The sequence below is a fragment of the Strix aluco genome, chromosome 4 (genome assembly GCF_031877795.1).
Source record: "Strix aluco isolate bStrAlu1 chromosome 4, bStrAlu1.hap1, whole genome shotgun sequence".
NCBI classification, from domain to species: Eukaryota; Metazoa; Chordata; class Aves; order Strigiformes; family Strigidae; genus Strix; species Strix aluco.
The window spans coordinates 105,804,798-105,866,077 of NC_133934.1; the positions used below are offsets into that span (position 1 = coordinate 105,804,798).

At 49.5% G+C, this 61,280-nt stretch overlaps 3 protein-coding genes across 4 annotated transcripts; 1 reads left to right on the forward strand and 2 right to left on the reverse strand.

Annotated features, from left to right (window-relative positions):
- Positions 1-15,563: 15,563 nt before the first annotated feature.
- PROX2 (prospero homeobox 2) lies at positions 15,564-20,238 on the reverse strand. Its single transcript, XM_074824747.1, has 4 exons — positions 18,658-20,238; positions 18,001-18,108; positions 17,365-17,559; positions 15,564-17,254 (listed from the first exon to the last, which is right to left on the reverse strand). The coding sequence occupies exons 1-4, from the start codon at positions 20,221-20,223 to the stop codon at positions 17,069-17,071; spliced, it is 2,055 nt and encodes a 684-aa protein (XP_074680848.1). The 5' UTR covers positions 20,224-20,238; the 3' UTR covers positions 15,564-17,068.
- A 5,656-nt stretch (positions 20,239-25,894) lies between these two features.
- Positions 25,895-42,535, forward strand: DLST (dihydrolipoamide S-succinyltransferase). The gene is made up of 15 exons (XM_074824746.1): positions 25,895-26,015; positions 30,733-30,766; positions 32,103-32,151; positions 33,199-33,254; positions 33,597-33,671; positions 34,051-34,106; positions 34,805-34,916; positions 35,408-35,563; positions 35,852-35,937; positions 36,605-36,702; positions 38,567-38,697; positions 39,287-39,360; positions 40,225-40,308; positions 40,842-41,009; positions 41,510-42,535. The coding sequence occupies exons 1-15, from the start codon at positions 25,947-25,949 to the stop codon at positions 41,642-41,644; spliced, it is 1,383 nt and encodes a 460-aa protein (XP_074680847.1). The 5' UTR covers positions 25,895-25,946; the 3' UTR covers positions 41,645-42,535.
- Positions 42,536-44,944: 2,409 nt separating this feature from the next.
- RPS6KL1 (ribosomal protein S6 kinase like 1) lies at positions 44,945-53,307 on the reverse strand. 2 transcript variants are annotated; one of them, XM_074824744.1, is made up of 11 exons: positions 53,284-53,307; positions 52,876-53,130; positions 52,194-52,318; positions 51,282-51,374; positions 50,406-50,453; positions 49,514-49,646; positions 47,264-48,172; positions 46,342-46,431; positions 46,116-46,198; positions 45,728-45,823; positions 44,945-45,634 (listed from the first exon to the last, which is right to left on the reverse strand). In XM_074824744.1, the coding sequence occupies exons 2-11, from the start codon at positions 53,111-53,113 to the stop codon at positions 45,524-45,526; spliced, it is 1,926 nt and encodes a 641-aa protein (XP_074680845.1). In that variant the 5' UTR covers positions 53,114-53,130; positions 53,284-53,307; the 3' UTR covers positions 44,945-45,523. The 2 variants fall into 2 exon arrangements, with proteins under 2 accessions (XP_074680845.1, XP_074680846.1); XM_074824745.1 differs by lacking the exon at positions 53,284-53,307 and having other exon boundaries at positions 45,728-45,858; positions 52,876-53,225.
- Positions 53,308-61,280: the final 7,973 nt, after the last annotated feature.

Consider the following 61,280-nt stretch of genomic DNA (forward strand, 5'->3'; position numbering starts at 1 on the left):
AAAGTGGTACAAATTCTTCATAGATGCTGGTATATCACTTCTGCACAGCATCAGATTTGCTGATGAAACCTTTCTTCTGTCCTCTCAGGTTTTGAAGCAAATACCTTGTGTTAACAATGTTGTAACTAAGCAAAGTGTTTAAATCTGAAAATACTTGCTGTTTTACTGGTGAACTGATCTTTTTCTCCTGATCTTTCTGAGGGAAGAAAATGAAGTCCTGAATTTCCTTCTCTGCTATTCATTGTTGCTCTCCTGAGTGATTACATTGTGGTTTGCGTCTAGGTTGGTAAATCAGTGAGTTCTGGTGTGGTGGTAGTTCATGCTGTTACAGGAGAGCCGTAATGCTAATAGATGGTTTCGTTTACCATTCTAATGTTTTGGTTGATTGGATGTTTCTCAACCTTGTCTGTGGTGCATGACTGAAAGCTGTTTGGTAAATAGGGAAATAGCTGAACTCGTCTTATGCCCTGAATGTGTTTTAATACAAGAAAATCAATCTCCCTGAATGCAGCATTTTTAAAATGGAAGGTAATAAATATGGATTTTCTGTGTACACATACTATTATGTAGCATATATACTTTCTCTTTTAAACGTTGCTAAGTACTCTTTGAATTCTGACTGAGAATTGTTGACGAACGGAAACTAACAGTTAACAAGAAATCAGTATTTCTGTGGAAATCAGGCAAGCTTTGCTTTGGAGAAGTTACTCTCTCAGGTACATGTAAAATTGGTTTCAGTCTATCCTCAGTTGTCTGTAACAAAACTGAAGTTCTTGTGACACACTGTTGTTACGAGTTGATGCTGTTTCTGGACTTTTAACAACTGATGATGGTTTTGTGTGTATTTTTGGTAATAGACCTGAACTAGATCCTTTTCTAACATTTTCCTTTCCAGGGTAATAATTCTGGAGCATGCAAATGGAAAGCATGTGACAGAACTGATGATACTGTTTACTGATTTTAACCATTTTTAAAATTATTTTAGCAGATAACACCCAGAGAGGTCACACTGTTTATTCTGTGGTACATGTAGAATTAGAGAGATGAGTGGAGATTACACATGAAGTTATACTTTACTTTGAGAACAGAGAGAAAATGTATCAGTCTTCAAGTTTAGGGCAAAATTTCAGTTATGAAAAAGTACTGTTGCAGACTGTCAGACTGTTTGATCGGAACAGGCTGAAAGGCTTGGGGTTTGCTGTTGTTGTTTTCCTGGTTCCCTAAAGTTCAGAACTCTTCCATTTCTGTAGTACAGAAATGTCATTCCATAATCTTTGCCATTTTTTTCAGTTGGTTTGAATGCTTAGCCAGTCAGTCTTCATCTGCTTGATGGGAAGTGGCTCTCAGAGAAAATAACTTATGTCAGAACTACAACCCATAACAGATTCTACGTACTCTAGTCCTTCAGTGAATGAAGAAATTGAGCATAAAGAAAAAATCCATCACGACTGCTGACAGAACTGAGAATAGCTAGGTAGTCTCCTGCTTGGCTCGCAGTCAGAGGTTGGTGATTAGTGATTTTGCTTTTGTCTGGAAAATCCTTCACTACAGAATCCAGTAAGTTTTGATCCTGATGTAGTTCTTACTCGTCATCTGCTTGCTTGTATTGGCAGTAGAATCTTTCACAGCACTGAACAGAAAGAATACCCACTTTGATGGCTAAATAGGAAAATATACATCCAGCACTCTTGGATAATGTTTCATCTTTGACTGTGAATGCAGTTGTGCTAACTCTAAGTTGAATTGTTTCTGTGCATTGCATCACATTTAAAAATACAACTCTGAAAAAATCATCAGCTGCTGCAGAATGGAATTGCTACCTCTTGAGCAAAGTTAAAACAGTATTTTCTGTGAATTACAATTTCTTACGACACTTCAGTTTTTCTCAAGACCATGTTCTTTTTTTAGAATATTGAAACTACCTGTCTCATGGTAGAAGTACATGTGCTTTTTGCAAGGGATTGTGCAACCTAGGACATGCTGCTGCTATGTGAATAGAGCTTAGTTGTCATCTTCAGTAACCTTGTGTTTTACTGTAGGATTGCTCATGAAGTCTTTAGAATGGAAGAATTGGTGTTGGTACGAGTTAGTTTGACTTTTCACCCATCAGGTTGGGTTAGGTGTTTTTTGGACTTGGCTTCAGTCATCTTTGTGAACCCTGTCCATTAATTGTTCCTAGCCTGTCTGTTGGTAAACAAAATACATCGCCATTATTGTCTGTTTGAAAGGCATTGTTTTAACTATTTTCTGAAGCCTTTTAATCTCTGAACAACCGTTTAGATACCGTGGAGATCCTGAGTAGGATTTCAGTAGTGGCTTTTATGAAAGGATTGAATTGGAAAAGTAGACTTGTAATATTACACTGAAACAAATATATTAACCAGTCTCCAAAAAGCCTGCATCTAATCCAGGTGAATAGTTTAAAATTATGAAGAATTGTGATTTGCAAGTCACATTAGAAAGTATGCTTCCTGCAGGAGAATAGTCTGTGTGCTTTTAAATGAGAGAGAAGAACATGACCTCGCCAGCCAAAATCAGTTTTTCTCAATTTGAATGTTCTGTCATTGGAACACTCTGAGAATCCTTTTCAAAGGAATGAAGTAATTCAGCCTGTGGGACAGCTTGTTGCTACCTAAACAAATTCATTGTTACCAGAAGAAAAAATATTCTTTGTCCATTTATTTAATGAAGCTGCCATGGTGAATCATTTCATGCCCTTTGGACACAATTCCCCTTAGCAGATTGTGCCATTTTGTTATTAATATTGCTGCCACAAAATTTTGGAACCCACACAATATTGCATAGACCTCAGGACGTGAAAGCATGGTTGATCTAGTTTGGAGGCAAACTGTGCTTTTTGCTATGAAGTTCCTAATATCTCTGCCAGCATGCAGCTAGCTAACTGTGAGTTGACTGAGCTGAAAACCGGGAGCTCTCTTGAAGTATTGTAACTCGGCATATGTGAACTGGAAAGGGGAAGCAGTGCTGAGAGTTTTCTTTGCCTGTGGAGCATTCACATCGTCTGCATCCTCAGGAAGCTAAATACTGACGGGTACATGGTTCTTTTTTATTATGCCTCTCTTAGTTATTTAATATTTCCCGGATTACTTCTGGGAAATGAGGTCTCAATACTGAACTTGAGGTCCACTGTCAATTTGGGATCAAACTGCACCAGGACAACATGCATACTATGAGATAATGTATTTGAGGAGCAGAAGCGGTCATCTCAGTTGAGATCTGCACATTTGCAGCGTGAACTGTAAGTGGGTAAAAAGAAAATCAGTTCTTACGATGTGGTGGTGTAAGGCTGATTATACTTAGGCTTTTTATCATAATAGAAATGAGAACAGAAATTTCCTATAACTTAAAATATGAATGGCACAATTCTCTTTCTGTTTTGAGTCTCTAGTGCAACCATCTTTATTCTCTTATAAAACTTGAATCAAGTTGTTTTCTCTTCTCCTGCTCATCCGTTCCTGCAGGTGCAAGTCAGAATCCTTCAACCAACTAAAGGAACACTGAGTAACTCTTCTGATTTCTGCTTAAGATTAATCACTTTCTTCTTCAGGTCAAAACTGTTTTGTTTCATTCTTACCATGGAGTGATCCAGCAATTGCAGTGTCTTTTTCCACCACTTCCAAATTTGCCTGGTACTGGATCTGCAGCCTGGAGCCTTAAATCTTCCTCATGCATGTAGGTTGGAAAATTGCTAATGACAATATTTCATTCAGGTGGATTATCACTTTCTAGCTGATTAATACTGTTTGGAAGCAGAATGTGCTCTTTTATTCATGGTTTTGCTTAAACCAGGTAAGCACAAGTACGGTTACCAAACAAAAAATACAGAAAGTTACTGGAAATTGAGAGACAAAAGCGTTTTGAAGTCACTTATGTTTTCCATTCTTTGTTAGGTTTCTAGTCAGGAAGCTCTGGTCTCTTTGAGTTGTAGGATTTAAGGTTTGAATATGCAAAACCTTAAAGCTGCCTGGGTGGAAATGGCACCGTTTCATTTTTTTCTTATGTTTTTCTGACTTGTGGAACTCTCAGATGGAATCTGTTTGGGAGGGGAGGCCTTTCCGTAGGACTTGTGCTCTGGAGTATCTGTCATTCAAATATTTCTCCATACTGCTTCCCTTGTATGGGTGTACAGGGACAAAGTTTGTTTTCTTAACTGGTCACGATACACTTGTATGAGTGGATGTTCAGCTTTACACAAGAAGTTTATCATGATTAGGATGATACCTGAACTGTCTGCTGTGACCAGTATATTCATGTATCAAGTTGCTGTGTTTGAACCGTTAGTACTCTCAGGGGAATATATGAAGACTGCAAGGTTGTTACCACTTCACCAATTCCTGTGATGTTGCTGTCTTTGGAGAGAAATTTTAACTGCAGTGCTCTTTGGAACCAACCAACCAACCAAAAACACAACAACAACAAAAAAAACCCAAACCAAACAAAAAAAACCCAAACAAACAAAAAAAAAACCAACAAAAAAACACAAAAAAACCCCCACAAAGCCTGAGAAGTCAAAACTCTCCATCTAAATGAAGGGGGAGAAAAGGGAAAGAAAAATGGGAATTCAGTTAGTTTTACTCTAATTATCTGAGCTGTAATCTTGCCTTGTGTGGCTAGAATGTGCTAGCAACTCCACTGTCTGAGGTGTCTGCCTTAGCAACTGGCTGCATATATATTTGTGGAGGAGAATCTGAAATTAGTCCCTGCTATTTTTTGTCTGCAGGTCAAAAGTATAGTTGAGTGAGCTGATTTAGAAAGCAGTTTGTCTTGAAAAAGCCTGTTAAGGGTGATTTGAAAGTACTTTTTAATTCTCTTTAAAATCACAAGCCATTAACAGATTACATGTAAACTGAAACATTGCCCCCAAATAAATAGAAGCATCTTTCAAAAACTAAGACTTCTGCTTAAATCTTGTAGGTTGTTACTTTTCTTCTCTAGGGATCAGTACAGAAAGGGAACAGAGATGCAGTTCTTCCCTGCTTCAGTGTGTAAATGGCCTTAAAATGCAAAAAAATAAATATTTGTTTTGACAGGTAGGTAATACAGACAATTACTTTAATTTGGCACTACACCATTATGTGGATGACAAGGTATCTTAAAGCAGCGTTTTATTCTGTTTTGGTAAGTCTGATGCAGTTAGTAATAAAAGTCTTGATTGACCACTGCTGATCCAGGTACACATAACTTCTGGTTTTTGAGAATACTATATTACTGTTTGAAGCACAGAAAACACAGCTTTACTGACAAACACCTACACTGTTTTAATTTATTAATCTGTGAATGTTCAGAATTCTTGTGCAAGGGATGAGTCTTTACTGCTATTCTTTGAGGTTTTTGTTTGAACTGAAGTTGCCAAATTCTTTTATTTGAAGAAGACAAGGACAGATTAACTTCTCTGTGAAATTCTGTGAAATCTGTGAAATTGTCTGGTAGCAGATCTCATTGTACTCTTCAATTAGTCACACAGAAATCAAGATTTTTCAGGTAATGACAACCAGATGGCACTAAAGCTTTGATTTCATGTTAGGATTAAATTGGAGAAAAAACCAAAAGTTTGAAATTGTTTCTGCTGTAATTAATTTTTTGCGGTTTCATATTGCCCAGTACAGTTTTAAACCATTAACTTCGACTTCATGAAAGAAAATATCACCACTTTACTATGGAAAAGATTTCAGTGGATTAACATTGCGCTATTGTGTGGAGTATCACTTGCAGTCCACGGTCGAGATTTTTGCGCCCCATTGAACCTACATGCTGCATAAATATGGAACAAGATCTTTCTTCTGCCTTAAGGAGAGGCATCAAAACGAAAAGGTTTTTTTATATTCTGCTAAAAAGCTTGACAACTGCTGACATCTAATGGCAAATGGGATTTAACTTGCTAGTAGCTGCTTTTGGATTGTAGAGTCTTTAAATATGTTGTAGCAAGAAATAATTCTTCTGAAGCCTTCCAAGGTTTCTTATTGAATCTTTTGCTTTTTTCCTCTTGGAATGAAGAAAAACAAGGATATATCCAAACCAAAGCACTAAAGGTACTTCTGGTAGAAGAATCCACTGATTAAAAACTTCACTCTACCGAAAAAATCTTAGAACTTCAGCTTGATCAGAGATGCTACTGAGATTTCTTACAAAGAAACGTACTTGAAGTTCTAACGTGAACAGTTCAAACAGGTTTGCGCAATGTATAATAATGATTACTACACATTTTGCAGTAGGTACTTTATAGTTAAGGTAAGGAGGAATGTGAATACCCTTTTCCAAGGAGTTGACAATCTACATATTCCTTTATTAGGAATATAACGATTTGTGTCTCCTTTCCCTTCTCCCAGCAGGCAGAGAATCTGCTGTAAGGCTGAAGGGATGGCCCTAAAGTAAACTTGGGTATAAACTTCCTCATTTTTACTTTAAAAGTCTGTCTGTTATAGTCTCATTGCAGTACATATGTTTCAGATGTAGCTTGAGAAGAATATTCAGATACCCCTTAAGCAGTTTATCTGCAAATCTGCTGGGGAGACACGCTAACATGGTGAGTATGCTGTGTTGCTAGTAGTATGCCAACAGTGCACATCTGTACCTCCTACTTGAAGATGAACTTGGAGCAGAATAAAAATCTGACTGAAAAATTAGATTTACCTCAGTAAAAAAACACAAGTGGCTGTTTGGCTTTGGGTCAGTTTGGGAAACTGATGGAACCTGTGACCTTCAGTGATAAATATTTCTCCATTACCTCCTTCGTCTGTTGTGTCCAGTACTGGCTTGTCGAAGATTCTCAGTCCTGTGGATTTCCATCCTTCTCTTGTTCCTAAGCTGGACTTACAATGTGCTGTGTTGAAGGAAAGGACTATCTATCTATAAGTTGACTGGCACGATTTATGTTTTGCTAAATGCAGAAACGCTGAGCATATCACATTGTCACTTTGCACACTGCTTTGCTAGTTTCTTGGATTCTGCATCTAAGTCATAGTCTTGAATTTAATTTGAAAAACCACAGTTGTCCAGAGAATTTCTCTGTTAAAGGCTGTTCTCTACTACATACTCTGATGCAGCAGCATCCAGTGCAGAGTTTTGGAGACAAGTTCCTCAACCGTGTCTGTTACAGCTGAGCAATCTTGTAGAGGAAGACTGTGTCTTTCTCAAGGAGTATTACAAAATTTCTCTCTTCATTCAGTCATTTCTTCTCAGCGTCTGACCTTTCTGGTGCTAAGTTCCATAAACAGAAAATACAGGTGCTGTGTTCTTGTTCATGGACAGTTGTTTTGCCATTCCTAGTGAAACAGAACTTCAGAAATACACATTACTTATAAAGCTGCACAACTGACATGAGGTCCAGGGCTGGTGGTGAGGTGGCTATGTTTTTGCAGGAGTGTGATTTATATATGTTCTTCATCTGGGTATTATTATTCGTAGGATTGATTTCAAATGTCATTGCCTTGGAAAATACTCTTTCTGCAGCAGTTCTGTATCAGTCTCTCATTTAGATGAATGCTTTAGGTTGAGACTTTGGTATATTAGTTCTTCCCGTTTAGGAGATTTACCCACCTAAGTAAAGATGTATAGCTTATCTCTTGTAGTACGCATTGATTTGCCTTTTCTGGACTATTGTGGCATTTCCTTTTATCTTAATTTATCCTTGGCTACATGTATCAAGATGAGGGAAATCTGTTTTCAACAGTGGAAGCTACTTTTTAGACTCCATGTGAAGGAGAGACAAATAATGTACTTGTCTCCTTGTGATAATTAACCTAATTGGGTGTCTTTTTTCTGCATTTTGTAGCACAGGTCATAAACAAATGTGTAATGCACCTCATATGTATATTATATAAAACTTAAATGTGTGATGCTGAAATCAGTTTCCTTTACATTCAGTTCTCCAGCTGGACTAGCCTAATCCAGCAGGGATTTAAGACTTCTGTGTGGCCTCCAGAGCTTTCTGCACTGTTGTTTTTCAAGTTTCAGTCTTTGCTGTGATTATTTTTTTATTCTGTGTTTGTGTCAAGTTGTGTAGACCTGGTGAGTACAGAGTACAGTATAGCTGAATGTACAGATAGAGTCTGTGTATTGTAGAAACATTGTTAACTTTCTGCAATATGTAGGTTGCTTGCTTTTTTTTTTTTAATGTTACTGGTTTCATTGTTCCCTACCTGTGATACACCATCTGTGGAGAAGGGAGACCTCTGGAAATAATAGCGCTAAAATTGCATTGAGTTTAAAGTCATTAACATTATTAAAATATTTTAAATATGCACTTGGTCGGCATCATCACTGGCAAAGAGAATATAAATTAGCAAAATCAGACTGGACATTAGTGAATTTTGGAAAGTATAAAAGGGTAGAAATACATTATGAAAAAGTAAGAATTGGAATTCAGCATTCAGTGTCAGATCCTTTTTTTGGTTGACTTTCTAACTGTGATAAAAGGCAAAGGTTTTGAAAATAGGACAATATGTAAAATACTGGTTTTGGTGATCTTGGGGAGAAGAATGCTTAGTATCAATTAGGAACCATTGTTTGACTTACACTGTTATCAGCTGGGATTTTTTTTTGTTTGGATCGTTCTTTTGCTGATGTCATTGTTACGGAGTTTGATTTATTTTAAGAGCAGTTTTGCCTTTGGAAGCAGCAGCCTACCTCCAGCAGCATCACTGACATGTTGCCCTTGAACCCTATGCACACAGGGATTCCGTCCTGCGCCCGGGATGCGTCTGAGCCAAGCTCTGAACAGTTAATGTGGAGCAGATAAGCCCTGTTACCAGAAGGGAAATGGCACAAAGATGCATGTCTTCAGTGATGCTTCTCAGAAATCACCTTATAACTTCTCATAGACTAATTAACTTGATTTTTATCTAGGGATTTACCCTTGTGAGTCAGTCCTCTTCCGTTTTGCAGATGGGCTGGGGGGATGCTACATCTTAACGTGGTATGGTGGATGAATCACATGTAATTTTGAACTGTCTATGGTGTGGATTCATGTGCTGGGGCACACTGAATGTCTGAAGCTATGCTATGGTTGTATGTATTGATAACATACCCGTGTGATACATCTTAACAGTGCAGAACTGAGTTGTCATGGCAGGGGATTTTTCCAATGCTACAGTTCTGTTTAAATGTCTTATGGGGAAAACAGACATTGGACAGGTGTCTGCATAAAACCTTCCTCCCTATTAATCTCTGCGCTCCTGTATTTCTACCAGGATTTAGGGCTATTGTATTTGTAACACAATATTTACCTTGTCATTACTCCATTACTTTTATGGATTTCTGTTTTACACCTGCATGATATCAGAGTTACATCTGCAATACTTGCATTTATCTGTCCTCTCTGCCTTCCTCTACCCCAGCTCTCTTAATTGCTGTTTTGTATGCCTGAGAATCCTTTCTCAACTTTAGCTTCCAGTGTGCATTGTTGTTTTGGGTGTGGTGCTCTTAACTCTGGTTTATTTCCAGTGGAAAAAGCCCCTGAATGCTTGCAAACACATAGCCATTCAATAACATACTGAATAAAGACAATTGAACTGGCACCAGAAGGCTTATAGGAGGAGCTTTGTGAAATGGTGAGCTGAGTTTTGCAAACTGCTGAACTAGTAAGATCCTTGGATCACTGAAGCATGTTGTCGGGACAACGCAAGGGCCAGTAAATTTTTCTGAAAAGACTTTTGGGACATTACACGTGCTTTCAGATGATGTCAGTGCTGTGCTCCTGAGGAACACCTTCCACACTGGTTCCGGCATCGTTTGCAAAGAGAGGAGCTGCTCTACAAAGGATGGCTGCTGCCACTAGTTGCCAGAGAACAACTTCTGCAGAAAGAGCAGCTGGGTGGCTCTGAGGTTGGCAGTTGGCTGTGGTTGACAGAACAGGTCATATGGTAGTATTAAGCGAGGTAAGATCTGATGGTAACTGCCAGTCTACTGACTGACTGAGGCCTTAATATTTGTTATTTGTTAAGAAACAGATCTTGAGAATTGAAGTTAGGGCATTCCCACATAAATGTTGGCCTGTGTTTTATGACACAGACAAAAGCTAAACTTGCTTTTGCATAACCAGTAAATTTGGGGGCAAATGGTCACAGATGGTGGTATGGTGGTCTGAGTAAATCAATACCATGAGGAGGTGGTGGGCTTGACTGTCAGTGTATTGATGCAGACAGACTGTAGGCTGTTAGCAGGGAACAGGACAGCCACTGTTCCTGAGTGTGTAAGGGAAAGAAATCGCTATCTTTTTGTTTTAAATACTCAGTGCAGTTTTATGGAAACAAGCTTACAACAACTCAGGAGAAGGAGGATTCTGTAGTTTTGTCTCAGCTATTCAAGAGCTCACACAGGAACAATTTGGCACCAAACAGATGCTCCGTGCCATTGCTGTCTTCCCCACAGCAGCTGCTCAAGAAACACTGGTCCAAAGATAATTCCTTCCAGCATGGTCCCCTTCTGAAAAATGAAATGCAATCATCTTTATGAGTAAGCCCAGGATCTGCAAGGATTTTCCCTGATGGGTATGACTGTTCAAATGCAGAAAGCATTGCCACCAGCATCCTGGTTACATTGCAGGTATGGAAGATGCTTACACAAGCAAATCGTAAAGTATAGTGTTAATGGACATGTCTCCAGTTAAGTGCTAACATATGGGTGAATATAGTATTGTCACACCTTTATATTTCAAAAAATAATCAAAGCTCCATGAAGTTCTTGAAACAGGACATTTGTCACCAGATCAAACACTCCCGCCTTGGCTTGTTACAGCCTTGGGAAGCCAAGATCCTGTGCCATGAATACAGAGACCTTCACTGACCGGACCATTACTGAGACAGTGTTTCCAACTTCCAGATGCTGCCAGTTCCTGCAAAGATTGCTCTGGTCTTTTGGATAACTTTGCTCATTAAACATTTAGTCAAAAACAGAGGTGAAATTGCTTTGAAGCTTAGGGCTTAGAAATAGCTGCAGAATAAATTGACTATTTGAAGTTGCGGCATGATGAAGAAAAATGCACTGAAGGGCTTTACCTGAGCTCTGACAGCAGCGGTGACTCCAGGCGCTGCATAGAGACTTGCGCTCTACCCTGAGGTTATTTGAAGGGTCTGCTGCTGAGCAAAAGGCCCCTGCTGTTCTGTGCTCACTCGGAAATGCCATGCTATGGGCACAGCCTTCCACTAAAGAAACAACAAACTGAAAAGTCTCTGGGCCAGCAGCTGTCAGAGCTGAGAAGATACAGCTTTGCTGCTGCTTGGCGTAATGCTCGCAGCTGCAGCCTGGGACATTTCTGAACACGAATAGATCATATTCTGCTTTATAATGATTGCTCAAGAGAGGAGAGCACTGTGGCTTTTAAAAATACTGTTTCTACAGAATTATCTTTTTGTAACTGTAGCTACTATTCCTAAAGTGTTTTATTTAAAAGCAGCCTTTGTAATTGTTTTTATTTGAACACAGGTTGCACTGCCAGTCATAGGGACTCAGTAGATGCAGAGATGTATAGGGCTGGCCTCACTTTTCCCTTGAGCATGGATTCATGGTGTTTTCAAAAGTTGTCCTTATGTCTACTATTTCTTACTCACAGACCTGGAAATTAGAAATGGAAAACACTTAAGCTGTTGAATATTCTATGCTTGCTCTCTGAGAACCAAATGAGGACTGGTTTTATATAGAGGTGTATAGATATGTATATATGCATATATGTTGTCAGTTATTTCACTTAGTTTTTTAAAATAATACAAAGTATTTTTTTATAATTTCTGTTCTTTGTGTAAAGTTATGGATGACATATATGTGCTTTGGGAAATCCAGTAAAATATTTTCCTTGGAAGTTTCAGGTTTTTTCCTCTTCATTCTCCCAGCTTTTAACTTCACCACTTGCTTTTAGTTGCTTATTTTCCATGACTGTGGTAAAACGACAAGATTTGTCCTGTTGGGTACAGGCTGGCACTTTTAAGAATGATCCTTGTTAATCTAGTAGAACAACTAGTGAGAAAACAATAAAAGCCTGAGCAATAAACACCAGCAGGGAAGCTGCCACGTTTGGTTCATGCCAGTTGGACTTAATGCTGTGTCATTAAATGTTGCTTAGTAGGTAATGGGAAATAGCCACAGAAAGTGTCTGTAACACCCATTTTATTGGAATAGCAAAACCAAGAACGGTGTTTGACTCTAATACACAAAATTAAAATTACCCTATGAACTTTTAATCAGAAGTCTAGTGCTAAAAAACAAATTACTAAATCTGGGAAGCCTATAGAAATACTGCAAAGGCTGACAGTAGATATGATTGCTTACTGTAAATATGCTGAAAGCCATCTCAAAAGGACAAATAGGAAATTTCTCAAATGTGTGTTACCAAAAAAAAGAGAAAGAAAATTGATCATGACGTGGGACTTCACCTACCATGCAGCAGCCTGTACAGTTAGCTGAGAAGGAATTACTATGTAAATATGGACTGTATCCTCACACATGTTGAGTGTTGACTTAAATATGCTTTTCCTTGAGATCTGTGGCACAGCTCTCACTGGCTTTTCTTAAGTAGCTGTTCTCAAGTATTCTAGATCAGGCCTGCTTTTAAAAATGGGTTTACGAGTTTGGTATTTATCTATTCACAGACACATGTGCTTGTTCTCTGGCAGCGTGCCTCCCATCTTCTCCCGCTCCAGCTGCCTCCCCTCCAAGATGAGCGTTATTCCCCGCCAGCCTGCTGGTTTTGGGTGGTGGAGGTGAGTCTTGACTATCAGCAGCAGCTGACTATCCTCTCACTCCTTTGTGTACCTGTGCTCAGAGTAAATATCTCACACAATCACAGAATCATCTATGTTGGAAAAGACCTTGAAGGTCACCTAGTCCAACCCTTAACCTAACATTGACAGTCCTCAGAAGCCCCTGGGCTACACAGTGGCCTCCCTGTCGAGGTGCTGGCCCACACTGCTATCTGGGCAGAGATCCCTTCCCCACCCTGCTCATCCCTGCACCCAGTCTTTAGTGCTGCAGGCAGGCTGGTGAGCTGGGACAGAGAAAGGGGTGTCTCCTCCAGCTGGCAAGTGATGTCGGATCTCTCAAATGTATTTGAACTGTAACCTGGATTAGTCTGTCCTTCCAGTGCATGTAATGGGACAGCAAATGTTGCTGAGATTTTGTGAGCACAGGCTCACCAGGGGGTGCTTACCTGGAGAGAGCTGCCCTGATCCCAAATACACATCTTAGATATGTATTTGAGAGAAGGTCCCTTTCGAGAACATCTGCTTGAGATGGGAACTTCCAGGGCTGGTTCAGTCACAACAGACAGGTCCAAGTCCTTAGCAGGAGCAAAGGAAAAAAGAGATGTTTTATTGCTTGTCAGAGTTTCTCCCCAAGCTATTTTGCCACACGGGATGAACGTTCACTAGGAGCTGCCTCAAGCTGTAATTAGCTGTACATGTGTAATATGGGCTCTTATGGCAAGTAATAACATAGATGAGTACATAAGAGTTCTTGGGGCCTCGCCAGCTTAGTCAGTGTGGTCACATCTCCCTCTTTCGGCTGCTACAGGACCAGCCTGGAGACAGCAAACCGATTTTTAGTGCTTAGCAGTCTTTGCTGCTGTTCAGCTGTGTGGACGGGGTGCGCTGCTGTGGGTGGGTTATGAATGCGATTGGAAATGTAAAAGGATAGCTCCAAGAAATTGTTCCCAGAGGATACAGTTACAGGTGGCTGTGGGCTTTTTGCATATACCACAGAAATTTGGATAGAGTGAAGGAAAGGATTTTTTTTTTTTTTTTTTTTTTTAAAGATGAAACTGAGTAGTAGGTGAGTGCACTATCCCCACTGCTTCCTCAGGTAAGGAGTGGAAAATGGTGAAGCAAGAGCCCACCCATGCCTGAAGGTGACAACTGTAGTCACTGTGTGGGCAGGGCTCTCCCTTCTCCCCCCAGCCCTCCAAGCAGACACACTGTCAGTAGAAACCTGCCTGCGCCAGTCATCCATTAGCCTGTGTTTGAAAACCAGCTGCTATATCTTGGGTACTGCTAGAATGTAACTGAAATTACACACCATACCCTGCACAGCACAACCAGTGAAACCCTAATTTGTTAAGAATTCACACTCTATTTCCCTTCTGCTTCAGGCTCCATTGTCCCCAGCTCTCCCTGTGTCCCAGCAGATGTGCTGACTTCTCCATATCAGTGTTCCTCTGACCTAGATAAAGCGAAGGCAGTGTAAGTCCCCCCTTCCTGCTGCTTTCCAAGGCTCTCGCAGGAGCATGGGGCTGTGATTCAGCTCACCCTGCTTCAGCATTGCACAGCAGAGCTGTGCCTGCCTGGGTGCAACCACCCTGATGCTGGGCAGATGAGCACCACCAGAAGAGGCAGCTGCACCCCACACTCCCCAGACAGGAGCTCTACTTGCAGAGGGAGCATGAAGTGACCAAAAGGTGGGTAGATGCGTTCTCTGCATTCCTGACACCTCTCTGCTCTCTGTCACACTTGGCTGAAGGTGGACAGGGGGTTGAAAAGCTGCTGGGAAAGATGCCAGCCAGTCACATGTCCTGTGGTCTTGTGTCCTTCACAGTTGCTCTAACCATGCTTTTTTTTTTTTCCTGTTTACGTTGGATGAAAAAGCTGCCCAGGCAGAATTCAACCCATGGATACAAGTGGCGAGGCCTCATCACAGACAAAGGATAACTGATGTGAGATGCTGTTTGTTGTTGTCATGCTCGTCTACATTTCACAAAAGCCAGTGTAAAACACAGCTCTGTAGTTCCCACTTCCTTACAGTTACATGGCAAACGCTGGAACAAAAATAATGCTCCAAATACTGGGTCCGATCCTGTTCAACATCTTCATTAATGGTCGCATTGTAGAGTCTCCCTCCTTGGAGATACTCAAAAGCCATCTGGACATGGTCCTGGGCAACTGGCTCTTGCTGGCCCTGCTTGAGCAGGGGGTTGGGCCACGTGACTTCCAGAGGTCCCTGCCAACCTCAGCTGCTCCATGACTGTGATCTGGGGCATTGCCTTGCCCTCAGCCACCCACCTACCACTTTACTGACACCCATGAACTTGCGCATTAGCAGAGGAAGCAAGAAACTGCTCCCCCGAGGACTTTGGGTAAAAGGGCTTTGTTTCAGCAGGATGTCTTCACTAAACTTTGTTTAGCTACAGCCAAAAGAATTTACTAACCCCTTCCCTGACCAAGGTTTTCTTCCTTTTCCATCAGCATTGGTCTTGCCTACCTAATGCATTACTTAAGCTCTGAGGTAGTTATTGCCTGTACGAACAGCACCATCTTGTCCCTCATGGTGCCACCAGCAGCACTTCTCAGACGTTGTACATTTGAGTCTGGCACCCATAAGCTTTGGGATGTGTCTCAGTCTGCCTCCAGACCCGCCTTGCTGATGCTCCCAGTAAGTTGCACTGTGGAGCAGACTGACCCCAAGGCATTGGGGTGAGGGTGTGGGTTTAAATGAGCATGTTGGTTAGTGGGGGCTGCAGGAGGAGTAAGCCCTTTTGCTGCAGTGTTACTCTTCTCCCAACAAAAGGCAAGAAATTCCCAGGGTAATGCTTTAGAGCAGAAATTATCAAATCTCTAGGGATATAAAGGGGTAGCTTAAACCATCTGTTTATTTAAAAATGGATAAAGTAAATTTGTTATTGGGGTTGTAAAACATACAAACCTCAAGAAATGAACATACAAACAGAAGCAGGAAATCTGGCCAGCCACACTCAAGCTGGGGAAAACCACTGGAGACCCCATCCTGCCCTGATGTTATTAGACGCTTCCTTACCCTGCAGACACACTGCCTGGAGATCACCTCATCTGGTTGTCTGATGCTGGAGCTGTGCTTTTCCTTTCCATGTCACTTGCTGTTCACCTTGCAGCACATCCAACATCATCTTGACCTCCTCCCAGTTCTCCCAGAGTGTTTTGCATGGGGATGTCGTTGCTCATCCTCAGTTACTCACTGCTGCCCTCCCAGAGCCCTCCTGCCATGCCTCTCCCAGGACCTCTCTCCTCTTCACAGCCTTTCCTTCCCCATCACCACCTCTGCCAGGATGAGAGAGCCCTTAAAATATTTTGCTACACTCCCATCAGGTGGAAAAGTGGCCGCTGAGTCCTGGTTACAGGGAAAAGAAACAACCCTACAGCAATGGGGTGCAGACCTCAGGGCCCAGCTCCTCGCTGACTTGTGTTAAAACCCACAGGGACTGACAGGTCCCCAAATACGTGCTCCTCTTTCACCATGGGCAGGTTCTGGAGCCAAGATGTTTGGGGCAGTTTTGCCAGCAGAAGCACAGTGTAAGGGGACACAGGTGGGTGTTTAGCATGGCACTGTCCTCCCAGGTGATGGGCTGATGGGGGCTGGTTGTGGGGCTGAGCAGTGCCGGCGGCACACCCTGCTCTCCTCCAGCATCACGGGGAACACCGCTGGTGAGCGGTCACTCCTGGGCTCTTCCACCAGCACACACTCACCTGCTTGGCCACAGCATGCAGCTGCATGGGGGGCTTTTGCCGAACAGCACAGGGGAGGCAGGGGGGAGTATTGTTTGTGCTGGCTACAACACTGTTTTTACATCTCTCAGACAGGGTCAACTATCCCCATGGGGTGCTTAAAATGCTGAAATTCACTAGCTGTTTTCTTTGGACACTGGCTTGTTGTATCTGGACAGAAACAGAGGCGTGCACATCCACTGGTCTGCTGCGCCAAGAAAACTTTGCCCGCTGCTAGGACCTCTGCCTGCTTTATAAACAGAAAGGCTGTTTGCCCTGATCTGTGGCCCTCTGGAGAAGAGAAGGAAGGTGGCTCGCCCAGGGTCACAGGGAGAGCTGGGGCAGGGTGATATCCCAGGCTCCAACGTGATGGCTTCATCTCTGTCCCACCCCTCCGAGGGTCTCCAGCAGGACCCCACTGGCTTTGAGCAGGGGAATAAAACACACAGCATAAAATCCCAGCACCTGAGGCAAGTGATAGGCCTCACCCAAGGAGCTGTCTTACAGACCAGAGAGAAAATACTCAGAACAACAGATGCTGTACAGAGTGCCCATGAGGTGCTTAGCACACGGTGGCTGCACACAGGACCCAGGGCTGCTTTCACAGAGACTCAGCTGCGGAGCAGTTCCTGGGAGCAGCCAGCGGCTTTGAACCCTTCCGGGATGTCGCTGTCCAGTTTGGAAATGATTTTGTAAATGGGTTTCTTCCAGGAGGGGTCGGCGTCCTTGCCCGCTCTGACAGCGCTGAAGAACTCCCGCAGCGTCAGGCTGGCCACCTCCAGGAACCGCCCTGGCACCTGCAGTGACACAGGCATCAGCCCACGGCACCACTGGGTCCCCCGCTCCCCTCTCACCCCAGCAAACCCCATCACCCCACCACCCCTGCGCCTCAGCTCCTCCTCCTCACCTCGAAGTCATTCCCCTTGTTATAGTGCATGTTGAGGGCACGGAAAAGCTCTGAGTCCCGGGAGACACGGAGGGTGCCAGCATCCATGACACCCTCCAGCAGGGCCTGCCGGGCAAACTTCTCCACCTGGATGTAGTAAAACTCGCGGAAGTTGCTGAACCACTTGATGAGCTGGGAGGTGATGCAGCGGCTGAACTGCCAGGGTGGAGAGCCGAAGGATGGGTGTTATGCCAGCTTGGAGCCTCCTGACCCACCGTTGGCCTGGCCCCAAACCCACCGCTGCCCCAGGGGTGCAAAAGCACCAACCAGGACCATGACGTGGGGGTGTCCACGGTGCCTCTCCCCACTGAGATTTGGATCCCAGCTGCCCTGCGGCAGGGAGGCACGTTCGTGATGTGCTTTAATCCCAATACCTCAATTGCCCAGCACAAAGACCTGGCAGCCCAGGTCTGCCGCAGCCCTGAGCACCCACTCCAGGGCAGCCTGTGCTGAAGTGGGTGCCATTCCCCTGCTCCTGCCAGTGAGGCAGAGAGACACGAGAGCATCCCCTTCCCCATGGTTCCCTAGCAAGGCAGGCTGGGTGCCACACAGCACAGGAGCCCAGCCTGGCACCAGCACTGGGTGCTGCCATTTTACCTGCACATCAAGGAAGTAGGTCTTCAGTAGTGTGGAGCTGGGGTAGCGGGTGAAGAAAAACATCAGCTTGGCCTTCTTCAGGTGGCCAGGGGTCAGCGCCTCCTGCATCTGCATCGGGGTCAAGGAAAGCCTGCACGCAGCAGCCTGAGCAGCTCAGTGCATCCCTGAGCACTGGCCCTGGCACACACATGCCTGCTGCCTGTGATAACCCCTCCCCACAGCCTGGCAGCAGGGTGGAGGGGTTCATCCCTGGCTCAGCAGCTTTTCGCTTTGGAATTCCTGGGGAAGCCACTGCTCCCCAAGGCGCTTCCCAAGCCAGTGGGAACAGGGATTTCCGTGAGATTCCTGTTCCTGACATAGGATGATGGGACCACCAGGATGGCTTAAGAGCAGGCTTGGGAGCTCCCGACTTCTACCCCCAGCTATGCTACAGCATCTAACCAACACTGAGGAGCAGCAGTGGCCCTCCACAGCTCAGGACCCCTTTCCTGCCCACCCCTTTTTAGTCCCCTGTGGAGCAGCAGGGGACCATGGCCCTGGGGAGACAGGCAGGGGCTGTGCTGTGGCTCTGGAGGACAAGGGGAGCACATCCAAGCCCAGGGACCTGTCTAGCTCCAGCTGAGTTCAGGGACCTCTCCAGCTGCCCTCAAAGGATATATGGGTGGAGGCAAAGGGTGCCCCATCCATCGCAGCCTGCAGCTCCCTGCAGCCATCCCTGCCAGCCGGCAGCAGCGCCAGGCTCTCCATGTCAGCAGGGCTCAGGGACAGGGGATGCTGATGCTGCTGTCTCACGACTGATGACCTCAGTTTGACAGTTCCCCAGTGTAAGTCGAGGGGCTCTGGGGGACCTCTCTCCAGAGCAGAGGGAGTCCCACAAGAGACACTACCCCAGAGGCCGTGCTGGCTGTAGCCCAGCAGCTGGCTTAGCAACTGGCTGTCCTGAACAGGGGTGGCCAAGCCCAGTGAATAACCCATGCTGGATACCTGCACAGGTTTTCTGACCCCCTTTGAACTGAATGAGCCAGCATGAGAGCCTGGGCTCTTCCCTGAAGCTCCTGACAGGGCCTCAGCCTGGGGTGAGCCCAGTGAGCCCTGTGCTTTCATGGGAGATGGCTTAGCAAGTGGCTTTCTGCATTTCCCAGCAGCAAAATACTCTCTCCTGGCATCTGGCCCTGGCATCGGGAGGCTGCAGTGCTGCTGCAGAAGATGGTTGGCTGCCTTTGGCCAGACAGTCTTCAGGACAGAGTCCACTACCCAGGACGTCACTGCAGCCAACTCATGCTTCAGAGCCTGTGAGAGGACCCTCGCTGCCGAGGGCAGGGTACCTGTGTTGCCTCTGTCCTCGTCCTCCTCTGGCCCATGCACCTCCAGGACACCCCTCCAGAGAGGTGCTTTGCACGGGTCACTGGTGGCAGCAGCACTGTCCTTGTCCCATCTGTCTCCAGGCTTTCCAGGCAGTGGATGAACTTTCTCAGCACCTTCCTGGGTTTGGGCAGTGTCACCAGAGTCACAGACCTGGGAGAACTTCTCCTGAAGCTGCCTCAGCTGCTGCTCTAAAAAGCAGAGCTGCTCCTTCAGCTGCTGGCAGCCCTCGGCATGGGGGCTGCCCCCAGTGGGGGCCACTCGCCTGGCCGCCCCCGTGCCCTGCTGGGGCACCCTCGGCTTCCTCTTGCTCTCTGGAGGCATCTTATCAACCCTCTCCCTCTCGTGCCCAAAAGCTGCCTCCAGGCTCTTGCCAAATGCCTGAGGGGTTGGTGGGAGGCTCATGCCTTGGATGATGCTCTCCACCCTGGCCCGTTTGGCTTGTAGGTGCTGGTCAGAGAACTGGTCCCACAGGTGCTGGTCAGAGAGCTGGTCCCTGTTGCCAGCACAGGGCACAGGAGCTGGGGCACAGGTCCCAGCAAAAGCCAGGGCTTGCGCTCCTTCTCCAGTAGATGCACCGCGCTCATAGTCCTGAGGCAGGGCCACTGCCTGAGAGGAAGGGAAAAGGATGGTGGGATCCAGGCTCCTGCCAACCATTGGGTGTCTGAGGAGCTGAGATATCAGAGATGCACTAGGGGAAGGCAAGAGAGAGTCGGTCTGGAAACAGGGCTCCGACTTAAGCCCCTGGCTGTGCCCTGAAGTGGCATGGTCTCTGTCCTGCTCAGAGCCAGTCCTGCCATCCATCATCTCTTCTTCCTGTCTGGAACCCAGAGAGCTGACCCTCAGCTGGTTTGGGATCATCTCCGGTGACAGACTGGCAGGCTTCCCACGTGTTTGATGTTTCAGTCTGCTAGCAGTGTGGAGCTGGAGAAAGAGCAAGAAACATCAGTGGACAGGACCTCATACAGCAGCTCTCCATGCACATGGCCAGAGATTTTTCCTCCCAGATTTTCAAAGCATCCCTGATCCCCCACAAAATCTATTTCAGCAGGGAATGACTCAGGCAGAAACCTCCAGACACTGCAAAACCCATGAGCAGGTGTTATGACCTGGACTGGGTAGCCCAGAGAGTCATAGAGGTTTTGTGATACCCTCAGGTTAAATTAAGGTGAAACAACACCAAATGACCCATTGAAATGTTTCATTTGAAGTAGAAACAACCTAAACTTGGAAAGAATAGTAAGTGATGTGGCCTTTTACTGAAAAATCCGTAAGAAAGAAAAGAAAGGAAATAAAAGGAAGGAAGAGAAAGAGAGTCAAAGAATCAAGTTCACCACCCTGGGTTCCACTGTTTTCTCAGGTCTGGTAATCTTGGGTGGTGGGTACACACCTAGCAAAATTCTCTGTCACCTCTTAAGTTTGTCCTATCGCCTGATTTGCATACTAGACAAAGAGAGGTGGGTTTTCCACAAACTTATTTGCATGAAAGGTGAGGAAAAGGTGGAGCATGGGTTCTGCACGTGTTGAGGGGGGATGGGGTGCATCAGCCCTTTCATCCAATTGAGTTGGTGGTCGTGATCTCCCCCTGCCACCTTTACCTTTCCCCCAGCTTTTGCTTCTTGGGTAATTATGCTGCCTTTGGCTCCTTCTGGGGCACGGTGTTCCCCTCTTATCAATTTTTTAGTGCTTCTTTAAGGGTATAGTCATTAGCAAGGCCTACATCATTTATCAAGCTCCTAAATTAAAGTGTAGGCATTAACTTGAACATATGGTTTTACTCAGTTTACTCTGCCTGCTTTGAGGCTTATCTGGAGAACTTGGCAATACAACCACAAGGGAGTGGAGCTGTGCACCCTTCGATGCATTCTGCGCTTCCTTAGGCAGACAGTTCATCCCTTAGACTAACCACAAAGGTCACAGCTTGTCCTTGAGGCATTAACTCCTTCAGTTCCTCACAGCAGGCTGCCAGGTGTTGCATGACAGCAGCAACACCCTGGCCACTGACATAGCTCCCACCTACCAGCGAGGCATCCATCATGCCTGGAGTACATTTCCCACAGTTTAGGCCCTGGATGTGCCTGGCAGCATGGACTTCCCACACCACCAACTGCGCCTGCACCTGAGGCATTTGGGGAAACTCCCCTCTGGGCTCGTGGACTCAGGTACAAGGGTGGTGAGCACCAGACCCTCTGCCAGGCACACCTGGGCAAAGGTGATTTTGGGTGTTCCCAGGTGCTGGCAGAGCACAGGGACAGCAGCTACATCCCTGCTGAAGGCATTCACAGCACGTAGCAGCTAGGCCAGGGCATGGCTGCTGCCTGCTTCTGCCAGCACCCAGCACCTGCCACCACAGCCTGCTAGCTGATGCCTGCAAGCACTTGCTGCTAATTGCTGTAAGGGGCCTCAGACAAGAATGCACCCAAGGACATAATTTTGCAACTGTGATGGGTACATCCCGGACATGGCAGATAAACCAGCAGACACCTGTGGAAGCTTCTCAGGGACCCTTCCCCAAATTTTAGTATGCTTGTGCAATGTATTAACATACTCATTACATTCTCTGGAAATAGGTGTGTACTTCTCTGAAATTACGTGAATATTCATTGTATACACTCACTATGTAAGTGTGCCCTTGTCATTTGGTATGCACTTTAGGTGGAATGATCCCCCGGGCATCCAGTGCTGCAATAAAGAATGCCTTCCTTCTAAAACTTCAAACTAGTCAAAAAAGTCTTAGAGGGTTCTTTTGTGACCGAATTTACGGTAACACAGCCACGAGGGCACAGTGATGGGCAGCAGTGCTGGGGGGGCTGGGGCAGCACAAACAGGCACAGCAAGGAAAGGGGCACAGCAAGGGTGAAAGTGTGATGTGACCTGCTGCGAGTGGGACACACCGGGATGTTCAGGCTAACACAGCACGGGGCTCCTAAACGCTTGGCATAACACTGAATAAAAGGGGTGGGGATGGGGATTACCGGGGAAGAGAAAAAACTACTGAGCCAGCAGCCCCGGGCTTAAAATTATCACGCTGACTCCAGGCAGGGATCCACCCCCTCTGCTCGTTAGCTGCTGGGACAGCTTTGCACAAGAAGGTGCAAAACCTCATATCCTGGACAATTACAGAGTAACTGTCCCTGGGGGGTGCTTCTTCCTCATCCACATTAATTAGAAGTAGCTTTGCATCCCTGAAGTAGGACAGTTTATGTCTTTTCCAGACACCTTTAAAGTGTCTGAGATTCTTGGGCTATAACCCAGAAACGTCTGATCATGTTCAACACCATCAGTCTCCTGTCTGCATGTCTGCTCCACGGCGAGTCCCCCAGGCTAGTGAGCAGTGTAGAAAATGGGTTTCTTCTCACTGCTTGTTAGCAGGTTGCCTTTCTTCAAACAGCCCTGTATTCCAGGCAGGTATCTGGGAGAGCTCTACCTTTTGCAGAGCTCTAGTCTTGACAAACCAAATATTTTCTGGGTTGTCTGAGACCACTTGTTGCTCTCCTGTGTTGTCTCCCCACACCTCCCGACCATTAGGGTTTCATTTTTCTAAGTCTGTCATGGGGGCATTAAAACTGCTCAGTTTATCCATGGCCAGCGCAAGGCCGGGGTGCCAGCAGCTCTCAGCATCACCCCTTGCCCTTGTGTAACAAGTTTCACCATCACCTGTGGCCACCCCTTAGCCTGCCAGCCACTTCCAACAAAGCCACGCAGAAAATGCAATGCAGTCATAGATTCCCTACACCCTTAAGCCGGTCCTTCTACTTCACTCAGTTTGTTACAGAAACACCTTCTTTTGGCACTTGCTCACAATTTCTCACTTTGTCTGTGTTCAACAGCAAGGTCAGGGAGCTGACCTGTCCCCTATGCTGAGGCTTCCCAGCCCCAGAAACCCGGGACAATACACCTATCGCAAGCAGATCGACTCAGCTGGCAGGAAGCCTTTCACTTGCCTAAGGCTACCAGCACCACCACCTCTCTGCCAAAGATTTGGAGGCTGGGAGAAGAGCCTGTGGTCCCAGGCCATGGCAGCCCACCGTGGGTGGCCTCGGCTCCCCCCGCAGCTTCCCCAGCACTGCAGGACCGAGAGGTGCTGCCCCAAGCAAACGGCTCCCGCTGATGCAGCCCCTTCCCCGCTGAGTTAGCAGATGCGTGCTTCAGTTCCTACTCTTACTACCAGCCTTCACCAGTACCACCTTCCAAAACACTAAAAAGCAGCCGAGGCTCCTCTTAGCTAAAGAAAAAGGCCGATGAACGAAATGAAGATGCTCAGAAGAGAAGGCAAGAGTGTCCTCTCCAGAACGGGAGCCATCCCACATGGGGCCCCAGGTGCTCCTCCGTGGGAGAGCTGTGCACAGAGCAGCCTGCCGCCCCTCCAGCACTGCAAACCCCTCCCGAGCCTCCCCCAGCCACCACATCCCTCTCTTCAGCGAGCAGTCCCCGACCCGAGCGGCTCGCACCTCTCCACCCCACTCACCTTGTCTCCAGGGGCGCCGGGAGCGCAGTGCCCCGAGGGCGGGCGGGCGGGCGGCCGGGGGCCGTGGGATGCCGCAGAGGCAGCGCCAGCGCGATCTCCCGCTGCGTTTAGGTCCTTTAAAGAGGGAGTGGGGAGGCCAGAGGCAGCCAACCGGCTGGAAACGACTTCTGAATATGCAGATGGACGTCCAGGAGGTCAGGTCCAGCGCTGTCGTCCAGCCACCTTCCCTGCCACTCAGCTGTCTCCCAGGCTTGTAGCCCCTAGGGTCGATGGGCAAGGGCTGGTGCTGAGCTGCTGACTGCCCAGGTGGGCAGAGGGCCAGGTGAGCAATTCCTCCCTAAGATTTGGCCTGGAAACCCCATCCAGGACGCAGGATAGTGAACTGTTGGTGAGATGATGCAAATACACCAGGCTAGAGGCAAGCAGTGCTGAAGGCAAGGAAGAAGCCAGCCCGGAGCTCCAGGTGCCACCCAACTCCCACGGAAAGCGCCCAGGCATTTCCAACATTCCCTGTCATGGGGATACAGAGGCATTTTGGCTTGCCTGGGGGTCTGTGGTGTAGGATGTCACCAGCAAATAGAGCAACACAGGAAAAGCAGCAAGACTGAGTCCCTTCCTTATCGCAGGGTGCTTTAGAGACACTGCTGCTGCCAGCAGAGCTGGCACAGCTCTCAGCTGAGCACACTCCAGCCCCAGGCCCAGGACAAACCCCTGGGGCACATGTGGTTGCGAAATGCTTTGTGCAGGAGCTGTGGGGTGGGTGGACAAAGCTTAGCCATGCGTGCCATGCCTGGGGCTTCATCTGCTTTGCCTCTACATGCTTACTGAACACGGTGATGTTTGGTGTATTCATGTGGTAGGCAGGAGGCTGTGGTTAAAAGCAGTTGACATCGGGTGGTCTTGTTCAAGGACATTAGCCCTCGAAAGACAGATCTTGGAGAAATCCCTGGCAGAGAGCTTTTCTGGCTCAGTTGCCTTATATTAAAGCAGTCAGCACATCCTCAGAGACTATCCCCTGTTGATTTCTGTTCAAACTCTTTTCTTTCAAAATGATCCCAAGGATGTTCACTGGGAATTTATATTAGGAGACTATTTTGAAGGTTGCAGTTTACCATTCATATATTATTAAGCAACAGCTAAATTAAGGACATGTGTACAACTTGGACTTGACTCCTTGAGAGATGCCTGGCTGCAAGACAGTCTTTTATGACTATCCCAAGCTAATTCTCAGATTCTGCAAATGGGTCATTTTGGCTTACAAGTTCCTTGGGTTTCCTTCCACCAGTGGTTTCCCACTGGGAAGCAGGCAGAAAACAGAAGCTAGCTGGTGGATTCTCAAGCGTTTCCAACATACAGACCACATCCGAGGAACTGGGCTTACTTGTGGACTCGTTTGCCTTGTTTGCCACAGTGAGATCACCTCCTTGCCCATTTCTAACCATGCAACATCCCACTGTCTGACGCTTGCGGCAGTATCATGGGCCTGACCCCATGATTTGTCAAGGTGAGCAGGAAGACCATTGGTACAGCTGTCCAGCAATCCAGTTGGTTCAATGAAGAGCACCATGAAACAGCACCCTTTGGTAATACAAAGGTCCATTTATGTACTGGGAATCAATCGCAGGTAACATAACTCATAGGTCACGTAACTCGTAATGTGAAAACTCCTGTCTCTGCTTGTGCCAGAGGCAGAACAGCAAGTGGACAGACAGGGCACAAAGGCAGTGACAAGCAGCACACAAGGTGTAACCCAACCACCTGCCTGCCACCTGCCCCAGCCCCGCGTGGGGCTGTGGAAGACACCCTGGGTGTGGCTCAACAGGAGGCTCTTGAGACACCACGGCCTGTCCCTGCCCCAGCCCTGCCCCGCAGCCCCTGCCCTAGGCTTGTCCCAACCCTGCAGCCCCGTCCCCACCCCTGTCCTCTCCCCACAGGCCTGTCCGTTCCCCACAGCCCCTGCCTTAGGCCCGGCTTAGCACCCCCGCCCTGGGTGGTACCGCCCCTCCGGTCCCGCTCCCCCACTCCCGGGGAGGTTGGTCCGGCCCTGCGCGCTTCCGGCTCGCGCCGGGCCTGCTTCCGGTGTCCGCCCTCCGCTCCTCCCGCCGCCGCCGCCGCGATGCTGCTGCTGTGGCGGTCCCGCTGCCTGGGCCGGGCGCTGGGCCGCTCGCTGCGCGCCCTCCGGCAGGTACTGCCCGCCGCGGGCACCGGCCGCGGGGAGGGAGGCGGGAGGAGTGGAGGGCGGCGGTTGGGCGGGCGAGGACGGCGGCTCCAAGGGCACCGGGACGCGTCCGCCCCCCCTTCCTGCCCGCCCGCCGCGAGGCACAGCCGCCCCGGGGCGGGGAGGGAAGGGAGGGGCGGTACGGGTGGCGGGGCTGCCCCCCCGGGAGGGCCAGGGTGAGCGCGGCGCTGCCCTTTCCCGCGCCCGGCGCCGCCGGTGCCTGTGCCGCTACCCCCTTACTGCCCCGCCCCGCGCCGGGCCCGTCGTCCCCTCGGGAAAGGCGGCGGCGGCGGCACCGGGCGGAGCTGACAGGCGGGAAAAGCTTCCGAAAACCGTCGGTCTCGGGCTCCGCCGCCTCAGGCTGTCGCTGGGCTGAAGCGTTTGGAGGGCCTCTCTGCTGGCAACCGCGGTTCGCTTCGCACCGCCCCCCTCCCCGGCCGGGGCCGGCCCGGTGCAGAAACGGCAAATAAACTGGTGTCTAGTTCTTGGTTGAATTCCTGTGCTCAGTTTCTAAAGCAGTCGTTCAACCGATGCAAACGGCAGTAACCAGTGCTGGCGGCAGCCTGGGCTTGTAGAGGCCAGCTGGCCAGAGCCGGCTACTTAAATCAACACCGGGGCCTCGCGTGGCCGGCTGGTTTCTGTCGTTTGCTGACGTCTGGCCGCATCTTCCGTTTAAACAGCAAACATGCATAGCTTTGTGCGCATACGGGTATATGCGTGCATATGCATACATATATATACGTATTTACAGGAGGAAAAACACCACTTCTCTTCCAGATGACTGGCTGAAGCCTTAGAGCATGAGAGTTGATTTCAGCCATCGTGTGAATGTAGGCGAGCAAGTGTTGACAGCTAATTGCAATATTGAATATTTAACTATGTCGTGCTTCCCCACAGAGCTGTTGTATGTTAGATGCTTGTCTTTGGGTGCAGCATATAGATTTGTGTTTGTAAGTATGTGTGTATATATAAAAAAACTGCACTATAAACAATTTATAACTAACTATATAGTTATATTTTGTTATACATATATGTAGATATAAATTAATTATAGTGCAGTTTAAGCTTTTTAAAGTGACATTTTAACATTTAAGCTTTGTCAGCTCTCAGTGGTGCTGTGTAATTATACAGAGCAGGGGGAAAAGCCAGATGGAGTAGTCAAACCTTTTACAAAAGTAGTCTGGAAATCGGGAGGTTACAGGAGGTTATAGGTGAGTACTAGGAAGGAGAGATAATTTTAGGTAACCTGTTAGATGTACTAGAAAAGTTGAGAAGTCAAGATGGTGGTAATAGATTTCCATTTGAGTAGGGATGTGGGAAGTAAGTTTTGATGAAGGGGATAATACAGGCTTTTATGGGAGATGGAAAGAAACACCAGAACTTGGCAAACCTTTGATGGGAGAAGTGAGAACAATAGACAAGTACAAAATTCAGAAGTGTAGGGTTGAATGGGAGAACACTGGAGTCAGCAAGAAACAACGAGGGTGGGGAAGAATTGGCTGATTTTGATGATCTTGTAAAGGAGAAAAAGGTCCTGGATTCATGTATCAAGTAGAAATCATGAATAGCTTGCATTTGAGCATGTAAGACTTGGGGGGGGGGGGGGGCAGCTGTTGAAGGATGACCTGAAAAAGTCCAGAGAAGAGCTAGTCTGAAAAGGGATGGTTTGATCAGGAGCTGTGTTCAGTGTTTTGAGAATCAAGTCCTATTTATCTGGGGAAGAGTTTGTAAAGAACTTTTTTTTCCCTGTTTGATCCTCCCCATGTGCTGGAAGAGTTCTCAGCCTGTTGTCTTAGTAACAGTATCCTTTACCACTCAGCATTTTATCTCCATCCCATCTTAGCATCTGCCCTGCCTTGCTCTATATAATTGTGTTAACATCAGTGAAAGACGTGCAGTGGGTTTTTTGTGTGTAGCAGTGGTTCACGCTCATTCTTGTTAAAGCAGCAGCTTCTCTGCTTTGAAGAAGCTGGGGCTGGAGAACCGATTACTGCTTTGTCTGTTGTCAGAGCTGCCCAGCACTGGGCTTCTGTTTTGCCTCTGTTGAAATTAGCTGTACCTTCCTCTTCAGTTAGAGTCCTTACCTGAACTGGTCCCCGTTCCCGCTGTTGGAGGAGAAATCTGTAGGTATACAGACTGTCGCTTTAGCTGATGTATTCCATAATTTATTTCAGAGTGTTATGACGTACTGGAAGGTGACGGCTCCTTGAAAGGTGCAGCCTGGGATGCTCTGTGCCAGGGTCATTTTGACATCATAACAGTTATAAAAACAATTCTGAGAAGTCATGTGAAACATAGGGGAAAAATTAATCGCTTGGTATGTGAGTCACTAGCTAATTAGACCAAGACTTATTTTTCCAAGTGAAGTCTGTCAGTTTAAAGTGGCCCAAAGTGCTAATGCCAGCTAGCAAAACCTAAATGTTTCCATTTTCACTGAAGAAGCTCTAAGATCGGGCAGAGAGCAGGTTTAGCAGGGTGATACCAGGAAGGAATCACAATGATTCATTCGGGGGAAAAGGGGAACAGGAAACAGCCCTGTCAGGCATCTCTGGGGGCTGCACGTGCCTCTCTGAGGTACTGTAGTGAAGAGATGGACACACAGCAGTTCTGCAGAACACAGGAGAGGAATCTCAGTATCTTATTAGCGGCTTCTTCCTCACATTAGAGCTCTTTCCCTCATTTCTTAACCTAAAGGACAGAAGGGTTGAGCGATACCAATTTTTTCCTTAATTTTGCAGCAGTTGTGAAACACAGACTTGGCACCTTTTGTGGAAGAGAGATTGCAGATGTGTTTTCTCACAATGATTTATTTTAGGACAGACCTTCTAAACTTTTTTTTTTAACCTTACAGTAAACTGGTCCTGAGCAAATAAAATTGGCTGTTTCTGCTTCAGTCTGAGGCTGTTCCTCTTTCTTAACGAGTTATTGTCTGGGATGCTAGGAATACCTTTAACCACCTTTTTTTATAAAGCACCCAGGAAAACATTAATGGGCAGAGGGGAGCTCAGGTCACTTGATACTGTATATTTGATTGATTTCATATTATCTGGGGCACTATGGAAAGAGGGAAGAATTTGATCAATGCGGAAACTAACATGTGCTGAGGATTGTGGTGGTTTAGATGCTTGACCAAGTGGAGTTAAGTTGAAGTTTGTCTTACTGATCCCAGTTTACAGCTGGCTCTACACTAACCAGATCTGAGTTAGCAGGGGGCCAGTGCTGCACCAAGATAAAGCGTTATAGCCTTCACGATGACTCTGCAGACTGTGCAAGGCTCCCTGCTTTCCTTTCCCCAGCCAGACCTGGGGCAGGGGCTCCAGCAGGCCCTGCTGGAAGCCGATCTTGCAGGACTGCTGGTCTGGGATGGTTGGTCCCTGCAGTGGGCTGGCAAAGGGTTGCTGCGTGGCACTGTGCTGGAGCTCCTGGGCACTGCCAGATGCACAGTGGCTTAGCAGCAAGGCAGCCTGGCTGTCTGCATCCTCAGCACAGCTAATCATAACCCTGTTGAACTGCCCGTCAGTCACTGAGTTGACCATGCGTTAGTATCGGAGAAGCCAAATCCATCAATAAGTTTGGATAATTAAACTGCCAAGGGGCTGATTCCAGACGTGTTAGCAGTTTTGACAATATGAAGTGTTCACTGAATATGTTTTTGTACCCTACAGCACTCAGTCCTGTAGACGGTGTGGCAAGCTTAAAGCATTTCTTTGATCCTTGATGTCTATGTTGTCTTATCACACACAGCTCCACAATTTTTATATTTAAGATCAGTTATATTCCATCCTGCTTGCCCTGGTGCAGCTGAAATCAGGGCTTATACGCAAACTTCCCTTCAGATGCTGAAGATGTGAATGAAATCTAATTTTTACCTCTTACCTTAGCTGCTGGATAAGGGTGCTTTGAGCTGTTGAGTAACTGCTGTTCCAAACCAGTCAACTGCATTTCAGTCATGGTTACTGTCATGTTTTCCCATAGCTTTTAAAGGGTTCTTAGGTTCTCCAGGTCTGCAGGTTTGATGCTAGAGAAATGTATAATAACAATAGGGAAAGCAACTGGAATATCTTGAAATGTCTTTTACTTTCGAGGAAAGTTATGCTGAGATAGGAGTTCCGTCAAAGATTACATGGGTATGAAGTGAAACGTCACCAGAAGGTGGAATTCCTGGCTCACTCAAGGCAGTAGAAATTTTGCCGTCAAGGTAAATTCTGGCCTTCTGCAGTTCAAAGGCTCCATAGCCTTAAAACAAACAAGCAAACAAACCCCAGATGCTGCATTCATGACTGTAGGAGTAAACATCATGGGATGTTTTTCATCGTATCCAGTAGCTGCCCTTGACCTTCTCATAACAAATTTTTAGTGAATGAATCTTTAGAAATCTGTTCCTTTTTAAAGAGGAAACTGTGCATGAGAAGGTCAAAATAGCTGGAGCCACAACTGAAAACTAAGTGCATCAGGTTTAGCATCACTCCACAGGAAAGCATCCTGGAAGGAGACAAAGCAAAGAAGGCTGTAGGTGCCCTCCCCACCTCCCTCCCTTGCACAATATGGGAAGGTGGCACGCCTGCAGTCTGGAGCATGGGAATGGTGGGTCCTGTCTCTGATCCAGGTCTCATGGGAAAACCAAAGTCCTTCTAGGGTGGGTCTGTCTTTTTGCAATACTGATAGTTCCTCTTCTCTCTGACAGGGAAACTGTACTCTGGCAAGATGCTCTCTGTCTGGTGAGTCTTACACTTTTATTTCATTTCAAGCTACCTAGACAGAACAGAGCTGATGACGGAAATTGGTAATAGGTTTGATTGGGGTTTATTTCTGTCAGTCATGTAATGAAGAAACAGTGGGTAAAATGAGCTGTGTTTCCATGTGAGCGCTTCCCTTGCCTAATGGACACGCTGCCCAATCCATTCCGCTCTGGTGAAGATTTCACAGCAGCAGCACAGTGTATTTCAAGCATTGCAGTGCTTGAAACACATGCTGTTGCAGAGCCTAGCTCTCTAACAAACTCCTTTGAAAATGATGGGTGAATGTTTTGACATATCAAATCTAGTATGCTTGTGAACTCCTCTTCAGTGCTTAAACTGGATTTTCCCAGATCTCTCTTTTTTCTAGCTGTGCTGTGTTTATATAGCATTACATCACTCACTTCTGCTTGCACTTTGAGAAACCAGTTAGATCTGCTTACCTTTTCTGGTTTCTAGAGTTCCAATATCAGCTCTTTAGTAGGGCATGGTGTCAAAATTGTATCGCTTTTTTTAAAAATCAAGTGGGGAGATGGTTCTTCCTTCTGGCATTGTGTAATTGAGATAATTATGTTCTCCAGTTGCCACGCTGGCTCTCTTTAAGATCAGTCTGGAAAACTGCCCAGTGCCCTGAAAGAGACAAAGGACAGGAGTTCAGTTCATAATAAAAATTGCAGTGTCAGGGCATGTGAGCAGTGTGTAAAGGGGACAGTAAGGTATGTGAAACTGAGAAGCTATGCAAGTACCTCCCTGCTGTGAGTTTTGGAAAAGAAATGTTCTTGGGACTGCAGGTGGACAGAGAAGAGGGATGATGGTGGCTTGCTACTCTGTCCTACACCCTGTTTTCATTCTTTTTTTCTCCCTACCTGTCCATGCGACTGAGGCTTCCTGGTGGTGCCTCTTAGGGGACTGATGCCTTGCTCCTATTAGAAACCTCTTTGTATTGGTGAGGATAACTCGGCAGCAGCTGTGATTTTAGCAGTCCTGGAGGTGTCCCTCATAGCTGTTTCCTGGTTTTGTTCTGACTGGGGTAGCTGCTGCTTTGTTTGCCCCATTTCAAAGTTATCCTTATTAGCTTTGAGGTCAAGATATAACTGTTTTTGCCATGTCTGTAAATCTAGATGAAGACAAGACCACTACTCTTAGCAAGCTAGGCGCAGATTTGATGGTGCTGAGGTGCCTCTATATGGCTATGTTCCCCACTTAGTCCCAAGCTTCTTTCAGGGTGCATAGGGGTGTTATCGGCACTCTTTTGCCTGACAGGGACACTTGAGGGCTGGACAACGTTCCTGTGGGGTAACACCATTCTCATTCACAGGTGTGGCTGGGAGCCAGGGATTGGCTTACACCAACAGCAGGAAGCTTGTGTAAGTATCCCCAGGAAAGCTGTGATGTGGAGAGGCTGGGGCTGCTCTAGCTCTGATAAGATTTGTGGGCTGGGAGGAAGAATATGGTTGGCTGTCATAAAATCCCTGTGCACATCGTAGGAGCGTGGATCTAGCCCTAACAAAATCTAGGTTTTGCAGGTCAGGAACTGTGGCATGCTTAAAGAAAACAAGCTTCATTTGGAATCAGATACCGAGGCAGGGAAAGGACAGGAATGAGGAGACTGGTGACAAGTGCATCTCTACCCTTTGAGTATCTGACTAGAAGTCTTGTTTGCTCTATGGCGGCCTCTTGCTAGGATTTTTGTCAGAAGTGGGGTGGTTCAGGGAGCTGTTGTTCATGTGGCAAGGTTTGCATTGCTTGAGGTGGTCTTGTAAAAATGTATTTGGGGAAATAACCTTAATAGCGTACCCATAAAAGCCTGAAATGCTGGTCTGTTTGCACCAAGTAGCCTGTGTTAGAGGAAATACTAAAGCACGTTTGCTTCAGGTTTCCAAATGTGGTGTCAGTAGGTGTAAAAAACATCCTTTGGAACGCTTGGGATTGCCAGCTCCCTGTGAAGGGACATGGTGGAAATAGCTGTCTCTTGGATGTGTTGCCATAGGCAATTTATGGTGCTTTCTCTTTTTGGAGCAATCTAGCAACTTCTGTAGAGATGTCAGTCCTGATGTGGAGGTAAAAAATGGTTACTGCTCTAGTCTTGGGCATAGGGTGGGCTGGCTAGGTCAGCCTTTTATCAGTATTTAAACCACAGGTGTTCTGTTGGGCTGTCTCCTTAAATTAAAATTCCGTAAATGTCCGTTCTCACTGAGTTTCTGAGAGCACTAGTGATGGTAAGCTGTAATGTTTTCTTTCTTAGTGGGGATTGTTGCAGCTTGAGCTGCAGGAGTCCCTTGGAACAAATACATTAGAACAGCTGAGCAGCCTTTCAGATCAGTTAAGCAAATGTAAATTCTGTACTTGAGCTTGGTGCTGGCAGCGTGCAGAGGAATGTACTTCTGTGTTCATATCTTTCTCTCTTTCTGCAGAGTAAATAGCTCCAGTGTCTTCACTGTCCGTTACTTCAGAACCACTGCAGTACATAGTAAGTAAAAAGACAAGAGTCAGCGGGATGGCTCTTGTGCTACTTGTTGCTGTCCTGACAACAGCTGAAGCTACCTCTTCATCCTTAGTCTAGGCCCACTGCTGTCCCGCCTTGATGGATGGTGAGGGTTTATGTTCCGAGGCCCTAAAGATTTTGTCTGGCATTCCTGTCACAGTGTGGCTTTCGGTCAGATGGGAATTTCTCTTGTATTGAAGCAAGGAGAAGGCCAGTGTTTGATGTCTGTTGTCCTATCCGCTCTAGTAGAGTCCTGCTGACAAGAATGAAGCAATACCATAAATTTTGAGCTCTGAATGTCTTCATGTCTGTCTGTCTCTCTCACAGGGGATGACGTGGTTACAGTGAACACCCCGGCCTTTGCAGAGTCAGTCACAGAAGGAGATGTCAGGTGGGAGAAAGGTGAGCAGTTGCCTCTTCCCTGAAACTCTGCACTGGACAGCTCAGGGATGGATTGTAGTTCACTGACTGACAGTCTGCTCTGTGCCTTTCAATCTGTGACAAATGAGACAGTTAATTGCAGTTCTCCTAAGGAGTTAAAATTGCAGTTACTGCCTCAGCACCTCTCTGTCATGGGTGATGCTGGATGAAGGATGATGTCTAAACTGGAATCAGACTTTGACTGTGCAGTAGACTGATTGTTTGAGCTAGACTTTTCCTTAGAAGTTGTGGAGAACTGGGGTGAGAAAATTCTGGGTTGGTGGGGAAGACTGCTGTGGGTTAAGAGGGGAGGCTGGAGCACACCTCCCTCCTCACAGTGGTGTTCATATCTATCATTCAGCTGTTGGAGACACAGTGGCAGAAGATGAAGTGGTGTGTGAGATTGAAACAGACAAGGTAGGAGTTTTCTGGACCAAAACTTTTTCTAGTTCTGTAGCAGATGCCCTGTATGGCTCCTCTCCTGCTAAGAGCTCCTAGAGCCTGCAGGCCCTGCCCGTGTTTCCTGCTCCCTTCATGGAGAAAAGCTTTTCTCATATAGTATGGAATCTGGCTGTGCCTTAAGTGAGAATTCTTTGATAACTCTTCCTTCCTCATACATTTGATTAAGCATCAGGGGTGCTGATGTTTGTTGGAGCTGCAATTCCACTCCTTCAAATCTCAGTGCCCTAAGCTGTTTGTGTTTAAACAGAGGAGAAATCTGCAGAGCCATAGGATGTCTTCAGATTGTTTTAAATTTAGCCTTTAAGTTTACTCACTCCTTAAAGGACTCTTAAGCTTTGAAGTTCTTGCTAAAACTCCCTGCCAAGTTCTGCTTCTGGTGTTGCTGTCAGAAGGATGGTGGCAGCCAGTTAATTCTTGATTGTACCCTGGAGCAGGAAGATCAGGCTATATGTTATACTGCTAGCATCTCCTAAAACTTCTCACTATTGGCACAAAATCCTGGTGGAGGGTGTGAAAACCGGTGCAAATGATGCGAGATGGAGCTGCTGCCTGTGCCAAATTACAATGTCTATCTGCGCATATTGGCATCTTCTCTTGGGCACTTGTTCTCCATCCAGTGTTTGGGGGAATTTCACTGATTTTCCTTTTTGCAGACATCAGTGCAAGTTCCAGCCCCAGCAGCTGGTGTGATTGAAGCCCTTCTGGTACCTGATGGTGGCAAAGTGGAAGGGGGGACACCTCTGTTCAAACTCAGGAAAACTGGAGGTAAGTCAGACATGTATAACTTGCACAGGCCTTCCTGTTTCCACTGTTGTTTTCCTGAAGGCAGAGGGATCCTGAGAGAGGTTAACTGTTTCCTCCATCTGCCTCTGTAGCTGGAAGAAAATACTCCAATCTTGTCCATTAGAAAAGCATAATTTTAGTCCTCCTGAGGGGAGAACTTTGCTTTTGCTCCCTCTGGAGGAGACTGCAGCTCTAAGCTAAAATTAGTTGAGAATTCCGCTGATATATAACTCCCTTCTCTGCCCACTTCTCTTTTAGCATCCAGTCTTCTGCACAGGGAGATCTAGGGTGTCAGTGAATAAAACACTTTCACCATGGGATTCTCTTGTGGTGGCTCCTATGAGTTCAGTAGCGCTGAGAACATAAAGGCACTCTGCCAGATGGTTAACTTTTATCAAGTTGATTGGACTCAGGAGATCCCTGACAGTGGAAGCTGTCAGTTGCCCTTACCATGGTTATTCTTTGTCTTTCAGCTGCTCCTGCCAAGGCCAAACCAGCAGCAGCCCCTCCTCCTCCTGCAGCCCCTGAACCGGTAGCTGCGGCTGCTCCTCCCCCTGCTGCAGCACCAATTCCCACTACAATGCCACCGGTGCCATCTGTGTCAGCTCAGCCTATCGACAGCAAACCAGGTGAGGCAACAGCTGTTTTCTCCTGTTTTCAAGCCTCTCCTCCTTGGGGAGAGTGTGTAAGGTTAAAGACAGCAAACAGTCTGGCATTTATGGTGAAGGCCTCCCCGCATCATTGCCCTGCATGCTCCAGACTGGAGAGCTCAGCTATGCCTGGAACCTGCCCAGCCTGATTCAAGGCTGCTTCTATGCTGTGTTGCTTGGGCAAGGAGCTCAAACGGGCGTTTTACCTCGGGGCATTGCGATCAAGCCCTGGCTTCCCTTTTTGACTGATGTGTTCTTTACCCTCAGTGTCTGCAGTGAAGCCGGCTGCAGCCCCAGCAGCAGCCCCTCCTGGGGAGGCAGTGCCCAGCAAAGGTGCCAGATCAGAGCATAGGGTAAGCTGTGGGAATAGGGGCCTTGCCAGCACTTCCATTGCTGGGTGACAATCTGTTCTGGCGTAAGCCTTGAGCCTTCCGGATGTGTCCGTATCTACCGGTTCACATCCAGCTTAGTGGGGCTGTGAGAGATGGGGAAATTCTCTACATGACAGCACCACTTAGGGGTGGAAGAAGAGCCAGGTCCGATCTGACACAGGTCTTTTCTAGGCAAAAATCTTGTCTTGAGCTCTGCTGACTGATATGCTTGGTCTGTCCACAAGTCCTCAGCAAAGGGCTGAGGCTGCTGCAGCTGCCTTGTGCATTCTTAAGAGAATATGATTAAGCAGCTGCTCTCTTAGCAGTCTTGCTCTTCTCACATTAGACTCATGCTGAAAACCTACACGTGCTTGGATGTCCTGAGGAGCACACAGGTCAGAAGTAGTTATATTGTGATGTGTTTCAGCACTGCTTTTCAAGTGAACTGTGTGTTGAGCTGGGCAGCTCCGTAGTGAAATCAACTCCTCAGCCTGTCATGCTCCTCAGGGAGACCTGGAGTGGAAACCTTGGCCCTAGCCATCTATTACTAGTCAACCAGATGGCAAGAAGAGGGGCCTTATGAGTTTTGTGCATTTTGCCCCTTGGATGAGCTTGAGGCAGCTTCTGCTTATATCTTTTTAATTTTCAGGTGAAGATGAATAGGATGCGTCAGCGTATTGCTCAGCGGCTGAAAGAGGCTCAGAATACTTGTGCCATGCTGACCACTTTCAACGAGATCGATATGAGGTGAGGAGCAGACCTTTTCCCTTTACAAGTAGAAATAGATGCAGGCAGTCACTTCTAAATAGCGGTCAAGACCTTGCTGATTCTCTCTGGAGAGATTGGCAACATGTCTTTTGGGACCTCTTTCTTAGGTGTGTACTACAGACTGCGCAGCTTCATCAGGGCCATGTTGGTGTTGCAGTGTGAGGACTGCATAGCTTCCTAATTTCCTGTCATTCCTCAAGAGTCATCTGCCTCTTGTAAAAGGGGCAGTCTGGTTCCTCATCTGTGTGGTTCTTGGTTGAGGACTGGTAGATGTTAAGCAGAAGACCAAGAGTGACTAGTATTGCTTGTATAGCGGCTATTAGAAGACAGCAAGATGTAGCATCTGCTTTCCACCACCCCACCAGGTTACTCTGCTTTTGGAGGTGGGCATATTTAGCTTCCAATGAGGTGGTTCCCCAGGGCTCATCAGCCTTTCAGGTGAGCATTATGTAGGTCTAAGGCCTTTGCTGTCAGAATGGTGCAGCTTTCCAGAGATGGACTAGCATACTTCCCCATCCCCTCCAGGCAGGTGAGGGTCTCCTGACTCGAGTGCTTGCACGGACTGAATGCACTAATGGCTTTGGAGGGTGGGCAGCTTATGTTACAGTGCATTAAGGGGAAATTGTGCCCAAATCAAATTGCCTTGTGAAATCCTATTCTGCTCCTTAAGACAAAACATGTAAATATTTGGGTCTCAGAACAATAAGGTTGGCAAAATAGTCTTGATTAGAGGGGAAGTGCTGCAGCTTTATCTCCTCTCAGAGGCTCACTGAGGTGTCGCTTTACGCTGGCCTGGGGCTCTCATTGCATGTGGTAATCTGGTTTGGATTGATTGCTATGAGGTTGACTGGTGAGGACCTGTGCTGGGGCCTCCTGCTTCCCACGGGGGGGTCAGTGTCTGAAAGGAGGAAGCTATAATGAGCCAGTTTCATAGCAAACCTCGTCCTCATTGCTGCAGTCCTTGTGTCTTGGGAGGCACTAATGTCTTTGGGCAGTAATCCTAGCCCTAAACAAGGTTAGGCACAGGAAAACAAACACTCTAAACCATGGAGACCCCTGCCCCTTGCTGAAACTGTCTTTTCAAAGACTCGAGGTCTCTGGAGGGGGGAAGGATGGAGCGTGTAATTCCACAGCATCTGGTATTAGCCTGGAATAGGCAGAGCTTGTAGCTGCAGCTTGGTTGACTTTTTGTAAATGGCCTCAGTTCTGATAGAAGGAGTGGGGAAACATGATTAGTCTGGCTGAGCACTGTGGGTGGGCTGGCACCCACTACCATAGCATCTGGGAAGATTTCTTTCATATTCATACAACTCCCAAAGCTGGAGAGTTGGGTACGGCAGCATTGTTGTTCTGACTGGCACTGGACTTGCACAATGATTGAAATCTTTTCTGTTGGTCGCTGCTTGCATCTTTTCTGCTCTTGGCATTTCATATTTTGTCACCCTTGCAGGGCTGTTGGCCCAACCACACCAGCAGTTGCTGGCTGTGGTGCTGTACTGGTATCAGCACTGGTGTCTCCAGAGAATTGGTGGCAACATCAGGTATAAGCAGGAAATATGCCATGCCCCATCTTGCTTTTGTGCCTGGCAATGTGGGCCATGCAGGTTAATCCTGTCCTGCTGAGTTTGTGGTCCAGGACCAGTTCCTGTTAGATCCTTTGTCAGGGGCCTTAGAGCCACCTTCAGCCCACTTCACCTGTGACATTTGAAGCATTTTTCAGTAGACCGGGGGTTTGCTGGTTGGTGGTGCAGGTTTGTAGTCCTTGGGGCTTGCTCTGAGATCTATTACAGAGCAAGTGTTTTCTTGGACTCCCTGATGACCAGCGTTATCATGTGTTTTGCAGTAACATCCAGGAGATGAGAGCTCTACACAAGGATCCCTTCCTGAAAAAGCACAACCTGAAGCTAGGTTTCATGTCAGCTTTTGTGAAAGCTGCAGCTTTTGCTCTGCAGGACCAGCCCGTTGTGAATGCAGGTGAGTGGTGACCCTTGCTGCTGAGTTGCATGTCTGACCGGTGAACATGGCAGAGTGGGGGAAAGCAGGTGGCCAAGTCCATGGCAGGTGGCTAATAGCTTGGACAAGCAAGTCAAATACACAGGAAAAGGGGGGACAGTCCTACATGCTGCAGCTGATTTTGCTAATGCCACTATGTAGGTGGAGGACAGCTTGCCAAGAGGGGTCCTACTAGGAAGGGGTCACCAGGACCAGCTGTGTACACACACCAGCTGTGTGTACGCAACTCGCAGAGGGCAGAGCCTGCTGGCTGGTGTCGAGGTACCTGCTGTAGGTGCAGTGCAGTTCCTGGGGGGTGTCAGAGGTGCTTGCTCAAACCCAGAAGAGGAGAAGAACCAAGGGGATGTCAGGGGGAATGACCTATCTGGACTGTGTTTCCTTTCTGTCTGTCCTGATGCTTCTCCCACAGGTGCAGTGAGGAATCATTCTTCTCTGGAGTTATGTTTAAGCTAGAGATGAGCAAGTTGTTACAATTTTGTGGCTACTTCTGACCTGTTGAGCCCTTGATCTTGGGTACTGCATGTGTAACACAACTTTTTTCTCCTTCTAGTGATTGATGACACGACCAAAGAGATTGTGTACAGGGACTACGTGGACATTAGTGTCGCTGTAGCAACTCCCCGGGTAGGTACCTTGCATGCTTTGGCCATGCTTCCTGCAGCCTCGGGATGGTCATTTACTTTGAGCCAACTCAGCTTTGAGCTCCACTGCAGCAGAAACTTACTGATGAGACTGACTTTCTAAATGAGACATCTGATACATTGTGGACTGCTGAGATGGATGGTTTTGGGAGAAGATGGAGGACCAAGAATATTCTGGTCCTGTACTAGGAGATGTAGTAGCAAAGTCAATATAGATCTGAATGGTTAATGAGTAGAGCCAAGTTAGGGAAACTGTTTTTTTCATGGACCCATGAGGATATTGCATAGACAGTAAAAGCTTTGCATGTCCTCTCCTTTGGCTAACCTTGCTGTGCTGTTCCACCATTTCTGTAAATGTCATTGCTGCTTCAGAGAGATCTTCCTGTCCAGGGAGGGTATGAAATGGAGATACAGATGTTGAATTAGTTGGTTCTGTTGTGAGGCAGAGGTTTGGCCAGGACTGAAGTTTTCACACTCCCCTAAAGTCGAGGGGAGGTCCAACATAAAGGGACTCCGCTCTTCTCGTGGAGAAAGAGGTGGCAGCTGAACTCTGCCCAGTGCTTCACCTGCTTTTATGGACATGGAGCTGGGTCCAGAGAGACCTGGTTGATTTTATAAGATGGGCTTACAAAGGCAAAGATGATGTCTCATTGACGGCATCAGCCCTTGGTGCGTGTCATGCCAGGTTTCCCGGCAGGCCGCCAGGGTGTGAGGCAGCTCTGCCAACCACCTGCTGTGCGCTGAGGAGGAGGCAGGAACTCTGCTGGGCTGAAGCCAGACTCCTGCCCACAGTTATCTGTGTTTCACTGTGGTGAATTTGCTGATCATGCACTTTGCTTCTTACTAGGGTCTTGTGGTCCCTGTCGTTAGGAATGTTGAAAACATGAACTACGCTGACATAGAGCGTGTTATCTCTGAGTTGGGGGAGAAGGTAAGGAAGGTTGGAGTTTTTTCTGAAAAGCATTGGGACGAATTGGGGGTGCTGGACAGGCATGAATTGATTCAGTCCCTCTGTGTCATCATCTCTGGCCTCTAACACACTGGGTTGTGCTGTGGGGAGTGATCAGCTACATCTGTAGCTGTGCCCGTGCCTTACAGGACATGCCTGTCTACTTGTTACCCTTCCAGAAGACCGTAAACTATGCATTAGTGACGTGGTGTATCTTCACCTTTGCCTTTAGAGGCCAAGGCTGAACTGCCCTGGGGTAGAAGTCCCTGTGTCTGTCCCCTGCAAAAGCAGGAGTTGGAAGTGAAGGCAAGAGAATCCTTCCCCAAAGCCAGTAAATGTTAAGATCTAAAGACAGCAAGCATTTTCAAGTAATTTGTGCTGGTTTTCAGCTGAACAGATCAGTAAGTGAAGCTCTTGCCATCAGCAGTTATTCCTGGAGAGAGTGAATGTCCGAACTCTTGTCCTTTGCCTTCTGTGATCTGTGTGGCTTTCTAAGACCTTACTCTTCTTTCTAGGCACGGAAGAATGAACTGGCCATTGAAGACATGGATGGTGGCACTTTCACAATCAGCAACGGAGGGGTTTTTGGGTCACTCTTTGGGACACCTATCATTAACCCGCCCCAGTCTGCCATCTTGGGCATGCATGCCATCGTCAACAGGCCTGTGGCTGTGGGAGGCAAGGTAGGTGGAGCTGCACAGGAGGTTTCGGTCAACAGAGGGGAGGGCTCAGTGGGATGGGGACCATAGCCCATATGCTTTTTCTAGCAGGTTGGTGTCAACTTCTGAAAGGCTTTAATGTGAAAGAGGAGCAGAGACTAATGGGTATAGGGCTGGCACTGGTACTTGCCTGAGGCGTGCAGGGGGCTTTGTCCTATTCATGAGGGGTAGAACTGGATAATCTGCTTAGGTGTGGGGAGGAGGAGGAGGAGGCTGTAGCCTTTGTAGTAGAGAACAGCTCCAGAAAGGGACGCACTCTTGTGTGGTGAGGACCCAGCCCAGGTAGTGATCAGTGCCTGGGTGAGTGAGGGGGTAGGTAATCCTGCCAGGCAGAACACATCCAGGAGGGCCTGAGGCCTGGATTCAGGATAGGAAGAAGCCAGGTCTTCCCCAAATTCACAGGAGGGCATCATGCAGGCAGTAGTGCTGAGCTCACTAATGCCTATCTTATTCCTCCCCTTCAGATCGAGGTGCGGCCCATGATGTATGTGGCTCTGACGTACGATCACCGGCTGATTGATGGCAGAGAGGCAGTGACTTTCCTGCGCAAGATCAAGGCAGCGGTGGAGGATCCCCGCGTGCTGCTGCTCGACCTGTAGAGCAGCCACACCCCCACACAACCCACCCAGGGCAGGGCCGCAGCACCAGCAGGGGCAATGCAGGGCATTCAGGAACTGGCAGGGGTCATTCCAGTCTCCCTCCCTCCGCTGTGATTGGAGCTGTCCCAGAGGGAATTGTGGGGATAGCTCCTACCTCCTTTCCTATTCTGTTTAACGAAGGTTCAATTTCTCACGAGGATTGCTACGTAGTGGGCCAACCACTGAATGGCGCTGCCTTTCCAGAGCCATCTGTATGGCATCCTCTCCCTCACAGCACCAAACTCTCACCTCTAGCTTGTCCTATACCACTGGAAACTGCTTGCTGCTGCTGTGCTAGGGTCCCCTTCCCTGCCGCTCCAAGGCGGGTTCAGCTTTATTTCCTAGCACTGAGGTTCCTGAGAGGGAGAGGAAAGGAAAGGCTACTGTTCTGTCCCTGTTCTGCTTGAAAATATTTCACACTCATCTGCCTTGCAAGGGCAGTCTGGGGACCCCAGGCCGCTTGCAGCAGAGGTTTTGATCAGAGCAGGGCTCGAGGTAGGTGTCTTGCCTCTGGCAGTGCCCTAGTTACACTCCCTCCACAGACAGGATCGCAGCGGTGGCAGTTCCCCAGCTTTCCCTTGGAGATTGTTTGTCTCTCTCCAGCCTGGTCACTGTGGTGTGAATGTTCATGTCTGGGTGGGCAGAGCCCATGACCTCTGCGGAGGTAGCACTGTTCCTCGGGGGACAACCCTTTCACCGTTACATGCCCAACACGGGGGCAAGAACCAGCCCCCAGCGGCTGTCCTTGAATCACAGCTCACTGACGGTGGGTCCGACTGCTGGCTTCCTGCGTGCGGGGCTTGGCCTGCTACCAGCAGGGAGACAGCTGGGGAGGGCCAGGCCTTTAATGTATATCCCAGCCCAAGGCTGCTGGTTTTGGGGGGAGGGGGGCAGTCCTTAATCTGATAGCGCACACATGTACTGGGGAGTGAGGGGGTTGCTAGTGCCTGCAGAGTCTATTACTCTTACCCTCTACACAGAACTTGTAACTAAAATATTTAACACAGCGGATTTTAAATGAAATAAAACTGGGCAACGACTGCGAGGTGGGGTGTGTTTGAGGGGGTGGGCAGCAGCTCCTGGGCAAGGACTTGGGCATCAGCAGCATGTAGCGTAAGAAGTCTGTTACCTAGTGGTGAGAGAAAGGGAGCTGGGCATATCACTGGTAGTAAATTGAGGCTTCTCTGGTTGTGTCCTCAAACCCTCTTTGGCACAGAACTGGCTCTTCCCAGCAAACATGATGTTTTCAGGGCTGGATATCATCCTTTTCTTGGTCTAGCAACAGAACTGTTACAGATGTTGAGGAAATCTCAGTGTTTGCTGAATGCCGTGATGGCCAAGAGGGAGACCTGGGACAGGCTTATGAAGTACAAGTGTGGAGCCAGGTTGTTTTTTCCCTGCTGCAACAGGGGAGAGTTGCAAATGATGCAAGTGGGGAAAAAGGCTGTTAAGGGTAGCAGAGGAAGAAAGGAGGCAAGATCAAAGAACTGTAAAGCATAAGTTGTCTGTGGTGCTGAGAGCATTTCCCCAAGGAGCTGTCCTTGTTGGAATAATATGAAATTGTTCCTGGGTCATGGCAGGGTTTTTCCAGCTCTGACATCAACTTTAGAGAATGGTTTGCCTTTCCTGGCTGTGAGTGAAGAGGGCAGCCCCTTTTAAGAGAAAACGATTGCACTCACAGCTGGCATGCTGATGAAAGGGAGAGCAGTTCCTTGTACTCGTTTGTGTGACTTCCTGGCAGCTGTGGACAAACCGGTGCATGGAGTCAGCTTTCCTCTGATTGTCCCTGGTTGAGGTAGAAGGTTAGGAGGAGAGGAGAGGAAAAACCTTCCCTGTACTGTAAAGGAAGGGCAAAGAGTCTAGCTGCTCTTGCACAAATGAATTGAAAGAGAAGATTCTGGTTAAAAAACTGCTGCTAGCACCCAGCTGTCCATGCTGGTTTAGGATACAGAGGGCCCACCTTGACTGTGTACATGAGCCTGGGGAAGGGCGATGCCCATATTCTGTCTGGAGCCGCAGTAAATGAGGCCTTCGAACTACCCAGGGAGTGAATGTGCAATCAAGTGCTTAAAATGATGCAGCCCAGCAAACCACTTAATCTGCCCTGTTGGGGCTTGCTGTAGGAGGGCTGCACAGTTTCATGAAGTTTCCTGGTTTTTGACCCTCCTGGGTGATGCCCGTGTCACTGGTTGTAAGGAGCCATGCTGTGGCTTTGGCCACAGGGTCAGTCCTGCTGAACTGAATCACAGGACTAGGAGGCTGGTGGCGAAGGGTGCAAGCCTGCTACTGGAAAGTTCAGCCAGTGCAGGCTGCCCTGGAGAGGAAAAACCCCAGGCTTAGCTGCTCCTGCTGTCTGGCCTGCTGTGGCATTAGTGGTCAGCTCCCTGGTTAGTCCTCTTGCCTCTGCACAGCCGTTCAGGTGTCCCTGGCCCTTGCTGGGATGGGAGGCGAGTTTCTCCCGGGCTCTGCTTCCCTCTGGTGGACAAGCACTCCTGCTGCTGCCCGAGAGCCAGGGTCAGCAAGGAGCAGGCTGGTCCTGCTGGTGGCAAGCAGGAGCTGGAACCAGCTAGCCACAGGAAAGTTTCACTGATGCCAGTAATTCCTTACTATCGGAGACAAGTGAGCAATGGGAGGGAGTGCGGGGAGAGGAGGGCCAAAACTACACTGCTGCCATTGCTAGCTTGTCCTTCAGCCTATGGCTTTAACTTGCACAAATGAGCACAGCAGCCTGTTTCGGGCTGTTAGCAGACACTTTCTGTTCAGACCTCTCTTTCTTCTGTCTTGGTTTGTATTTACTTTTATCCTCCTTCCATCTGTGCTGGCTTTCAGAGTTCATCCCTTTAAGCCCTCACTGTTTGGTCTACCACAGCAACTGTGCTCCACGCACAGCAATGAGGGCAGCGGGGCTGCTGTCCTGCCAGCAGAGAGGAGCACCCAGGCACAGGAGGCTGGAGCCAGAATGGGTAACAATGACAAAAGTCAAGGCTGGGAGAAAACACAGGCATTCTGGGCATTTTTCCCCACTCTGAGCTGCAGCCGTGTGGCTGTGCAGACCTTGAGAGGCCAGGAGCCAGGCAGGGCACAAGGGCAGTTGGCCAGGCACTCAGTGCCACCTTCTGGGTTTTGGCTGCAGGGTGCTGATAGCCACTGGGCAACACCAACCAGGGCTCCTAGCAGGTTTGAGAAACGGATCTGGGGCTCTCCCTCACTCAGCACGCTTGGCCCAGTCCTGGCTGGCCCAGCCCAGAAACAAAAGGACACTTCTGCAAGTGATAGAGTGGTTTATTTTTTTTCAGAGGGCTGTGGGGAAAAGAGCAGAGGGCTCCCTCCCATCTCGCCCCCACAGCAGGTGTCACCCACACACACATGCAGTCAGGGATGGGCACAGACCCCGGGGCACGGGCACCAGCCAGCGGGGCCCAGAGGAGTTGCACTTGGAAGTCACAAAACATAACAGGGCAGGGGGTCACTGCAGTAGCAGCAGAGATAAAAACCATAGGGAGGGAGTCTCAGGGTGTGGTGCTAAGCTGAGCAAGGGATGCCCCAGAAGGGGAGCATGGTCTCACCCTGGGAGTAGGCACCTGGGCTCCCTTTCCCACCAGGGAGGACCTAGAGGAGAAGACAGCCTGGCCCAGACCACAGCCTCCTCTCGGAGATGCCAACAAACACAAGCAGAGACAGAAGAACACGTAAGGCTGCAACACCTCATGCGTACCCCACCCTTGGGCAACCCTTGCAGGCAAACCTCCCCCAGCAGGCAGAGCTGCCTGTGCTGCCTGGGGTCACAAGTGCCAGGGACGGTAGCTCTGTGCCCAGCTCCCTGGGGGAAGGACAGCCTGCCTAGCCCGCCAGCTTGTTCCACGGGATGGTGCTGAAGAAGGAGTGGGACTTCAGCTTCGCCATGCCACCTCCTCCAGAGCCCAAGCGCTGCTTTGGGTTGTACTGTAGGAGCTGCAGAGAAAGGGGATGGGACAGCAGGATGGAGAGATAGGGACACTAAAAAGCTACCCAAACTGCCTTGCCCCATCCTCCCAAGCCCCTCACCTCGGTGAGCAGCGATGTGGCAGCCAGGCTGAGCCCCTCTGGCAGATGCAGCTGGGTGTGAGGTTGAATCCCTGAAGGGTGGTTTTGGGACAGTGGCTGCAGGAGGCAGAGGGTGATGGTGAGTGGAGGCACTGAGGAGGGTAGGAGCACACTGCTGAGCCTTCATTGCCACACAATCCCAGCCCTACACAGCAGGATTTAAAACCTGGGGCCCTGGACACCCATAGACCACACAGAGGCACTAGGAATCCCACACCTGAAGCAAGCTGGCACAGCACTGAGGTGCCAGCAGGGCAAGGCACCCTCCCAGCCCTTGCATGGTGGGGAGCCCTTGAACTACAGCATCACCTCCTCCCCCGCCTCCTTGCACAGTTCCTCTGCCTCTTACCACTCCTGTCAGCAACTCATACAAGAGAGAGCCAAAACTCCAGCAGTCAGCTGCTTCGGTGGGCTCCACAATCCCCCCTATTTCTGCAAAAAGAGCCAGAGGTGTTACAGCTGCAGGCAGGGAGCTGTACCATGCTGGGCACATCTCGCTGCCTGCAGAAGCCCCCTCTCCCCCAGTCGGTGGTACTGGGCAGAGGGCAGCAGAAGGCAGGGGATGTGTCCCTCACCTGGGGCACTGTACAGCTCTTCTTGTGCCTGGCTGCAGTATTGGGGCTCCACCTCTGTCCACTGGCCAAAGAAGGTGAGACGGATGTGACCTGTCAAGCAGCACCAAAGTCAAAAGCAGGAAGGTTAGGACAAAGCTAGGGACTTTGGTCAGAGCACAAAGCCAAGCCATATCCCCGCAACCGGGAACAGGCAGGGCACTGGGCCCCAGCCGTGCCCTGAATGCAGAAGCACTGTGCATCCCCTGGCACTGCGCATCCCCCGGCCGCCCAGTGCTTGCCCGAGATGCCCAGCAGGCACTTGCAGCTGGTGAGACTGGTTAGGTGGGCTCCAAGCTCACAGACCTCAGCGCAGGCTGTAATGAGGAAAGAAGCAGCTTTTAAAGGGGGGGAGGTTAGCTTTCCCCTGGCAAAGTTCTCTGCATTTTTCTTTTCCTAAGCAATTTGCACCTCTCCAGTTTGCCCCAGCTGCCACCTGAGCAGGGACATGCACTTGGCTTGCACTGACAGTGGAACCCATGCCTTGAAGGGATGGGATGGCTCCAGAATACCCCAGAAGGCAGTAACTACAAGCAGGGGAAAACTGCAGTCCCACTAACCTCAGGCACAGTTCAGCTGCCCTCAGCTTCCCTGTGCTGGGATTTCCCAGGCAGCCAGCCCCAACGTGGGAGCAGGGGCAATGCATTCCTGTGGCTATAGGCCCTGATTCTCCCACTGCAGAGCCATCTCTTGTAATAACTGCTTGGAAATCCCAAGTGAGACTGCACTTCCAGGCTCAGAAACATCCAAACCTCCCCAGACTCTCACCCTCCCCCAAAGCAAACTCAAGAAAGTCCACATCTCCTGGAAACAGGGCAAACGGCAGTCTCCCAGCCAAGAAGCCAACCGCCTCCTCCTTGGGGCAGCAGCTTAGGGTACTACCTACCAGCTGCATCAAGCAGCAGGTTCCTGGGGTTGAGGTCCCGGCACAATACACCCTGTTGGTGAAGTCCCTCTAAGGCCAGGAGGATTTCTGCTGCCCACAGCTGCACCTGCTCCTCCTTCACAGCCCATGCTCTCCAGCCGTGCCCACGGGAAGCCAAAGCCCTGCACCGTCCTGATGGTGGCTGCTCACTGAGCCAGCCACAGGTCAGGCTTACTCCCTGTGAGGGCTCCCACACCACTGGGTCAGGTCCACAGGGCTTGGCAGAGCTGGATGGGGCAACTTCTGTATGAAGATGCCTCTGACCCAAGGTCAGGAGGGGCCAAGCCCTGGAGACCTCAGACACTTGCTGAGATGGCAGCTCCCCTGCCCCTGGCTGACCCCCTCTCAGAGTCTTCAGTACAGGGACAGGTGTCTGGGGAAGCCTAGGGTCTTGTTGGGAGGCTGCTCTCTCCAATACGCAGCCCGCAGTGCTGGCTAGAGCGTCCCAGGGGTAGACGACCAGGCCCTGGCTGGTAAGGTGGCCAGGGCCTTTGGCTGATGCTGCTGGAACATGGTCCACAACGCCAGACACAGCCTGTGTCATGCTTAGATCCTGCCCTCCAGTTGCAGCCCTCGTGCCGCCAGCAGGAGCCAGGCGAAGCTGGCAGTGGTTCCCTGAGCTGGGGTCCATGGGGTCGGGGGACTGCTCCCGAGGGGCCGAGGCATCAGTGTTTCCCAGTACTCGGTGGGTCATAGAGCCTGGGAGGCCACTGCCTGTCCGAGCAGAGAAGATGGAGACTTGGCTGCTGCCCTGGGGGCTTCCCACGCCGTCCTCTCTGCCACGGTCCCGCAGGGCTTGAATGGTGTTTGAATCAGCACAGCCCTGCTGGACACAGCACTTGGAGCGGAGGTGAGACCACAGTGTCTCCCCTGAAAAGCAGGGAGAAGAACAAGTGATGGGGCAGAAAGCATCCCTGGTTCCCCCACTGTGGACACAGCCTATTCACACACAGGCCAAGGCCCACACACTGGGGACGTGATCGAGCATTGTTAATCTCCCCTGCAGCAAAGCTCCAGTCCATGCAGAATACTCCCCAGCCCTACAAGCACACCGCACTCAACACCACACCTCCCCCGGGACGTAGCACACCAAAGGCTCATTCCCCCCTCCTTTAGCAGCCCTGCTCCCCATTCTGCAGAGTCTCCCTGATCCCAGCTCTGCCCCTTCCATGTCACAGGCCAGCCACATCTTCACACATGCCCCTGATCTCACCAGCATCCCCACTTTTCCCCAAAAGCCTGTCCTCCCTGCATGACAGAGATGCCAGAGAGCTCCCATGGCACAGCACAGAGCCTGTGGGTCAGAGATGAGCCAGAGCAGTGAGCCCTGGAGCGCACAGCACACTGCCAGGGCTTCCCAGCCTCACTACATTCAGCTGCTGGCTGCTTTCTGCAAATTCATTCTACAGCAATGCACAAGGAGTTGAGGCTGTTCTCCAACACACATCAGCCTTCTTTTGTCATCACTGGACTCCAGCTGCTGCTCCCTACACATCCATTCAACTAGCAGAGCAAAGAAGCTCTTTGGGACAAGCCTTGTCACATTTCTTCACCAGGATCTGGGACAAGCCTCAAATTTGCCTCCTTGTTGTACTCGAGCCCCAACATGCTCCCTGCCCTTTATGCCCCAACTCTCCATCTCCTCTCTTTGGTCTGATCTCAAAATCCAGTGTGACCTCTTTTTTTGTAACCAAAAGATGTTTTATAAAGCTCTCATCAAAAGATTGTTTTGTTCTACAACATCCAGGTGAACTACCTCACTTGGTTCTCCTTCTTCACTATCATGGTCAAACCATACCAGTAAAATTAAGAGGTTTTTCTTTTCAAGAGGCTGGACCACATCAACCTCTTTACCTCAAGGCATGGGTCCCTCCCGTGGGACTCAGTGGTCCCTAAGGTTAGTTTCCGTATAACACCCCTACACACACAACCTTTTCCTCCTTGTAGGTCTCCACAGGCCCATTTGTAGGTTACTTCCCCAGTCAGCTTTTACTAAATCTCCAGAATCCCCAATACAGCTGAGCAGCTCCTTCCACAAAGTCTCCAAGCCCTTCTACCCACCACCCTTCTATGAAGAAGACAGTTTGTGCTGTCACTGTAAAAAACAGTCCCAAAGCAGCAGGAGAAATGTATTTGAGATTTTAAAGAAAGGGAGGTTGGAGATAAGAGCAGGATGCTCCATGGACGGGAGGCAATGCTGACCCCACTCACCCTGCACATGCTCCAGGTGGAGGAAGATGGAGTCCTCACTCACATAGTAGCACAACAGCTTGACCATGAAGGGGACCCCATGTGGGATGATGGTCTGTCGCTCACGGGTCTCAACATGGGATTTGGGGAGGCTCTGAGGAGGTACAGGTAGATGGGTGTTACAGCATGGTAGGGACTTGGACTCCCTGCAACCTAGTAGCTGGCAGGGCAGGAGGCCAACCAGAAAGGTAGCGTGTCATCTGCCAAGCCCTGTGGCTGCTCCTCTGCATCACCTGCAATGGAGCTCCCCATCTGTGGAAACTTGCAGCTCCTGCTGAGAGGTCTGTCAGTTCCCAGCACCCAACTGTGATAAGGCAAGGCTCTCCAAAACTCTGCCAAGGCAGAGCGCTCCCCACCTGCACTGGGGAACCCAGAGGACACTGCTGGTCCAGAGCAGTGGCCTTCCCCTGCAACTGCCTCCACTCCCTTCAGATGGGAACCTGCCATCCCGGCCCCCTCTCCTCTCCCCTCTGGAACTGATGCTTCTCTCTCTCATGCCAGAGTCTCCAATTACTAATTTTTAGTTCCAGGGGCACTAGAAAATATCCTAAGACTTGTACTGAGCACATCTCACCCATAAGTTGTTCCAGGGGTTGACCCAGATTAACGTGGGCGGAAGGCTTGTCTTGCAGCATTACAAGGCAGAGGAAGAGATGACCAAGGAGAACCACTTCCCCTCTGATCACAGAAGATGGCTGAAGCAGCCAAAAGAAGTTTTACTAACAATGAACTTCCTCCAACACCTCTGTGAGCTGCTATTTTTTGGTCCTCTCACCTGCCCCAGCTGTCTGCTTGGACAAGGAGGCTCTGGCATGACAGGGAGAAGCAGGCAGATGAAACTGAAAACACCCACCTTAAGTATAAAAGTCCCTCCAGTGGCTGGATCCTGGACGATCTGCACCTGAGAACAGTAGATGCAGTACTGGTCAGAAATGGTGACTGCTTCCACCCCAACATACAGCCTACAGGAATGACCCAAGGGACACAGCTCTGGAACTGAAACACGCTCCCACCCAACTAGAGGAGTTTGGTGGTGCTCAAACCCCTACTCTTGAAAGACAAAACACGGGTTTTTAGCAATGAGACAGCCATGCAGCCAGGGTGTAGAAAGTTAATTAAACCAAGAGGTGACTCCCACACCATTTTTTCTTCCTTCACAAAGGAGGGGTTTGCGCTGCTCCTTCTGGGCTCTGTGGGGTGTGCTGGGCTGCCCACCTGGGCCTTGGCAGGCCAGGCAGACCACATCAGTCCTGACAAACTGAGATGTGTGAACAGCAGGGGAGAGCAATGTGCCAGTGCGTGCATGGAGACGGGAAGTCTGGCATCTTTGCTCCTAGATCATGAACTACTAATTAGTTTATTCATCCAGATAGCTTGTCTTCTGCTGAAGATAATCCATAGGAGTCCACCATCATGGTACCTAGGCATCAAGCACGATTCCATGCATGAGAAAGAACTGAATGCATTAACTTCTCTGTAAATATTTTGGCAACTCTGGTAAGCAAAAGTAATGGGGACATTAACAGATTTCCCAACTAACTCTTAAAGGGTCTTGCATCCTCACCTGCGAATTTTCCTTGGTGGGAATGGTGTGGATGGATATCCTCACACTTCTTGGTGGGTGCACAGGGGGCTGGCACCCCCATCCCAGCTGCCAGGACCCTCTAGCTTACGCTCCGTTTGGTCCAGCCCCAGCCTCACCCCTCCCAGATCCAGGTCGAGTCATTACCTTATCGATCACTCCCACAACCTTACAGCGTCTCAGGTTCTCCACTGCCGAGCTCAGCGTCCTGATCGGCCGGAAGCGCAGGCTGCTGTAACCCTGCAAGACGGTGAGAGAAGAGGATGAGGGACCTAGAGATGCCATGACAGAGAGTGGGAGAAGTCCCCACATTTTCCAGAGGAGGCAGCAATACTGCTGGGCTGCTCAACATCCACAGACAACTCTCCAATGACTGTGGTTGATTCCTAACATCAACTGGACCATTTTCTTGGCCAGCTCCTAGATTTCTGAAGTTTTCAGGGACAGCTTGCACCTGCAGCAGAGGTAAAATCACTCTAAAATTTGTACCTGGAGCAGGACTGCTTCAACACTAATGGGATCTGTACAGAAGATAGTTGCCTTTCTCCCCTTGTCCTTCTTACCAGGCCCCGACCCTGCCCTGCCTCACTCCCCTGTCCCTTCACTAACCACCTCCCTCCACAGTGCCACAAGCAGACATTGTCTTTGGTTTCCATCCAGATGGTAACAATGACAGGGAAGATGACATTTTTAACATCTGACAAGGTAGTTCCTCCCAGTAGCTTCAGTCCCACCAAAATGGCCATTTCCACTATGGTGGCAGCAAGCTAAACATACACACCTCAGGGGGGTCCTGGGAGAGCCCCAGGCAAGCTGGGCCCACCTCAGCTCTTCGATCCAGGCAGGGTGAAGTGCTGCCAGCTCCCTCACAGCCACCAGCATGCTGGGACACTCTGCAGCTGGTGTGTCTGCCATTTTCTCTACACCACCTTACTGTGGCATCTGGTAGAGGCAGTCGAGGAGGCTCACCGGGGCTGCTTTATGTGTGTGTCCCCCAGGTTTCCCAGTGCCACAGATCCGCTGCCATCCCACCCATGCCGCCCCATGCCAGCGCCTCACCGTGGCAGTGGGGTTGCCACCCCCCGCAGCCCGCTGGAGGTGGCAGTCGAAGATTTCCTCCGCGCGCCTCAGGTACTGCGTGATCTTCCGCTTCACAGCCTCACGACGCTCCTTGTTGGGGTCAACTGTGGTTGTCGCAGAGGGCGGGCATGAGGGACCTGCTATGCTCCCCAGAGGGGTGCTCTGGTCCCCCTGGCCGTGCTCCCTGGGGGGATGACCTGGACCCCTCACCACTCTCCCCAGAAGGGTTCCCTGGTTTCCTCACCACTCCCCCAGTAGGGATGCACTGGCCCCCTGGCTGCAGTCCCTGGAGGGATGCCCCAGTCCCCTTGTCCAACTCCCCAGAGGGATGTCCTGGTCCCCTGATCATTCCCCCTGGAGGGATGTCCCAGTCCCTGGAGGGGAGCCCAGATCCCCTGGCCGTGCTCCCCGGAGGGATGCCCTGGCCCCCTCACTGCTCTCCCCGGAGGGATGTGCTGGTCCCCTCACGCTTCTCCCAGTAGGGATGCACCGGCCCGCTGGCTGCCGTCCCTGGAGGGATGCCCCACTCCCCCTGGCCGTGCTCCCCGGCGGGATGTCCCGGTTCCCCTGGCTGTGCTCCCCAGAGGGGTGCCCGGATCCCCTGGCCGCGCTCCCCGGAGGGATGCCCCGGCCCCCCGCGCTCCGGGGAGGCCCCACGCACCCTGCACGCCGCGGAGCAGCACGTCCACGCCGTTCTGGTAGTGGTTGAAGGCCTCCTCGTAGTCCTCGCTGACATCCCGCTCCAGCGCCAGCCGCAGCTGCCGCGCCGCCTCCACCAGGTAGTCCCGCCGCCCGCCGCCCTCGGGGCCCGCCGGGGATACGCGGCCCCGCAGCTGCCCCAGGTAGACGCGGGCCTGCGCCAGCGCCCGGGAGCAGGGCTCGGCCTCCGGCCGGCTCATGGCCCCGCACCGCCGCCCTGCGCCGCCGGGAGACAGGGAGCGGGGACGCGCGGGTGAGGCGCGGCGCGCCGCACGCCCCGGCCCTTTCGCCGGCCGGTGACCGGCATGGCCCCCCGGCCCCCGACCCCGGCCCCGGTCCCGGTCCCCGCCGGTCCCCCGCGGGCACGCACCTGCGCGCGCGCTGCCGGCAGCATTCTCCGCCGGCGGCGGGGCGGGGCGGGGCCGTGCCCGCGTGCCGCCGCCGCGCGCCCCCGGGGCGGCGGGGCTGCCGTGGCGGCGCTGATTGGCTGCGGATGAGATCATCATCATCATCATCATCATCATCCCCCCACACCCACCCCTCCGCCGCGCGGGGCTGGACCGGGGGGTCCGGACCGGCGGGGGGGTCCCGCCGCCGCCCCCAGGCAGGCCCCTCTCCGCCCCGTTGACGCGCGGCGAGCGCCGTTGCTCTGCTGGCTTTATTATCGTCGTTATTCACCTTTAAGTGCCCTTAATTAACAAAGCTGCCGTTCATTAAGTGCTGTATTTGGTGCCGTTTTTTAAACCCCCTTTGCCTCCGCCTGCCCCTGGAAGGGAGCGCCCGTCCCCGCAGCTCCCTGCTGACCTGGCTAAGCCCCCCCGCCGGTCCCAGGGCACTGGTGACTCTCTCATTTGCAGCCTGCAGGCGGGTGTCGCTGCCCCCCAACCCTGGGCTCTCGACTGCCCCTTTTACCAACTCTTACAGACCCATTCGGTTTTACAAACTTATTTCAAATATATAGAGCAGCACAAATGCATTAAAGGTGCAGCAAAATGACACAGCATAGTGGAGATCCCAGCTGGTGCTTAACAAATGCTTTCCACCCGGAAAATATCGGTCTTTGGCTTAACCTAGAAGCACGCATTCCCGGCCCGGCTTTCTCCCGGAGGGGCAGCTCTGCAGGGCCCACTACATGACGGGTGCGGGGACAGGGCAGGCCGCCCCGGGAAGGGAGCCCTAGCCCACCCCCCCAGCCCCCTCGGCCGGCTTCGGGCCGCGCTGCCCGGCGGGGCGCGGCAGGGGCGGTGCCGGGGCCGGGGCGGCGCCTTCGCGGGGGGAGGCGGTGCCGGCCCCGCGCCGGGAGGCGCCACGGACGGGCTGTGGCGGCTGAAGCGGTCCGATGCGTTCCCCAGGGCCCTGGAAGACTTTCGGGTCAGGACGTGCGGAGGCGCGCCGGGTCAGCGGGCGGGGTGAGGTTGGCCGGGGGCCGGCGGGCGCCAGGGGGGACCTTGCGGGCCGGCGCTCGGCGGCGGGAGGCAGCGGGGCAGCGGCGGGCGGGCGGCGGTTCTCGTCTCCCCGGCGGTGATGGGTGTCAGCGGGCTCACCGTGGTGCTGCTTTTCTTCTCGGAGCCGCAACAAGGAGGTGAGTAGCGGCGGCGGAGGGGGCGCCCGGCCCCGCCCCGCGGTGCCGCCTGCTGCCCGCGGCGCCCCGGCGGAGAGGCGGCTCTGCGGCCCGGGGCGGCCTACCGTGCCGCCGCCCCCCCGCCGTGCCGCCGCCTCCGCCGCCGTCTCCTCCGGGCTGCCCGCGGAGCAGCCTCGCCCGCCGCAGATCTGTCGGGGCTTTTCCTTTCCCCCCGCTGACCGCCGTGACGGCGGGAGCCGGCTGCCCTCCCCCCGGAGCCGAGCTGGGCTGGGCGCTGTGGCAGGAGAGCAGCTGGGAGTTTCCTCTCGCTGTCCCCGCTGCTTCCGAGCAGGCAATACAAAGAAGAGCGAGCAAGCGCGGGAACCCCTGTCCCCACCCCGAACTCTAAGATTCCCAAGTTACTATTTTTGTAAAAGGCGTTACAAATGGCAAGGGTTTAGCTACCGTGGAAGGTGTGGGAGGCAGCGGCTCCGCTGTCTCGCCGATCCCACATCTTAAAAATCGGCTCCTGAGCCAGAGCAACCGGGGGACGGAGGCCTTTTGATCTGCTTCCGACTGAAAGAGGACTCTTTGTTTGTTCTTTGTTCCTAGGTTCATCCGGAATTGTACATGACAAATCGAGGGGAGATAAACTGAAGATCAATCTAGATGTTATTTTTCCACATATGCCTTGTGCTTCTGAGTCAGACTTCTGAATATTGGGGGTAATTTTCATACTTGCTGAGGGCCTGAGAGGCTCAGTGTGCCTGGGGCTTCCGAGTGCTGCAGTGCTGCCCGGGCCACGGGCAGGGAGGAGATGGGCATCCTTGTGCTCACGCAGTGATTCCAGCCAGGCCCGTGATACAAGGAAATGATCACCTGCTTTGCAGCTTATTTACTTATAGCAACTTATAATGATCTCTGAATATTGCTTAATAATCCGGCTTGCCCTGACTGTTCTGTGGAGGCTTACCAAGGGCTACTGTGTTCATCAAAACAAAGTAGTTTTCTGTGGAAACTTACCAAGAATTACTACGTTCGGCAAAAATAAGAGACATGTCCTTGGAAAGCAGATGGGTTCTAACAAGTTTAGTCTTTGTAGTGGATAGATAGCCATATATGGGTGGTAGAAACTAATATACTGGTGCTTTTAGATAAGATAGAGGTGGTAAGCCAGTGGGAACCACTCTTGTTATTCAAGAAATTGGCTAAGAGAATCTGCGCATGCTCCGAGGAAAAAGTACAAGGTGAAGAAGACTGTGAGCCTTCCTCCAAAAGACCCCTGAAGACGACCACCATGAGGCAATGCGCAGGTGCAAAGAGAACATAAACTGCTGACACCAGCCTCTAGAACTAACCCAGCCTTACTTATGCATATGTATATTTGTATTATGTAATCCAATGAATATGTATATCTACACTCCATCAGTTTCTGGTAAAACGTGCTGTTTGGTGTGCAAGCTTTGTGGAGAAATCCCCTTGCACCCCGGCGCCAGGGTAAACATACCTGCTTTAGAACTCTCTCTGAGTTGTAGAGTCTGTTTCCGCGAATCACCCGCTGGGTGCTTCAACCAGCGCTTCCAGTCAGGAAGCATTATTTTTCGAGGTTATAAATGAGGCTACGGTATAAACCCACTTAGGCTTCTGTATGGTGGTGTACTTTGTCAGAGAGCTCAGTAGTACTAAAAAAACTGGCACAGAGTTCAGCTGGTACTCAAGATTTGACTGTGTCATTGTTGAAAAAACCTTATAGAGCCTCCTTTGGCAGTTACTTGATGAGGCACAACTTTTCCTTCATTTTTGTACTTAAATTCTGACTGTAACACCAATGCCACGTGATAACCTTTCTCCAAAATGTTTACAATCAGAACGAGCATTCATCATCCGATTACTTTTGAACTAAACTGAAAACCAAGTTGCAGGGTGAAGTGACGGAGGATTTTACAAGTCTTACTGGATATTACTGCTGCGCACGTTATCTGACTGTCCGCTCATCTGCCTCTTGTTCTGTTGTAGTAATTCCTTTGGGTAATGCACCGGGCTCTAAATGTAGTGAGTCTGACTTCCTTCTGACCACCCAAGATATTATTGCTCTTTACCTTCCTAACGTTTAAAGGGTGTGGGAAGGCTGGGAGTCTGGAAGCCTCTGCTGTTCTGTGCAGAGAAACTGTCAGTCTCATAAGAGAGCATGTAGCCAGCAAGTGCGTCACGGTGCTTCGATACCAGGCCGAGACCACAGGCCTTCTCCATCTGCTTTGTGAAAAGGGATCCCAAGGAAATGTGCTGATGTTGAAGGGGGAAGGGTGAGGAGGGGTCGAGGTAGGAGGCAGCTTTCAGCTGATTTTTAGTCTGGAGAAGAGGAGGCTGAAGGGAGACCTCATCACCCTCTACAACTACCTAAAAGGAGGTTGCAGAGAGCTGGGGATGAGTCTCTTTAACCAAGTAACAAGAGATAGGACAAGAGGTAATGACCTCAAGTTGTGCCAGGGAAGGTTTAGACAGGATATTAGGAAGCATTTCTTTACCGAACGGGTTGTTAGGTGTTGGAATGGGCTGCCCAGGGAGGTGGTGGTGTCCCCATCCCTGGAGGTGTTCAAGAGGCGGGTTGACAGCGCTGAGGGATATGGTGTAGTTGGGATCTGTCAGTGCTAGGTTAACGGTTGGACTGGATGATCTTCAAGGTCCTTTCCAACCTAGATGATTCTGTGATGTTAAACTGAACTCCTGAAAATGGTTATGGGCTTTGAGAGGTTTGGTTTTGGTGTTTTGCCGTAAGTGTATTATTACCTTTCAGGGTAATGCTTTCTGTGGCAGTTGGCAACGGTCTTTCTTGCACACCAAACCAAAACCCATATTTGGAAGGGTCATTCAGGGTGCTGCAACGTGCATTTTATTCCCTATACATTTCTTGGTGCCAGCCATACACACTCCTCCAGTTTGGCACATTCTCATCCCCCTCACTGAAAGATTCTGTGTGTTCACTGGTTGAATGCTTCCTCAGCCTGCCACAGGCCATAACAAATATGTGTTCACAGACCACTTTCCCTGCACGCTGGTTTCAGATTTGAGCATTGATGCCATAGAGGCAGGAGAGCAGCAGCTGGATGTAGAACGCAATCCATTTAAGCAACGTTTGAATAAAGCTGGCAATCGTGTGACTCCAGAGGCCAAGAGACACGGTAAGATGCTATTGTGCCTTTCCTGGATGGGTACTGCTCTCATAGTCTTCCCATCTCTGTATGCCCGTTTTGAGATTCACAGGAACAAGTGGCGGCTGAAGAGTGTTTAAACACCACAAACTCTTGAAGAGTTTATAAGCACACAAATCTATTGAACTGGCAGATCAGGCAAACTCCTATTATACTCACTACTTTTGCGAGGCGAATCTTTGCCTAGTCCCTCTGAAATTATGACAGGGACTCATGGATGCCTTTCAGGCATAAAGCTGCTGAGTTAATGGTCTTTGACTAGGAATCAAGCAGCAGTTTGGCACAACTTGGCTTTGGTTGTATCTTTAAATCACAGTGGACTGACAAATGGGACAACGTGGTTAGAGGAAAGAGCCTCTCTCCAGGGAGGGCTCCAGTGACTTGACCCTTAAGCCTAAACTTGCACCTTACAATGTTTACTTTGCGTGTGCTAATGCATACCTGATGAATATATATTTTAGCTGACTTATTGGTTACAAATCGTAGCAAGTAGTAAGTGGTCCTTGGCTACATAAACCTCTCCTCTACATTTTCCGGATGTTATGAGTCATCGTTGTACTTTGACACAAACCAGAAAGGATTCTGGCAAAGTGTTGCATTCTAACAGTAATACTGTCCTGACTTTTCCTTTTCCATGGTTGCTATATCTTGAGAGACTCCATGTATTGTGCAGGTGTTCTTGTAGAAATGGTGGGAATCATGGCTTTGAGAAAGTGTAGCAACAATTAAGCTGTGTTCTTCCTGACGCTATCTACTGGTGTAATGACAAGATTAAAAGCCATACCACTTTTTAAACAATTCTGAAGTGCACTTTCAGCTGCTTTGAATGTTTTAAGCTTTAAACAACTGTGCGAGACTTTCTTGTTAATAATGGGTATATTTTCCTAAAAGTTTTTATTTGCTTGATCATAACTACCATAAAGTATGTGACTAAAGAATTAAGGTTTGTGGTTGATTTTCATGCATATTTCATACTTTCTGATTGTAAGGGACTATGTCAGCCATTTTGTCGACATTGCTGTTACGCCATTACCCCCTCCCGAGCCTCAGGGTGGTGTAAGATGGCAGCTCTCTGTTTCAGCACGGCGCCACAGGCCGGGCCTCGAGGTCCTGTTGCCCGGAGCTGGAGAAGCTGCGCATGTGCACAGGGCCGGGGGATGAGGGGGACATGCGGAAGGTAAAGGCGTCAGTGGCCGAGCCCCCCTCGGTACGACCACTGTGGACACCTGGGGGCACATGCCATGGCGAATATGCAAATGAGCTCTGTGTCAATGAGCGACTAGTGGTGGGGACTGGATAAAAGGGGCTGCGTGCTCCCCTCAGGTGCTACTTCACACTTGCAATAGCTTTTCACTTGCCTTTGCTGTATCACTCTCCGAAGTTTTCCTCTCGTCTACTGAGTCTTCTGGCTTTCGCCTGCTGAGGCTTTCACCTGCCGGGCTCTCTCACCTGCCGACGCCTTCACCTGACGGCTTTCTCCCCATCGCCTGCACCAGGATCAGACCAGCGGCATCCTTCCCCATTGCCTAGCAGGGGATTCGCCCTATTGTCTGTCGAGGATTCTCCATCGCCTGTGGGATCCGCCCCCCCACCTGCAGCGGGCCCGGCCCGACGGCCAGCCCGCCGCTGGACCCGTGGGGCAGCACTCCCCATCGCCCACGGGAACCGCCCCATCGCCTGCGCCAGAACCGGATCAGTGGGGCGCCGCTACGCTCGTGGTGGTGGTAATTAGTGTTGCTGCATCTCTTTTGTTGGCTTGCTTAGGTATTCCGACTTTTCCTTTTTTCTTCCTTCTGTCCTGTCGCTATTATCAGTTTGTTTCACGAAATAGAGCTTACAAGGTTGTACAGCATCTGACCTCCTTTGCATCTTAATCTCGCTCTTGGGATCGTTTAAGAACCCTCCCCGATATTGGATCGGGATATTTTAAATTGGCGTCAAGGACAGGATCCCTAGAGGCGAGAGTGCTGTACTACCTTGCTGTGTTCAATGCAACCCTCTCAGGATGAAATAACCCCCGTTGTGTTACATTAAGGTGTGACCTCCTGAGAGTGAATAGGGGGGAGAGTGGATAGTAAAATTACATTTGTGTTAGGGTAAGGTGTGGCCTCCTGAGAGAGAAAAAGGGAAACTTGGATACTGAGGTGTGGCCCTCTCAGGACAATAACCCCTTTGAGTTGCTTTTGTGGTAAATTATGGATATTGGATCAGGACACTGATTAAAATCTCTTTTTCTGTGGCTAGTATGAAATACAGACATCTTTAATACTCCCTTCCGTCCACCTGTTATACCTCCCAATCTTGACAAACAGGGCCCTGATGACGTTTTATCCCCTCAGCAGTGTCTGACTATGTAGCTTATCACCTTACTCAGCATTAGTTATACAGGGAGTCACCTTTTCAAGGCTTATAAAGAGTAGTGCAGCAGTGCTTGGATAGTGAGCCTTAGAGGGCTTCTGTAACCCAGAGCACTTGGTCCTGTGCTTCAGGGTTTGTGAGTTGAAGAAGCCTAATTCTAAGGGGGCCTCTTATACTAGGAGCCAATGCTTTTGAAAATTTTACACACAAACTTCCTTGGCTCACTTATTCCTAACTCCAAAACTTGTGGACTTTTGGGATTTGTTTTGGTTCTTGAGAAAACAGAAGCCCTGTTTGAGTTTTCTGTAGGCATCTCCTGCCCTTTGGCAGGTTTCAGCTGTCACCAGCTCTCATCTCCTCTGGTACAAGTCCCTCTTCAGGCTTTTGCACATAAGAACATAAAACTCCCATGAGTTTGTGCCCTAGCCGTACTGTGGCTGCGCATTCAACACACATGGCACAGACATGGCAGAGTTGTTAAGCAACGAAGAAGGTAGCAATTCCTCGGAGACTTCTAGTGAGCAGTGGCACACATGTGTGCCTCGTCAGCATTGTCATCTTGGAGAACTGGGTGTCAGTTTTCCACTTGGGAGGCTCCCACTCTGATCTTGTTTCACAGAAGTATAAAACTGTGTTCCCTACATGTCTTGGGACAGGATTATGCATTATGCACTGTTGACTGCTGTGTAAAATTTTGTTTGTGTAACAGGTCCTGTATCAGTCGCAATTTACTGATTGGGTCTACTTTAGACGTCGGATCAGCGCTCTGGCAAGGCTTACAGATAGCCAGTTCCTTCTGTGGAGGGTGTTCTTGAGATGACAAATGCTGCTCTGCTTCTTGCTCTTGCTTCACACCTCAACAGGCTCTATGCCTACCATTTCAGGTGGCTTTGGGTGCAGGATGCGCAGCTTCCAACACAAAATCATTGCGTTCATGTGGAGAACAGTTATTGTGCGTAGAACAGAACAATAGTACAAGAGAGCATTTCTAGACATGCCTCCTCACTTTGAATCCTCTTTTGTCTTAGCGCTGGGGAAGGAAGAAGGGTTTGATCCAAATTCTTTGGATGCCAATCGTTGTGAGAGCTGTCATGGGGCAGAGTCAGATGACATTCGGTAACCTTTACCCCTTTTCATATTTTCTAAGCACTTGACTTAATACAGTTATGTTGCATGCTTTGGGTTTTTTTAACAAATGTCTATGAAGGCCTGTGCAATGAAATCCTCCTGGGCACGTGT

Bases quoted from the DNA above. Each gene is read 5' to 3' on its own strand.
- PROX2 (XM_074824747.1), bottom strand. From the start codon at position 20,223: ATGATCCCAAACCAGCTGAGGGTCAGCTCTCTGGGTTCCAGACAGGAA. The intron at 18,109-18,657 runs ATATCCTTTGAG...ACCCCGATGCAG, and splicing joins CACCCTTTGCCTCCACCCAT to ATGCAGGAGGCGCTGACCCC. The intron at 17,560-18,000 runs GTAAAATGGCAG...CCACCCTGGCAG, and splicing joins CCTACTTCCTTGATGTGCAG to TTCAGCCGCTGCATCACCTC.
- RPS6KL1 (XM_074824744.1), bottom strand. From the start codon at position 53,113: ATGAGCCGGCCGGAGGCCGAGCCCTGCTCCCGGGCGCTGGCGCAGGCC. The intron at 48,173-49,513 runs GTGAGTGGGGTC...CCTGCTTTTCAG, and splicing joins CCACCTGGAGCATGTGCAGG to GGGAGACACTGTGGTCTCAC. The intron at 45,635-45,727 runs GTGAGGGGCTTG...CTTTCTCTGCAG, and splicing joins CCACATCGCTGCTCACCGAG to CTCCTACAGTACAACCCAAA.
- DLST (XM_074824746.1), top strand. From the start codon at position 25,947: ATGCTGCTGCTGTGGCGGTCCCGCTGCCTGGGCCGGGCGCTGGGCCGC. The intron at 39,361-40,224 runs GTAGGTACCTTG...GCTTCTTACTAG, and splicing joins TCGCTGTAGCAACTCCCCGG to GGTCTTGTGGTCCCTGTCGT. The intron at 41,010-41,509 runs GTAGGTGGAGCT...CCTCCCCTTCAG, and splicing joins CTGTGGCTGTGGGAGGCAAG to ATCGAGGTGCGGCCCATGAT.